At 39.8% G+C, this 60,948-nt stretch overlaps 3 protein-coding genes across 7 annotated transcripts; 2 read left to right on the top strand and 1 right to left on the bottom strand.

Annotated features, from left to right (window-relative positions):
* The first annotated feature begins 5,701 nt into the window (after positions 1-5,701).
* On the top strand, positions 5,702-15,267 carry gja5a (gap junction protein, alpha 5a). 2 transcript variants are annotated; one of them, XM_042001018.1, is made up of 2 exons: positions 5,702-5,926; positions 12,853-15,267. In XM_042001018.1, exon 2 carries the CDS (start codon positions 12,947-12,949, stop codon positions 14,072-14,074), a length of 1,128 nt encoding a protein of 375 aa, XP_041856952.1. In that variant the 5' UTR covers positions 5,702-5,926; positions 12,853-12,946; the 3' UTR covers positions 14,075-15,267. The 2 variants fall into 2 exon arrangements, with proteins under 2 accessions (XP_041856952.1, XP_041856953.1); XM_042001019.1 differs by lacking the exon at positions 5,702-5,926 and adding an exon at positions 11,775-11,893.
* Positions 15,268-16,837: 1,570 nt separating this feature from the next.
* acp6 (acid phosphatase 6, lysophosphatidic) lies at positions 16,838-24,304 on the top strand. Of its 3 annotated transcripts, none has more exons than XM_042001014.1 (11): positions 16,838-16,938; positions 18,196-18,421; positions 18,524-18,652; positions 20,050-20,180; positions 20,299-20,378; positions 20,456-20,543; positions 20,733-20,865; positions 22,330-22,430; positions 22,547-22,639; positions 22,731-22,896; positions 22,991-24,304. In XM_042001014.1, the coding sequence occupies exons 2-11, from the start codon at positions 18,203-18,205 to the stop codon at positions 23,123-23,125; spliced, it is 1,275 nt and encodes a 424-aa protein (XP_041856948.1). In that variant the 5' UTR covers positions 16,838-16,938; positions 18,196-18,202; the 3' UTR covers positions 23,126-24,304. The 3 variants fall into 3 exon arrangements, with proteins under 3 accessions (XP_041856948.1, XP_041856950.1, XP_041856951.1); XM_042001016.1 differs by having other exon boundaries at positions 16,912-16,985; XM_042001017.1 differs by lacking the exon at positions 16,838-16,938 and adding an exon at positions 17,034-17,214.
* Positions 24,305-24,656: 352 nt separating this feature from the next.
* Positions 24,657-53,130, bottom strand: bcl9 (BCL9 transcription coactivator). 2 transcript variants are annotated; one of them, XM_042001012.1, is made up of 10 exons: positions 52,890-53,130; positions 50,895-51,060; positions 34,602-35,062; positions 31,767-32,080; positions 31,341-31,448; positions 31,009-31,195; positions 30,275-30,371; positions 28,013-30,176; positions 27,197-27,469; positions 24,657-27,083 (listed from the first exon to the last, which is right to left on the bottom strand). In XM_042001012.1, the coding sequence occupies exons 3-10, from the start codon at positions 34,886-34,888 to the stop codon at positions 26,044-26,046; spliced, it is 4,470 nt and encodes a 1,489-aa protein (XP_041856946.1). In that variant the 5' UTR covers positions 34,889-35,062; positions 50,895-51,060; positions 52,890-53,130; the 3' UTR covers positions 24,657-26,043. The 2 variants fall into 2 exon arrangements, with proteins under 2 accessions (XP_041856946.1, XP_041856947.1); XM_042001013.1 differs by lacking the exon at positions 52,890-53,130 and adding an exon at positions 52,509-52,833.
* Positions 53,131-60,948: the final 7,818 nt, after the last annotated feature.

Genomic DNA, 60,948 nt, shown 5'->3' on the forward strand with positions numbered 1-60,948 from the left:
CAAATCAGTGACCAATATAACCACCTTTCTTTGCGAGGACACTCAAAAGCCTGCCATCCATAGATTCTGTCAGTGTCTTGATCTGTTCACGATCAACATTGCGTGCAGCAGCAACCACAGCCTGCCAGACCCTGTTCAGAGAGGTGTGCTGTTTTCCCTCCCTGTAGATCTCACATTTGATGAGGGACCACAGGTTCTCTATGGGGTTAAGATCAGGTGAACAAGGAGGGCATGTCATTATTTTTTCTTCTTTTAGACCTTTTCTGGCCAGCCACGCAGTGGAGTATTTGGATGCGTGTGATGGAGCATTGTCCTGCATGAAAATCATGTTTTTCTTGAACGATGCTGACTTCTTCCTGTACCACTGCTTGAAGAAGGTGTCTTCCAGAAACTGGCAGTAGGACTGGGAGTTGAGCTTGACTCCATCCTCAACCCGAAAAGGTCCCACAAGCTCATCTTTGATGATACCAGCCCATTCCAGTATCCCACCTCCACCTTGCTGGCGTCTGAGTTGGAGTGGAGCTCTCTGCCCTGTACTGATCCAGCCACGGGCCCATCCATCTGGCCCATCAAGACTCACTCTCATTTCATCAGTCCATAAAACCTTAGAAAAATCAGTCTTATGATATTTCTTGGCCCAGTCTTGACGTTTTATCTTGTGTGTCTTGTTCAGTGGTGGTCGTTTTTCAGCCTTCCTTACCTTGGCCATGTCCCTGAGTATTGCACACCTTGTGCTTCTTGGCACTCCAGTGATGTTGCAGCTCTGAAATATGGCAAAACTGGTGGCCAATGGCATCTTGGCAGCTTCACGCTTGATTTTCCTCAGTTCATGGGCAGTTATTTTGTGCCTTGTTTTTTCAAAACGCTTCTTGCGACCCTGTTGACAATTTTGAATGAAACGCTTGATTGTTCGATGATCACGCCTCAAAAGCTTGGTAATTTTAGGAGTGCTGCATCCCTCTGCAAGACATCTCACTATTTTTGACTGAGTCTGTCAAATCGCTCTTCTGACCCATTTTGCCAAAGGAATGGAAGTTGCCTAATAATTATAAACACCTGATATAGGGTGTTAATGTCATTAGACCACACCCCTTCTCATTACAGAGATGCACATCACCTGATATGCTTAATTGGTAGTAGGCTTTCAAGCCTGTACCGGTTGGAGTAGGACAACATGCATAAAGGGGATGATGTGGTCAAAATACTCATTTGCCTAATAATTCTGCACATATAATGTGTATACCACAACATTAAATGTCAATGTCTCAATAAATTGTCATGTGTTTGGCGTCGTCTTGGTCTGATCTGAACATCATGATGAAGAGGATTGTTTAAATACAAGCTGTCACTGAACCAGAGCATTTAGTGGTCGATTCATGGTTCAGACACTTCTTTCAGAGTTTTTGAAGTTAATCACCTTGTGGGAGAACAGCATGCGATGCAATTAGTACTTAAATATTCGACAATTATACATTATATATAACAGTGTCAAGCTGAGTTCATCTGTAAAGGTTATTGGGCATTTTAGGTGATGTGTATAATAATACATGCAATGAAATTATCTAAGCTTGCACTTATTGGCAAGTTTTTACTCATTCTAATGTTTCTAAGACATTGGTCTGCGATTGCGCTATAAAATTCCCGATCTATGTTAAACTGATACTGATGAAGTACTTGTGTAACTTGTTAAGTTCTTGTGGTTTAAAATGTGTAAGTTATCAAAATATGCAGCTGAGTATATTTGAAATTACATCAGAGTTTAAAATTAAAAGCAATGTTAGAATTGCACCTGGGTCTTTTTTACTACAAGAAGTTGCTAAATGATTAGAAAAGTAGCAAGAGGACAATACATGACATTGTTTATGCAACACAGCTATATTCCGAGTGTCATGTCTATGAATTTTAAAACCCCACAACTGGACTGGCATATTTTGTCAGGGCGCCCCCTAACGATGACTACTTTGGCATCCATCTTGTATCCTACCTGTACTCTGAGTTACCTCCTGCCAATAAAATTCAGTCCGATGATGACTCGTCTTATTGTTTGCTCTGTCCTTTTCTCTCTGTCTTTTCCCCATTTCCTCTAATAATGTCCTCTTGTGTTTCTTTGATGGATAAGCCATGTTCAAAATGGTCACGGAGATGAAGAGGATCACACACCATCATCCAGAGGCTGGTGCGTGATGTGGTGCCGTAAAGTGACAAAACATCCCGTGCACTTTATCAACCTCAGAATGTTGCTGGGCAACGACTCCAGGAATGTACAAAAATAAATGTCACTGTGCCTTCAAAATAAGTCAGAAACACATATTTTTGGGGTCAGAAAGTTACATAATGCTACTTTAAAGTTTTTGAAATGTCATTTTGTTGCATTAAATAGAAAAGATTATTTGATTTGTCTTAAAGTCTTTGCTTGAGATTACATGAAATGAAAAAACAAAATGCAAAACAACCACAAAAAGAATAAATCAGCCAGAAGCCGATATATGGACCAGTTGTAAAGAGAATCAAAATGAACAAAAGAGTTCACATTTCTAGTTTGTCACTGTAGTGCAGCAGTACAACAAAGGTAAAAGAGACAAACATGGAAGCTTCAATATGTGTGGTCCATAATAATGAATGTCACACCTATATAGCCTGATAGTCCTTTCATCATCAATGCTCCCAGACTGGAACAGCATTTCAGTAAGGGGCAGATATGAGCCGGAAAACTAACAGCTGTCAAACTAAGGAAACTTATACGGCATGAGTCTAAAATGCATGACGTCTGACTGTGGGTCTGCCACGTCAGCTCCTCATAATCCCTCACCTGTTGATACAAAGTTCTGCTACCCTCTGATGAGCAAACAACACAGCTAAACCCGTAGTTTACTTTATTGAAGTTGATGGGAAGAGAGTGCGGACTGATGACATACTTTCTTTCACCCTGGTCAGCTCAGTTATGCGACGTGCGTCACTTGCCTCAACAAACAATGTTGTACGATTCTGTCTCTTAGGTATATATATATTTTTTACTTTACAAAGAGTTATGAAAATGACACAATCCCTTGTTAAAGTAAGTGCTAAATGTATAGACCAACAATAAATTTAATGGTCTGACATGGTTTATCCTGTTAGTTTTGTTGTAAACTATACAGACACATAAATGAGGGACATTGCTGCGCTGAGTAAAATATTCCATCCATATTTCATTACCTACTTCCTTTGAATGTGGATCTTTAAACAGGGTCAGTTGAACAAGGGAGTTCATATGTACATTATAGTAAAGCTGCTAAATCACTTTCCATTGGCCCCATTTCTACAGGAGCAGCATGTAATTTTAACACCATCAACCTCTAACCTGATGGTTGGCCACAGCCACATTGATCCAACACTTTATTTATTTATTTATTTATTTACCATGGCCCAGGCAACCATCAGTGGATTACAGATTTGAGTGTATTTGAGGTTGTGGTGACTACATAGGGACACATGTCCATCAAGCTTGGCTTCCCTCAAACTTGGGTGAGCAGGGGGAGTTTGGTTCATGACCAGAATGGCAGGCAGGGGGGTCAGCCTGGCAGCCTGCTGGGGATAGTTAAATTAATGCATCCTGACAGTGTGGGCTTTTTCCATCATACAGTCAAATAAACATACCCTGAGTTCACAGAAATAATCATAAACACATGCACTAGTTGTCTTCCTGGGCTGATCTCAATACAGCTGTCACACACAGAAACACACACATTCAGACTTGACCTGCCACTGCTTAGAAACTAAGTGATGAGCTTACTGAAATCATGGAACATCACTTCTTTTGTAACAAACTACTGAATGTTGTTCCATTTCTAAATCCATCCTGATGAGCAACACAATGTAAACTGAGCAAAACTTCATAATTAGGAATTAGAAATGGCATTTCTATTTCTCAAAAAAAACAAAAAAAAAACTATTTGAGATTTGAGGCCTGTAGGATTTTTTTATGCTCCATCAGCTTTTTGTTTAGGAACTATGGAAAATTAAATTTCACTCTTTGTAAGATGCAGCTGTTATCTTAGAGGAAATGCTACCAGAGAGCACCATGACACATCCTTCTAAGAACAAGGATAGAATTAACCCAGGTCCAACACATAAAGAATGATATATACCTAGATGCTGTAATGTAAAGTATAAGGCATCAGCTGGAAAGATATAGCTCCTGGTCAGTAGAACAAGAGAGTTTGTCATGAGATCCCTATCGCTTTGTTTCCTTGGCTATTTTTACCTCCAAAAACATTTTCTCTGCTCCATGGTCAAAGGCACAGTTGTCTGTCTGTGTGTGTGTGTGTGTGCGTGTGTGTGCCTGTGTGTGTGTGTGTGAGAGAGAGAGAGAGAGAGAGACAGAGAGAGAGAGAGAGAGAGAGAGAGACATTGGCAGGAAGACGAGTGTTTCATTCCACAAGGCCAGTCAAAATTATTCCTTTATGAAAAAGTTCGGCAATTTGGAGAATATGTTTATGTTCTTAGTAATAGTTAATTCAAACAACTGATTTCACTCTGATACCATAGCTAACAACACACTGGATTAGCTGGGGTCAGTTGTCGATCTTTATAACTCTATAGGTGACATATCAGCCTAAATTAGTACTTCATTAATGATTTGTTTAACCTGTACAAAATGTAACCTGTGAAAACATGTTTTGTTTGTAAAGTTTAGTTAATCTGACACAATAAAAGGGCACCAGGCTGTGATTTATGGCCCCCTCCCACCACAAGATGGAAATATGAACTAATAATCAATTATATAACATTAGCATTTACATTTTCTTAAATGGATGTTTATAACTATGCTCAACTCTTACAGCACCCTCCTCTTTCTCTAAGTTTCATATAATATAACTGATTATTAAATTTTAATAATTTTGCAGGGGGCATGAGTCGCTGTTTGATCAGAGTAGAGAAGCTAGAATTTATATCACTGACCGTCCAGTTAGTGATCAACCCACTAAAACTCCTGAGCCAAAGCCATGAACTTTGACCTGAGTTACATATGTGTGCCCTAGCCGCTTAATTACATCCATTTGAATGCACTCTAGCCTTTAGCAAGGAGGAATCAAACCTAAAAGATCCCTATTATATGATGTGACATCTCTCTGAAAGCAGACAGTGAAAGAGGAGGACAACGAGCTATTTCAGTTTTGTCTGTGAGTCTTTGTTGGAATCCCAATCTTCCGGCAGTGGTTTCAGATCGGGGTTTTTGGAGGAGGGAGTAAGACCCAAAGATGAGCAGATGAACAAAGCAGGTACAGTGTTGCAACCTAAAACTTGTGACTGTGTCTTCTGTGTTTTCTGACTTATCTTTTTTACAACAAAAATATGAGTTGATTTGGAAAGTTGATATCTAATGGAGAGCTAAAATCAAGGCTTGTCTGAACTTACATTTATTGTACTGTTAGATGGATAGGCACACAGACAACTGAGCTGTTAACCTAAAGCACACAGTAAATAGAAGAACTCTGGAAGTTTACTCTGAGCGGAATTGCCATTGATCTCAGAAAACAATTCCACTTCCCCTCCTGCTTCCTAGCAAAAAATAGAGCACCAGGGATGTGAGAAGAAAGGGGGAGTGGGGAAAGGAAGAGGAGGAGATGGAGGAGGAGGAAGAGAGAAGGGAGGTCTGTGGGGAAAGGCTCTCTCGTGATGCCCCTGCTATTCTTCATGTGCACCCTGTGTGGACAAATAAGTCAGTGTTGGGACAACACACCACTTAGATTCCATGCTTGACAACCAGCTCTTACTGATGTCTCCAGGAAGAAGGTAGCCCTACCATCACATTGTTCTTCACTCTGCATCTTCACCCTTCATTTGTCCACTGAATTTAAAGAAAACTCATCTTCCTCTCATCAAGGAAAAGATAAGAATCTTCTAGATGAGCAGAAGTTGATTCCTACCACAAGAAGAACTGCAGGTAAGCCAGGTAGATACATTTTTAAACTGAAAGGAAACTACAACAGAAGGAAAACATTTGTACGAATGTTGTGATCATCCTACTAAAGTAGGGTACTTTATAATACTAGTAACAAAGTCTGAAAGAGAAAGATTATATGTTGAAGAGCAGGTATGATGGAGTAGGAGGCCTGCAGGTTCAGCTGTCAGCTCACTTTCTAAAGTCTATTACTCTTTTGTTTTTTTGTTTTTTTCTGCCTCTCGATTCTTTCCTAAGAACTCTCAGAGGAGACAATTATAGTAAAATAAAATACAGTCAAACAAAGTGCAGCACTGAGGACATAAAAAGATACAGCCAGCTGCTTCTTCGTACTGAAGAACTATCAGTCTACAGCAATTACAAGAAAGTTTTCACGCAAAATGTTCATTTAGTGACAGTACAGAACTTCTGGAAGCTCATTAGTTTTTAATATATTCACAATGTTGACTAACCTTCAGGTCTCTCGAAACTTTACCAGGAATCTAATGTTGTAGTTGGATGTTGTGGAAGCATCTCTAGTTTTCCGTGAACAGCTTTTTGAGTGCGTGGGGTTCATTTACAGAATAACTCAGCATTCTTTTGTTGTTTGAGTATCCTAAAAACATAAGGATTAGTTTGCCAAATAATTTTGTGGAATAAAATACAAAGTTTTCATCTTTGAAATAGTAGAAGTACAAAACAGTGGTGGAAAAAGCGTATACTAAACTAAACATATAAGTACTACACAATCAAAATATTCCTCTGAAAGAATGAATCTGCATTCAAAGAACCCACTTTAGTAGAAATGTTTAAGTATCGTCAGCAAAATGTGGTAGTAATAAGAAAAATACCCCACAAGAGTTTAGTACTACTATAGACATTTTACTCCTGCATTACAAACAAGCTGCTGAGTTTGTTACAGACAATTACCCCACTTCTAAAAGAGATCTGTAATCTCGATAAGATATTCCTGGTTGACATTAACATTTTCTGGTAATCATTAATCCCATATTTTATTTTATTTTTCTTTCTTCTTTTTTTTTTTTTTTTCTTATCACATTTGGAAACACACAGTTCATCAGACGAGACAACTTGTTATCTGCAAAATAGCGAATGACTAAAACTGTTGCATTGCCTAAAACCAAGTAAAAATGACAACATTTCTCTTTGTTTTGATTAACTACAGGTAGAAAGTTCCAAAAACAGAGTACCTTGACTTAAGGACAGTACTTTACTCAATATATTTAGAAGCATAAAACTATTAATTTAAACTGAAAACATGTCGGATTAAAACTAGTTGTGAAGATTATTTGCTGCATCATTATGTTTCAACATATCCTGCCATCCTCAGAAAAATATCTTCATATCTTTATGTGCTTGTAAGCAAGATTAAAGATTGTCAGTAAAATCTATAGATATTCTGATCTGATATCTGATATTTAATTATTCAGTATGAGTCTGTGTCAATCTGTAATTTACTTTGAAGTTTAAAAGCTTGACTCTGAACTCTAACCAGTGTTTTTACAGCAAAGTGTGTCCTCCTGTAACTGTAAAACTCCCTTCGTCATCGTAAAAAACATTCAATATATCAGTGTTACCAAAATAATTACAAACTAAACAGTGAGTAAGATTTGTGAGAGTGTGTCTCAGAGCTTGTCCCACTGCCAAGTATTTAATGTTTATCTGTTATTATAAAGACTCTTCAAAACTGAGAGTAAGAGACTAAAATAAAGGGGATGAAAATGTGTCAAACACCTAGTAAATCACTTGTATAGAAATAGCAGATTTCCAGGAATTTCACCAGAGAGAAATTTTGTCTTAATTTTTCTCATGAAACACCTTGCAGTTGTCTGGCCTTAGTGTTCCAGTGAATTGCTATACGCAGCTAAACAATAGATCATAACAGGGCTGTGGGTCTGTGTATAGTAGTGGGCAGATGAAGAGCTAGACAGCCATGTAAGGTAGCAGGCAGCATATTGGCTTGCTGGCTTCTGCTGGTGGGACTGATGTATGACAGCTTAGATCCATGCTGGTCTGCACAGGGTGGCAACAGGTGACTCACATGAGTGGAAGTATTCTTGCCTTTATCCCACATTAGATCCACTTTGTAGGTCATGCAATCCCTACTCTCCCCTGTGGAAAACCATTGCAACTAAACTTAAACATGCTCATTCTTCATTTTAATCCTCAATGGAGGGATGTGCACACTTTGCCTGCAGTCCAGCACCCAAACAGCTGCTGCATTTCTAAGTGTGACTCTGCATGGATTGACATTCAAATATATCCTGTGAACTTTGACATATGCGAAAGATGTTACTAAAATAAACTGAAATAAACCTAGCTGCTTTCGATTATTATCTCAATACCCCAATAAACTCATAAACACATCAATCAGAGTAAAAATAACCATCACTGAGCTAAAAAAAATGACAGCCTGAGTATGTTTGGCATCCTCTGCAGAGTTGTTGATGTCCGTTTTAACTAATGAAACTTGTTAATGTATGAGATCAGAGTGCTGTGTTTTTACAGGAAATCACCACTGAGCTGTCACAACAATGCAGCAAACTTATTCTAATTTGGTTTCAGTGTTCCTGACATTATTTAAAAGAAGACATGTGAGCAAAAACATTGTTATTTAAAAAAAAACTGCACAAGCAGCTTACAAAACAGAACGCGGGAACAAATAAATTTGTTAACTAAAAAAATACACTTGTGAAAATTATTCTCACAAAATGTTGTAAAAATAAAGTAAAACTGGATATTTGTACAATTAAATTTTTATCAAACAAAAGAACTGAAGCTGCTGTAAAAGCTGGAAACCAACTTCATCCAGTTACTTTTTAATTTAGGAAACTGTTTTTAAAAAGATCTTTAAAACAGGTGTATAGGAAAATAGAAAGATTCAGATTTGAGAATTATTAGCTAAATGCACAGATTTACAACTGGAATTATAAGCTAACAAGACAAAACAATTTGCTTTACAAGTTTTTGATGTGTCATTGGAATTAGTTAAATCTAATTCATGTTAAATGGAGCAGCTTTAACTAATGGAAGTAGGTTGAAAAGTGAGAATCCAAACAGGTTATAACCAACTGATGAATTCTAATGTGAATTAAATCATTTAAGGTAGATTCAAATTTAAGAACTTACTAGATTAGCTGAACAAATGTGGATCTTTAAATGCAAACTTTGGGGACCCTCCATCATGAGTATGTTCGGCCAAATTTGTTGCTGTTTGCTGTTATCGCAAGATCACAAATTGTTCCCTTATTTCAAAATCATGAAGCTCGTTTACACCTCAAGTTCATTCTTCTAATTGTCTTGCCTTCTCTAAAGATAACTACATACTGGTAATCGCAAGAAAACAAGCTTTGTTTTCATATGTTTATTGCAATGATGATAGAAAGCTTCAAAATTAGTGGTTAGCACCTAATTTAATTGGTAGTTGTCGCAGTTGGTAAGAAGCCTGTTATTTGGTTTGTTTCTGGAGACTAGTTTTCCTCAACTATAACAAAGTAAATCCTCTGTTTTGATCAAAGTTTTAAAAAATAATCAAACCATTATCTTGCGATGACATAAATTATTCCGTTATTTAAAAAAAAAAAACAATCCTCGTCATCTCAAGATAACTAACTCGCTATCTTGAGATAATGATCTAAAAAAATGTTTTCAACATGGCTCCTATCAGCTTCTATACGTCACAATATCTCATATAAAAATAAGAGTTTTCACGTTCAAATTCATTTTTATATTGTCAGATGATGTGTTTTTAACACTGTGTTGAGCTTGTGTTGCTGCTTTAATCTTCAACGAATCATCTCATACGCATAATAATACAATTGTCCTTAATGCAAGACACAGTGTAAGTACTATTTCCTCTGCTGATGATAGTCTAAACATTGCAAATAACGGGAAGTGAGCCAAGGAAATGCATATGCCACCATCTAATTGCGTGTGTGTTTATGAGAATAGGATGGAGCCAACACTGTGTCCTAATCAAAGAGGATCCAGTATGACTTAATACTGAAGCTCTGCCCCATGTTGCTTTCAGAAACAAATGCTTTGTGTGTCAGCAATATAAGCTTGACTTAATGGTTCTACAAAATCTTTTTCCAGGATTTCTTCTGCCTCGGGCACAGAGCTGAGGAGTGTCCAACAGACTGAAGTGTTTATTGATGTGTTGTAGGGCAGAGAAAATGTGCTGCATTTTTTCTGTCACCCGTCTCAGCTGTCTGGCTACAAACCAGACCAGCTCATCAGCGCGTGCACATCTGATGGAAAATTTTAATACAGCCACAAACAGTGAGCTCCGTTTGAGTTTACCTTGAAATAGGGAAATTGTGTCATTCTTGGCTTACACCAAGTGTACTTTCACTCTTAGTTTATCATATTTCAATCACAGATTTTGTGTTCATGGAGCTTTTTTAGCTGACAAACTCCCTATATGACACACACACAAAAACCGAGAGCAGAGCGTTCATCCCTGACATTTTGATCAACGTCAAATATGCAAATAATCCCCTGTTTAAACCCTTTGCCACTCTGAATACCTTACAACCAGATTGTCCGTTGCTTGTATATTGCTAGGCCACTAAGATTATAAACAAATCAGACAGCTGTGACAGGCCACAGGCAAACCAGACTGCTCAGCAAAGGGTACAACGTACCACAGTAAATCCCTGGTTATTGCCAACAGCGAAAGTATGACAGACAGCCAGTGGTGACAAAAACTGCTTTTAAACAATGAAGTGACTCACTAAGAGAAAGCTTGGTTGTGACCTCTGACCCTCCCACTCCTGGATTAGTTTAATGCTTTGCTCCTGTGGTCCTCCGGAAATCATATTGTTTAGGATTGCTTCCTTTGAGAGCAGGGACAGGTAGTCAAAGGAGGGAGACAAAGACTGTTAACTCTCAGCAGTGAATCTGAGTTCTGCTTTGCTGACTTACCCCAGAAAAGAAAAGCTCAATTTTTTAACACAGTGAGAAAAAATTAGTGTATCTTTTCCAGAATAAAGTAATTATTACATTAGTGCATAAACTGAAATGTGGTCTCAATGCAGTGCTGAGCTAAGTGCTGTCCTTTTCTCCACTATAACAGTCTTCTTTTTCTTAACTGGTCCAGTGAAACCATAAACTCTTTGGCTGATTAACCCTGGTGACTTTGGTGATCCCTGACTTCCTCTTATGCCACATGGAAATGTGTTTTTTTGATTTCTCAACACCTCATTTATTACTAAACCAAACCAAAGAGCAAATGACTAAAACATTTTTCTAAAAGGATTTGTGTTGTCTCACTTATAGGTCTTTTTACAAAAGCTTTTCTTCTTTTTACTTGTAAACCAGTAAGAGACCATCACCAAGCTGAGGTTGAATTAATCCACATAGTCTATACAGGTAAGGAAGGCCTGTTGTCAGTCCCAGCTGATAAGAGTAAGGCTGTTTTAATGTGCAACCTCCTGCCATTGTGCAGACTGGACTCTCACTCCCTTCCTCCAGCTCTCAGCCTGTTTGTGATTTACTTCCAGTAAAGATCATCAGTTGTATCCGTCCAAGGCTATGAGCCAGTTCCTGAGTGAGTCCTGGATCCAGGTCACCAGCTGGTTTCCAAACTATAACAGGTATTAGGTGTTTCAGGAAAAACAAATACCAAACGACAAACAACCTTTCCTGTGATTTGTATTAGCACATCAGCTCTGGGTGTGGATAGAAACTGACTATCTCCTCTCCCAAATGTTGCCACAAGGGTGTTCTGTTTCCTGCTGATTTTCCATCTTATTGCCTTATATATACTTAATACAGACACTGAAAGAGGAGAGACAGATAGAGGGACAGATGGTCATTCAGATCATGACTTTCCAACACATAACCAGAGTCAGCCAGTCAGTTCAAAGCCACACAGAGTAGACTGAGCTGTTAACTTACTCTGTAAGCAACTGCTCTTGGATTATATTCAGGATAACGTGAAAGCTGGTAAGTGGGGGCATCAATTCCCTGTTTTCCTTTTTGTGATTGTATTTGTTATACTTTAAATCATTTTTCCACTTTGCCCACCATTAAAGCTTTTCAGGGATGTATACACTTTCTATAGCCTCGCCAAGTTAGGGCAGTAACTTCAACCGTGTGACGTATTGGAAAAACTTGTTTCAGCTGTTCTTCCTTACATCTCATTTGTCTTTGCACTGTATGAAAGTTGCCACACAACCATGTAGCGTATAGAAGTTGGAAGTCGTCCCTTAATGGGCTTTTTTTAACGTCTCGGTGATGGGGGTCATTTATGGCACCCATAAAGCTGCCTGGTGAACCGCCTTATAGGGTCATTCTCGGCTGAGACTTGTTAGCTTGTCACTGCCATGTTTGGGTCTCAACAGGACTCGGACAAATGCTTGAGTCAAGAGATGAAGCACATACACACTGCATTAGATGGAGGAATCTGATTGACGCCACCCAAGAGAAGGGGATCTGTAGGCAGGTTTGTGTCGTCACAAAGAGAATAACAAAGCAACTGCTCTGTCGCTGTGAGTGAAGTCTGCTAATGATAATCTGCTCAGGCCAGGTCACAGCTTGAAAAGGACAAAGTCTTTTAGTGTTGACTCCGTTACCCTCTCTGCCTGTCTGTCATGCATAATTTAGAGAAAATTCAAACAAACATAATACTGAATCATTTCTCTTGAAACAATATTATTTACTTTTACATGATTCTTAAACTTCCTTTCCCATCCTGGTCTCCCTCTCTCATGGGAAAAATGGTTGTTCTCATACCACAGTACCCAGTCCTCAAGCAATTCACAGACTATTTTTACACACACAATGCCACACACAGTCATGTCATTCCATTTAGCAGGAATGTGCGAAACTTATAGTTGTCTAAGACTTATTGTTTGTATTTCTTTTTCCCCTTTTTCTCCTGCTCTGTTCATCCCCCACCTCAGTAATTTTTCATCTTTCTACCTCCTTCTTTTCACCTTTCCTTCCCTCCCTTTCCAGCCTCTGTATCTCAGGTGTGTGTTTGGGCTGTAAGCAGTGATGGGGGACTGGAGTCTTCTGGGGAATTTCCTCGAGGAAGTCCAAGAACACTCCACTTCGGTTGGAAAGGTCTGGCTCACCATTCTTTTTATCTTTCGTATCCTGGTGCTGGGCACGGCGGCGGAGTCTTCCTGGGGCGACGAGCAGAGTGATTTCCTTTGTGACACTCAGCAGCCTGGTTGCACCAACGTGTGTTATGACAGTGCTTTCCCCATCGCCCACATCCGCTACTGGGTGCTCCAGATTGTGTTTGTCTCCACGCCGTCCCTCATTTACATGGGCCATGCAATGCACACAGTGCGCAGGGAGGAGAAGCAGAGGAGGAAGGAGCAGGAGGAGAGAGAAACAAGGGGGGAGAAAGACTACCTCCAGCAGAAGCAGAGTGGTAAGGAGATTACATCTGATGGGCCTGGTCGTATTCGCTTGAAAGGAGCCTTGCTGCAGACTTATGTCTTAAGCATCCTGATCCGAACTGTAATGGAGGTGACGTTCATAGTCGTTCAGTATCTGATTTATGGGGTGTTCCTCAAGGCACTGTATCACTGCAAAACTTGGCCCTGCCCCAACCCTGTCAACTGCTACATGTCTCGGCCCACAGAGAAGAATATTTTCATAGTTTTCATGCTGGTGGTGGCTGGTGTGTCTCTTCTGCTGTCTGTTTTGGAGCTCTATCATCTTGGCTGGAAGAGCTTAAAGAACTGCATGCGCAGCAAGATGATGCAAAAGAACAGCCACAGGGCAGTAACAGTCGCTGTGTCAGCAGCCTTGGAGCCCAGCACGCCGTCAAGACCCTCCATCTCCTGCACTCCACCTCCTGACTTCAACCAGTGCCTAAAAGCTCAGAGTTCCATGAACCCAATGGCTTCCATGGCCTCTCATCCCTTCAACAACAGGATGGCACTGCAGCAGAACTCAGTCAACCTGGCCACCGAGCGGCACCACAGCTGTGACAACCTGGAGGATGAGGAAGACTTCCTGAGGATGAGATACGAGCAGGTGCCCGCAGAGCTGCCCAACAGCTGCTCACAACTGCCTCTGCTGCACCCTAGCTGCATGAAGGACAAACGGCGCAATAGCAAGACCAGTGGGACCAGCAGCCGAGCACGCCAAGACGACCTGGCAGTATAGATTCAGCAGAGAGCAGCTGAAGGCAAAGAGGAGAAAGGGTTGGACTTTCACTTCCAGAGAGTAAGGACAAAAAGACACAAATTTTAGATGAGCACAATTAGCACAGGCTAACTATGCAGACTCTAACACTGAGGCCTGATACTCGACTGCAGAAGATGGATTTGATATAAACAAATGAAACTAAGAAAGAGAAGGCCCTGAGATCTTTGAAAGGACTGCTTTGCATGTCTATGCAAGCTGATGGTGTGTCGTGAAGCTTGAAAAACAACTGAAAAACAAACTGCAAAAATGAGAATATTGAGGACAGGGTAACAGGTGTGATACCTGACTAATGCACATTTTATGTTTTCCTTGAGGCTGAAACAATGGGATGCGAATAACATGATACATGTTTTTTGTGAGAAAGCTTTTGGATTTATTTTAAGACAAAGCTTATAAATCACACTCATCTCAGTTATAATAAGTACAGATTAGCCTTTGACTTAAGCACTGTGTTCTCTCAACTGCAAAACCCTAAGGTTTAAATGAATAAAAATGAAGAGCTGCTTTGGCAGAAACTGTGATAATTTCCTTGCATTTGCAGTAAATTAAAATAAGTGCCTTATCAAGTTTGGAAAAATTTCTATTTCTTTGATATATGCAGTTTAAAATGACTTGTTTTCTCCTAGTTTTTTATCTAAATAATTGTTTGCACAATGTTTTGAGGTTAACAACATGGTCAACATGATGTTACTCAAAAATAATAACTTAAAGTGTAAGAGTAAAAGTTTATTCATCAGTCATATATTTTTTGTGTGTGCAGATGTTGCAGAAGAATGTAGTCTCTTTTTTTTTACGCCTATAAAGAATAAATAAAGAGTCCTGCTTCGATGCTGGTAACAAGCAGCTTTAGCCACTAGGTGGCGACATTGCACTTGCAATTTTTAGTTTATTTCCTGGAGTCGTTGTGTATGTATCGTTCCTATTTGCAGTCTATGTTTCTCATGATTTATTTGAATGCATTTTTTTTCTTACTATATTGAGAATATTTGTGCTAATGAATAAATATTATTATAAGTAAAGGTTTAAAAATTTATAGTGTTTATCTTTACTTCTGCTACGTCTTCTGTACATTCAGTGCAGTTTTTGGTTCCTTCAAATAAACATTCACGTAATAAATATTGTCACTAATTTACAGCAAACCAATAAATCATCTACCACAGAGTCTAATGTGTTTTCCTTAAGTGATGTCCTATTAAGTCAGTGCTTTGAATAATTTCACTCTCTCTGATTTCAGTGGTATATGAGCCTACAAACACCAACTTACATTACATATTTAAAATATGGTAAACTCACAAATACCACAAAGTATACAGGAATCCAATACAAAGAGATGCAAATCAGCGGTACACTTTCTGTTATAGACACAAAGGATTTGAAGGAGCCAGCTTGGGGAGATGAGCAATATTTACACAAACAAAGACTGTCTCGTTATCTCTGCCAAGAAGCTGAGCACTGGTATCCAACCAGATCTTTCACAAGCTGAAACCCTGAAATTAGAAGTTGCAGAAGTTTCTAAGTTTTCATTGTAGTGATTTTTTTTAATTGTCAAGTTTTGCTGCACAACATTTTATGTAGAAGTGAAGCAGTGGTCAGGATGATGACTCAGTATGGATGCTTTGTGTTGCATTAAAGAAACAAATGCTTTGAGACTTTTTAGTTAAGCTGTCTTGTTTTCAGTAATACAGCCTAAACAGACGTAACAGAGATTTCTGCTGATTGACAGTCACACTGATTAACAAAAGGAATATAAAAATCACGATAGTATACTAATAATGAAACAGTATTTCAAATTAAATTTCACACAGTTCCAGGAAATGTTATTAGATAAATGTGGTTTTGTAAAAGCAAACAGGATTGGGTAGTAATAAATACAAGAGTAGTAATTATACATAATTGATAAGACTGCAAAAGATGTGACATAATCAGTACATTGGAAACACTGAATTAAAATATAGCATGAAGCACAAGCAGAGCTGAAGTGTCCAGTGTGTGAAAATTTTATTTTGTTGTGGGGACAATTTGGAGGAGCTTTTGGTTACAGTAGGAATAGATTTTAATAAACTGAACGTTGGCTTGACATGAATAAGGAACCTATTCCAAGACTGAAAATTTTGATTTTGTGTATTAAATGTTTGCTTTTTCTTTCTTTTTTTTTCTAAATTAAAAAAGAAAAGAAAAAGTTTGTCATTAGGTAGCTAATGCCCTATGTCAAAAACAAAATCAAAAAGGAAAAAAAAATAAATAAATAAATTAAAAGCACTGCCTTATATTTTGGTTATGTCTAATAACAACTTATTTAATTATTCTTTTCAACTATGGCTTTTTATTTTATTTTAACACATTTTACGAGTTGCAAAACTTATTTTACAGAGTTTTGCCAACATTATTTTTGTAAGGGTCTTTTGATTTGACCTGTTCTGGTATTAGGGGCATATCAACATTTTTGTCTTTAAAAAATTCGAGGGGATTTAACGTAATCAAAAGATACAACAATTAAAAATTCTGTTATTCAATTATTTACTTAAAGAATTACAGGGAAAAAGTAGAAAAAGTCTTCAGTGGCGTCAATGCAGATACACCTCTTTCCTGTAGAGGGCAGTACTATACTTTGAAGCACCGCCTCCACTGTAAAACTTAAAAAGAAAAAGAAGAGCAGCCACAAACTAATGGAAATAAAGGGAAATGTAGTTTTCTCTATGTCTGTGTAACATTTACTGTTACTGTAAATGTTATTTTGTGGCCTACAGTTCCCGACAACATGTCCACCCGAGCCGGTGTCAGGAGTTGCCGAATGACAAGTGAAGCTGGGTTTTCCGTTGAAGGTATCTCCGTTTTTTTTTTCTTCTTTTTTTTAACGTATTGAAAAAAAGTGAGTAATAACGGCTGAGCAGACAACAAGCTACATACTTGTGTCGCAGTTAGCGGGTTTGACCGCAAAGAGAGATGTTAGACTTCATGTTGCGTTGGAGCGGGACAGTTTTGAAAGAGTTGACTTACCTGTGTGCTCAGGTTTCGTAACCTGCCGCAAATAGCTAAGAATTTGTCGAACTTGGATTCTGTGTAAATAATCATAATCGTTCTGTATTCTAAAGTTTATGGCAAAATGTGGTTATATAAATAAATTTAATGAAGAAATGTTACGCCACCTACAGATCTTGGTGCCTGCTGGATGTTTCATGCTATTGCCTTTCGGGTTTTACACTCTTACAAGGACAATAATAATTATAATAATAATTTTGTGGCACTGTTTAAATTTTCTTGTGCTTTTATAGTTAGCCTGCTTGCTTGCTTATTGCATCACCATTGCCATCACTGTACATAACAGGAAGTTAAAAAGCGAACGTAGTTACCAGAGCTAAAGCTCTTCAAATAATTTTTACTCTTCTACTTTAATTAATCACGTTAACTAAGGTGCCTCATGTTGTTGTGAAATCAATGTCTTGCTGTTTTCTTCAGATGGGCTGATTGGATAAGAGATTTTATTCAATTTTAAAATGGATTTTAATTTAAAAAATGGTTTTATGATAATCGTTTAAAGTGATCAGTCTAATTGAAACAACGATCAATGAATAGGTGAAAAACATAACGATGAAATAGTATTAGTTTTTAACAGTTTATATTGACTGTTACTATATTGATATTCACTACAAAGCAGACTTCTAATATCATCGTAAAACACTGGGATCTGTCTTTCTTTTCTGAACATGGTAGATGCAGCTTGTGAAACAGGCAAGAATCTCTGTGTTATGTGGACAAGATGCATGGATGCATCTGCACCTGCAGTAGTGCCACATGGTTCACTTGATCATGGTCGACATTGATGTGTTTGGTACAGTTTCCCTCAAACAGACCAATAACTTTTTTTAAATTGCTCAAAGGGTTTACAGCTTATATGGGACACCTTAGCTTGGGCCAAAATCGTTATTAGTTTCTGTTGCAAGTCAGTGAAATAGTTGGAAAGAATGAAAACATTGCCAGTGAAAGGAATTGAAGGCAATATTACTTAGATTTAAAAGATAAGTTAATTTTTTATTTTATTTTTAATTCTGACTGTGCATAATTTGTGCTTTTGTTTACAGGTCAGCAATGAGAAATCTTTTGGGCAAAGCAGGTCTGTTAGGATCGGTGTCGGCAGCTTTTGGTTCAATACTGTGGTCGCAACAGAAGACCGAATCAGATGTGGTCGCTTCAGATTCTTCTGCTGCTGACTCGAACCCCAGTTCACCCTATGAACTCAAACTGGTCCAAGTTTTGTTCCGACACGGTGCTCGTACACCACTAAAGACAATACCTGATGTGATAGAGGTAAAACTTTCAGTTTTATCCTTAAATAAATTCCCACATTATTGTTTATTATATCTTAACATTTATGCAATTCTTGGTCTGATTGTGATCGTTTCATCAAAGGCCCAGTGGGTTCCAACGCTGCTGGAGCCTCCACCCTACACCCAGATCAACTATGTGGTGACAGATCTTCAGGGTGGACCCAGGCCTCCGGCTCCTGTAGAGGATAGCTATCGGAAGAATATACTGACCGTGAGTAGGTGCGCTTGTGTTACTGAAAAGGATTGCATGGTTCCTGCACATGGCAGTTAAATAGCAGGACATGAAGTAAACTGCCAGTAATGTATTTTTTAACAAAGAGCATTTACTGATAGAGGGAATGCATGAGAGCAGCAGCAGCTGAAACATGACTGGAGAGAAAACAAAAAACAACAAAATATTGTTTCAGACTCACCAATGAGCTTGACTCCAATAAAGTCCAGGTTTAAAATCCTGGCAGGACAAACTGGAGTTCTATGTTATGTATAAATAAATATTGTCAAAATTGTTTTATATTAATTGCATTAAACTGATTTGATTAGACAGTCAGGTACTGATTACATACATATGTTGATGCAATTACTAGACTACCTAATTTAATATCACACTAAATAGACATTATGATCTTCTGGACCTTTGCTTCAAGAAATATTCTCTAAATGTATCTTAAATTTAAATTGAATTCCCCTGGCACAGAGGGTCATCCTCTGTACCACCTGATACATAAGAACAATTAATAATTTTCATTTTTCAAAGCAGATGCTCTCTGCCAAAGAAAATAAAAAGATCATTCTAGAGGGATTAATTATTTTCATGATATCGTCATAAATATATTACAGATTGTTTTTCCAGTTTGGGGAGTCGTCAGTGCTGAAAGCAGGAAATGAGCTGCAGGAACAAGTTCAACTTGTACCTAGTTGTTCGTTGCTTCCAGGTAAAGAGATTTAGTGAGAAGCTAATAGATAACTTTATGCAAACAAAACACATATTTGTCATGGTTTTTACGCAGTAAATAAGCTTAAATATAGTCATTTTAAACTGATCCATACAAGGCCAAGTATAGATGGCATGTATGTGAGATAACCATAAATAATAATATATCTTTGCTAGCTGTATCTGTGCTAACGTCTGACAAAATTGATTTGACTGCAATTTAACATAATAAAACGATCATCACAGTTGTTGTGTTGCTTAAGTTGATTCTGCAATAATGAAGGGGCATCTGTTTTACACTGATAGTACAATTAAGAAGTGTAAGGGTATTCTCTGTAAATGTAAAGCGTCCTGATGAAAGTATTTCTCCCTCTAGTGGCTAAATTAAGTCTCTACAGATATATCTGAGCTGGGGTCATTCATTTACCTCCTATCTGTAATTTGGCTGAACTTTGTGTGGACCTTCATGGTGATTGCCAGGCACTGTGTCTGTGGAAATGTTACTTCGCTGTGCTGTGTTAGCTGCTTGGCTAAAGAGGTTTAAATCCACTGGATTTGGCTTAGAAAACTAAATCCTACAGCATGGATATGAGCCACGTACAACATTCTACTAGGATTTCTGCATTCAATCCCAATTTTTTTCTTCTTCTTCTTCTTTGTCATGTTGTACTTGACAGGGTGGCACATACCCTGGTCAGCTGACCACAGTGGGCATGCAGCAGCTGTACGAGCTGGGCATGAGGTTAAGGAGGAGGTACATTGAGGAGAGTCCCTTCCTTAGCATCACCTATACTCCTGCTGAAGTCTAGTAAGTGTTGAACATCATGGTGGTTACAAATTTTGTAGATTGCTTTTATGTGAGTAAACATGTTACCGTTTTAAAACTGGCTGTCTTCCATGACTTGTTTTTATTTTTCTCATATTAGTGTGCGCTCCACAAACATTGTGAGGACCATTGAATCTGCAAAATGCCTGGTAGCAGGCCTTTTCCTGCAAAAGCAAAAAGGTAAGGCAGATATCTATGTTTGCATCGTGTTATTTATCGTATTCTCCATCTCAGCTCATCTCTCTCTCTTCTTTTAGAAATTGTGCCTATCTTTACTACGGAGGCAGAGTCTGAAATTCTGTATCCTAACTACCATGGATGCAAGCAGCTCAGAATCCTTGGCAGGTGTGTCAAATCTATTTTTCTACCAGCCACAGCATCACATCACTCCTAGACCATCCTGTGCACTTGCAACCATAAGCTGGAAACTAGATAATGTGCTGTGTGAATTTATAAGCAGAGCTAGAAATGTCTTTGACAGGTTGTCATGGTGTATCTGCGTTTTGTGGCTGACACTCTGTGTGTTTTTTGCAGCCACCGCTGGGCAGAGTCGTCCACTCTGCCAGACATTGCTGCAGACCTGCAGCGCATCCAGAGTGAACTGGGGATCACCACAAACCAGAACGTTGACTTCATCCTCATTAGGGATGACATGGTTGCCAGAGAGGTGACACTTTCTCCATGATCCATGTGACTTTTTTGCTATGTTTCAGCACAAGCTATTATAATGCATACAATCACCATGGCAACTTAGACCAGCCTACAGACTCGTATGGTACTGGTTATGATCAATGAAACTAGCAGAATTTAAAATGTTTTTAGAGATTTTACCAAGATTTATGGGATCCAGGATGATGATTTTATAGTTTATTTATGTTAGACTTCATACCAACATTTCTAGAATTATGTTTGCTAACATTATGGAATTTCAAAAGCTTGTGCTGCTTCTCAAAGACAAGTTTAAGTTGAACTTCCTAATTAGTCTATTCCTGCTGCTTCTGTGAATTGATTTCCATTTTCTAAAGATCTTATTGATGCTACTTTGCCATTTTCTCTTCCTGTCTAAACCAGACCTACAAACAGACACAGAGCAGTGATGGTCAATGTGCTGTCATCGTTGCTATGATACACCTGAAAGCAGCAGCAGTATTATTAGACTTCTCTCAAGGCTTTTGATTCACTATGCGTCAGATACTAAACCTTAAGTCAGTGGTTCACAACCATTTCCCTTGAAAATGCTGCTCCTACCTTCATGCTGGCAAGTCTACAGGCATGTTTATACTGAGAGTAGTCGCCAAACCTTTATTCACATTTTCCAGAACAGTCAGTCATATCATTCCTTTCATACACAAAACAAACAAAAACATCTAATGATCACCTTGAGCTTGCATAAAGCCAGAGATATCAGGAAAAGTGTTTGTAATAGCCTATTGCTATTTTTGTCAGTCAGTGTCGTTTGACAGCGATTTTAGTAGATGTTCTCACATACTAAATGTTGAATTAGCTCGGAAAGTGAGGAAATGCATCATCACAGATGAGGTGTTTCACATCCATGAGACTGGAAAAGTCCAATACATGTGATTTATCATGTTCATGTGGCAAAGATTGAAGCATATACCACTGCAGGGTAATTTTGTTAAGATGCAGACAGACTGCCACCTGTTTCATCTGCCAACTGTCTGCCAACCTGTAACTCCATGTTTGACATTTTTTCACCTTTGTACTGCATGACATTTGGTTCCTGATCCTGCATCTGTTTGTTCTCATTGTAGAGTGAATATGTCTGTTAATACCCCTTCAATCAGCAGGTCACACAGTTCTAATTTTAGTTTCATAAAAATGCACAAGCTTGTTCATGCTATGAACCTCTGTGTGTTGTTTGATGCGCTTCATATTCAGACTGGATTTTGATCATCCCATAAATGTGTTTATAATTTTTTTTACTAATTTATATCTTATATTGACAACAAATGACTTGGTTTCATATGGACAATATCTAAATTATACACAGCAGACCCAGTTTGAAAAAGAAACTAACTGTGTGGTGATGATCTTAAAAACTCTGAGCAGAACCATTGTTGTCAGTTTCCCTATGCACAACACCTGCTCTGACGTGTTTTTACATCAACAGACACACGGCCTTCCCTGCCCACCAACGCTGGACTCCTGGAGGAATAAAGTGGAACAGAGAGCTGTGGAGATGATGTGCCATGTCTATGAACCCAGCAAGAGGTTCGATTAAACAAACCCACCTGAGGAGGCAGCTTTTAGAAGACTAGATTTTGTGTTCTGTCAATTTTGCATTGCATCGACGGGTCATCTTTGATTCCTTTACTTGTCTGTGGCAGGGAAACCTTGCAGCTGTGCGTAGGACCCCTCCTGCACACACTGATAAACAACATGGAAGAGAAACTGCTGGGCAGCTTGTCAGAGCCAAACAGGTTAAAACCCCCACGACTACCACTTCTTACACAAACTTGAATTTTATCAAGCATTAAGAGGTTTACTGGTGAAATGCTCTTTCTCAAACAGGAAGATGTTTTTGTATTCTGCCCATGACACCACTCTGATTCCCTGTCTCATGGCTCTGGGGATTTATGATATGAAATGGCCACCATATGCCGCTGATATCACTCTGGAGTTGCATCAGAACCGACAGACCAGTGAAGCCTTTGTTAAAGTGTCATACATAGGTCAGGTAAGAGGTGACAAAAAATATCAATGTTAATGAGGAAAAAAAAAATATGACTTTGTCCATTATTTTCCTCTTTAATTTCTATTTCTTTCTGTAGGATCAACTCATCCCAGGTTGTAGTGGAGTCTACTGCCCCCTGCAGGAGTTCAAAAAGGTCCTCTCATCATACTCTCTGAGCTCTGAACTGTACAATTCAATTTGTAACAGCACAGAGGGCTCAGCTAAACTCTGAACGCTCAACCAGCAGCACTACCCATGACATTACACGCTAAAATCAAGTTAAATCCTTCTATTACGGCTCACAGTATTCAGTCACTATAAAGTCATAACATGTCACTGTCACATCACAGTTTACAAACTTAATTTTAAAGCTTACATCACTTAATTTTAACTTTCTTTAGCCCCAATTTAACGTCAGATTTAATTTGACGTTTAAGCAGCAGTGAGATGTGTACATGCAGAAAGGTTTTGCAATGCAGTGTTTTCTTGACACCAGGTGCTGGATGCACAGGTGTATATTTGCATTTTGTTTGACTAAATTATTTAGACTGATTTATTTTATGCCTTTTATTTTGCAACAAATCCCATAAACATGTTTACTTTACAAGGGGTGAGTGAAACAGCTGCCTCTAGATTTAACAAAGTTTTCAAATAAGAGTAAACTGCATCAGCTTGGAGCTACTTTTACCTGCTTAATTAAAGTTATTTCAATAAGTATCCACAGCAACAGGAAAATGTAGTGGACACGTGAATGTGTTCAAATAAACCTGCATACATTATAATGAAGGGAAATGTCACCCAGTGTAATGGTGTGACTCGTGTATGTTTTAATAATTCTTAGAGATTGAGCTTTACCGCAGAGGAATATAGACTTTGTATGTTTACATGGAAAATAAAATGATGGGTTTGCTTTTATTAGACTTTGTTGACAGTCTATCATCAGTATCTCACTAATTAAACCCTTGATACGGGTAAACATTACATTTATATAGCAACGTATTAAAAATGTGTCTTCAATGTCTGTCTTATAGCTGATGCAATCATTCTGCCAAACTGGTTGCGCTAACAACCAGATCTTACTCATTTCATTCCTCAGGGGAATACTTATATTTTCATGTGGTGCATCTAATGTTTATGAGCAAAGGTGTTCAGAAAGTGGTCTGTGTATTAATAAGTGAATGTCTTCATAACAATGTAGAGCCTGTAAAGCTGTAGGAGTAATTCTGCAACAGTATGTTCTGAGAACAACACTGCATTTCCTTCTTGTATGAATACACACATTTTACAGTTGTAAGAATGAGTGTTGCAATAACACACCTTGTACCTCATTAGCAGGAGTTCCCTCTGACATGCAGCTTAAAATATAAAGATGTGGTTTGAATTTGGTGAGACATAAATACAGATTTGAATCAATGTCTTTTTTTCTGTTGGTTCACATCACATGAGGCGGTGTTTTAACACAAGTTAGAAAAACACATCAAGCTCAGAAGCGTTGAAATTAATCAACGTGCTTGGATCTATTTTGGAAGTGTGGTGTCCTCTGAAAATAGTTCTCACCAAGTATGTCCAGATAAAGTGTCAGCTTATCAATGCTGCTGCTGCTTAGTATGACTTGCTCTCCTTGTTCTAGCTGAATGTTGGTGAGCTGGTTTGACATACAGAGACAAAGACTATGCATAGACCACAAGACCGACTGGATGTGAAAAATCGAAACCCACGTGAACAAAAGCAAGCGCACACACACTCCATAGACAACATGTATATACCAAAACAATATCTTTTATTTGTAGTCCATCACCACAGCCCTGGTAGGCTATTCTGCACCAAAGCCAATGGAGAAACACATGACAAGCTTATACAATAGAGAAAAGAGGAAGTCAACTGGATGGTAAGCAGTACGTGTTTACATTTCTGTGTCTCTCACTCTGGACACCACACCTGCCTTACTAAATGTTACCAGATCTACCTAGTTCTAGTTCTATAACACCTGGCAAACCTGCTCTTGAATTCAGCCATCCTGTCCCATTCTGCCGACCATCGAGGGGGATTATTGCTGTGGGAATGATTACCCAGAGTCAACAAGAGTCAAAACAAAACAAACACAACAGGAACAAGAAGAACACACATAGCACACCTGGGTATTAGCAATATTGTTCACGCTGGCGAAAAGTCGAGTCCTGAAAGTTTTGGAGCACAAAGTTGAACGTCATCCACAAGTTGAAACGGACTGGAGATGATTGTGGTGCTGCAAAGCTGCCAGGATCCTCACACAGAATGTGTTGCGTTAAATGGAAAAAGAAATAAAATAAAAACAGAAAGAAGACGCTTTCTGCAGATGGTCCATGTTTGTGCTTTTTTAATAATACTATTATCTTAATGAGGTCATAGTTTGGTTTGTTATACACTGGAGTTACAAAGGAAATTAAAATAGACTAAAATTTGAATAGCCCACCAATGGTAAACAGTACAGTATTTTTAGGGGGCATTCCTCCCCCAATGAAAGCAGGGTAAGAGGAGTTGAGAGGTCACTGATAGAATGCCTATACATACAGACACATACATACATACCACACAAACATACAATCTGTCAAGCACACACACTCTCACGTATATACTGTACAGAAACAGTCAAAACAATGGAGCGAGAGACAAGATGGATTTCCACTAATGTCTTCACAAAGCACAAATTATTCTTCCTTCTTTCTCATGTTCCATACCACTTTCATGACAAATTTGATTTTTAAATTTGAAAAAAGTAGACATATACTGTAGCATCTCCGTGCTGACTTTTAGTTCAGTTGATTCCTCTTTGATGTCAAAGTCATCTTTATAGTCAGATAATCAAAAAACACATGAAAGTTCTGCGAAATTGATACACAACAATCCCATACATTCTGCAGTTCATGAGTCAAAATTAAATGTTCATGTGGCAGAAGTACTCCAGTCTGGGCTTGTCTGAGTCTCCATTGGAACAGCTTCCACAAGACATTGCTAGGTAAGCCCCAGTCTGTTCATTTTCTGGGCACACCCTCATATTATACCTCATTTACTAGAGTCCATCAGTTTTCTGAATACTTGCTGCACTCCATGATCTTTATTCCATCCTTGTGAATTGTCAGAGAACATTCTAGTTACAAGGTTTCTGTTGGATTAGAACATTCCAGGGCCCGGACTGAACCCCATGTCCATGTCACGTGGCCTCATTTGGCCCCCCATCATCATTGTCTGCTGTGGGGGGCCGCCCATGCCCTGCAGTGACATCATCATGTTAGGTGAGCCGCCAGGGCCTGGATGAGCCATTTGTCTCCCCTGCATCATCCCTCCTGGGCCCCCAGGAGACATCATCCGATGCTGGGGACCCATCATACCCTGGCCCATGAATCCTGGTGGCCGCATCACATTGTGGCCTGGGTTACCCATCGGTATATCTTGGGGGCCCATTCCCCCACCAGGCCCCCCCGACATTCCCCCCATCCCTTGCATGGGCATTCCCATCCTTGGAGGACCATCACCCATCATCCCTTGCATGGGAAAGCCAGAGGGGTGTGGTGGTTTTCCCCCCGGGTTGTCTCCTCCACCTCGGGGAAAATATGACAGAGTCTGGCTGGGCTTCTCTGATGGGATTATCCTGGACAGGTCAAACTCAGGAATGCCAGAAGCTCCCGGTCGCATTACCTCATGAAGGTCCGCATCACTGAATCCACCTTGCATGTTGTTGAACTCTGGCCCGCCAGGAGTATTGGGCTTGCACATGCCACCATCACCCCCTCCCCCATGAGGCATGTTACCCATCCGTCCTCCCATGGGTCCTCCCTCTCCCTGAAAGCCCATAGGATGGCCAGGAAAACCTTGGGGACCAGGACCGTTGTGTGGGGAGAAAGGGCCTTGCTGGGAAGGGGACTGGGTGAGGGGGTATCCCTGGCCTCGATGAGAGTAACCCATACGTCCCTGGGGCATCATTTGAGGGTTTGCCATACCAGGGTCTTGGGGATTTGGTGGCATCATCATACCATGAGTCATCAAGCCTGGACCCATATTAGGAGCATTGGGAGAGGGCATCTGTTGAGGCATGCCATGGGAAAGAGGCTGTGATCCCACTGGATTCATACCCAGAGGGCTGAGAGCAGGCATGGGTCCAGTGTTTCCAGGTCCCATCATGCGTGGATTTCCTTGGTGATTCATAGTCATACCTGGAAGCAAAAAAATAAAAAATAAGTGAAGAAGATGAAAAGGCCATGGCTAGGGTCAATAGATTTTAAGCTACAAATTAAACAGAAAGCAAAACGCATTTTAGAAATTTTACCGTTATTGTTCACTGAAGGAAGGTTGGGTGAGCGAGCTGGGGGTGAGTCATCGTCCGAGCTTGCAACAGTTTTTATGGCATCGTGGTAAAGCGGGGTGGAGCTGGGCATTGCAAACTTGGACATGCGTGACATCATGATGGAGAGAGGGTTCTGGGATAGTGTTGGTTCTGGGGGTATGGTGTATGGACTGCCAGAGGGAACATTTCCAGGGAGGGACATTGAGCCTGATGGAGCCCCTGATGATGGAGGTGCTGAGGGAGGACCATTCCCACCTACAGAAGGGCACAATGAGGAAAAAGTTAATAAAACAAATACTTGTCCTGTAGAAGAATGTTTAACCTTCTATGGATTTTACTTAAAAATGCATTGATTTTAACAACATTCATTCAGATAAACAACACCAGTCAAACATTTTGACATACCTACCCAATTATTTTGAAAAAGTGTGCATGTCCAAACTTTGGACTTGAACCGTATGTGGAGCTTAACTTTAGTGAGGTTATTTGGCCACAAGAGGGAGCCACTGGACCATAACCGACCCAACCCCACCCCACATACAGATGTGTGGAGAGAGTGATGCACCCTATTACAGCTTTTGAATTTAACATATTTCCATTTTTAAGTCAGTCCAAGTGAAATGGTTAATAAGTGATAATCACAGACATAACTACAAACACACACACACAAAAAAAACATTAAAAAATAAATCTAAATATCAGCTCAAACCAAACTGAAAAAAGGGAGGCAAAAAAGTATTAAAAGCAAAGGCAGAATCAGAAGTGCTTTTGATCACAAAAGAGAAAAGGGATACACACCCGGCTCCATGCTCCCCATCATGTTTGGTGAAGTGATGCTGAGTGGAGGTTTGCCACCCTGAGGAGGCACTCCAGGACTCTGCATGGGTGGTTTTGGTGAGGAAACCCATCCTGGAGAGGGATTTGGAAGAGAGGGGGACCTCAAATGTACAGGAGAGGCACCTGCTGATCCCATCATGGAGTGAGGAGACTTCATTGGTGCAGAAGCTGGAGGAGCATTGGAGCCTGTAGGACCAGTGAGCATGCCAGCCAGCTGGGACGGTGTTTGAGGAGATTTAAGGTTTCCAGAGGGAGAGCCCATCATGGGGGACTGCACTTGCCTCAAAGGAGGGGATTTTAATGGGTTAACACTGGGAGAGTTCCCCCCTCCTGCTTGGACATTCAGTTCTGCTGGCTTACGGCCTCTCTGACCTTGTGCAGGACCACCAGCCGAAGGGAGGTGATTAATACGGCCATTACCTCCTGTTGGTGTAGATCTGTGTTCTGGACCAAATGCTTGGTCTGCATGTGGACCCCTCATTCCTCCAGGACCGCCTGGGAAGGCCCGCCCAGGCCCCATTGGAAAGTCTCCTGATGGTGTCTGATCAGGGAAGGGGGGGACCTGCATAGGCCTGCCTTGTGGACCCATGTTCTCCATTGGAGGTCCTCCACCACCTCTCATTCTCATTATTTCATCAGGACTCAAATTCATGGGAGGATCTCGTAATTTGGAAGGGTGCATATGAGGTCCTGGCCCAGGGCCTGGCCCCATGCCAAACTCGGGCCCCATGTCCCTGCCCCCCATTCCTTGGAGTCTTGAGGATGGACTCATAGGGCCATCACCAGGCATTCTGGGAAACATACCCATGCCATTACCAGGTTCCATTCCTCCTCTTTGGTGCCCCATCATCCTTTGGACATCCATCATCATACCAGGAGGGAGACCCTTCTCTCCCCCCATTCCTTGGTGGAACATTGCTTCTTGAACTGACTGAGGGTTTGGAAAACGCTCACCACGAGCCCCCGGACCAGTAAACATTCCTCCAGGTCCTCCAGGGAAACCTCGTGCTTCTCCCATCCGGGGAGGCATTTCATCAGGCCAGCCCATTCCAGGCCTTGGTGGACCCTCCATCTCAGGATTCATCATACCTGAGAAGCCAGGCACCCTCTGCATATGTGGAGGTATGCCCCTCGGGCCAGGGCCCATGCCCATCCGCTCTGGATAATGCTCTGGTGGACCACCTGGTCCTCCCCACATCTCTCCTGGGCCCATTTGATAGGGAGGTGGGGGCCCTCGCATCATGCCACGTGGACCATGGGGGTGCATCATCATGTCTGGAGGAAGCGGCCGGTGCTGCATTTCTTGTTTCTTCCTCTTCTCCTCATAAAACTCCTGCTGTAACTTTAACCATGCCACCTGTTCTGGGGTCATCTGATCTCCTTCTCCACAGCTGCCTGGACCCCCCATGTGTGGCCCCATTTCATCCTGGGGAAATGGGGGCATGTCCCTGGGACCATGGGGAGGCCCAAAAGGTGGGCCTTGTGGACGAGGTCCTCCAGGTCCACCTGGCGGACCAAGGTTCTGTGACTGTGCTATCATAGCTTGTAAGGGGCCCTGCTCTGGTCTCCGGGGGGCACCATCTGGGCCGCCATCATGGGGTCCACCATGAGACTGTGGAGGCCCAGGGGGTGGGGCATCACGATCATCTGGGAAGAGCATGCGCTGAATATCTCGTAAGGTCTGCAGGGAGCGCTGGCGATGTTCAAGCTGTTCTTGGGAAAGACCCTCTGTGTTAGCCTCCATGTTTAACAGCTCCTGCGCCAGCTGCTGCTGTTGCTGCTGCTGTTGAGGTGTCAGACCCGTACCACCAGAGCCTCCACCCTGCCCTCCTTCAACTGATGTTGGAGGGTTGAGGCCTGCCTCAGGCTGGGTGATGGAAGCCTGGTCAACTGGGGCTGTAGTGTTACTGGGGCTACTGCCCGGAATATTTTTGGATTCCATGCCTGTTGAGGATGATCCTTCCTGCGGAAGAACACCCGACTGATTTGAAGGCTGAGGTGGTGTTGGCTCTGCCATTCCAGGTAAGGACGGCTTGGATCCAGGCTGGTGGCTTTGATCTTGGGCATGGGACGGAGGCTGCTGTGGAGGCTTGGAGTCATTTCGCAGGACGCCTGATGCATTGTTCTTTGACAGAAGAAAGAGGATAAAATTATGTTTATTATCAATACCCTAATGTCCCAAAAAAACAAAAAAAAAAAAAAAAAGTTTGAGTGTATCTGTACCAAGAGGAGATGAGCTTTATCCTTGCTGTTGGAGATGTTTTTCATGTGGAAAGCAATGATGTTTTCTGTATGGCCAGTTAGAACTGCATCAGCTGCCCTGAGGATAAGAAGATAGTCGGATATCAGTCATCAGACACAATAGTGTGTATGCATGTTTGGGAGACAGTAGGCTGGATGAATACTAGATGGGACCATGAAGGTAATGCCAAGGTCAACAGACTAAGCAAACTATTGCACACACACATCCTCAGCTAAGCAACCACATCTTTGATCTTCCCAATTCCCAACAGAGAGCGCTAATCTGAGCGCACACTGCTGAGAAACGCACATGCTTGTGAAGATGTACACGGCAGATTTCAGCTTTAACTGAGAGTTTGGGAAGTAAACAAGTATCTGGGTGCCAAACACAAACAACTGCTAGAAACATCAAAGGCACCAAAAACTATCCATGACAGGGGCAGTTAGATACACTTAAGGCCATTTGCATTGTTAGTATAATTACATTTCATTCTCAACCACAATTCCACAAAGACTTCTAAGATAGCGTGGAAAACAAGGGGTGGGGGGGTGGTCTAAAAGAGGAAAGTGTTGATAAGATGATTTAATTACTCTGCATGAACAATCATTTAAACCCATTGAGAAAAACCTTTATAGTAAATACTATTAATTAATCATAGCTCAGAATCAATGTCTGATTCTGGTCTACAATAGTAGGATGCTGGCTGCTTCCTTACTTGTTTGCCATCTCCGTTGTGAAGACATAAACGAGTTTTGAGCCTGGTTTCTGGCCACTAGCAGGTTCTGTTGTGGAGCCTTGGCCTCCCAGTGTATTATGGGAGGGTGTGGAGGAGCGACTGAGTCCAGCATTGGAGGTAGAATGTGTGACTGAGTCTTGGGGCTTCACATCAGTGGAGTTACAGTCTAACAAGAGACAATAGGAAAGACTTTGGCTTTAGGAGCAGTAAAGGCTTATGGGAAATGTAATTCTACTTTGAAGCTGTAGAGTTTAGTTGGTCAGCAAAAGGGAAAGCCACACATGCTTGGATGCACATGTTAGCACACTTACTGAAGAATCCTTTGTCATCTTCATCACTTTCTCCCCCAGAGCACCAGTCAGCTCCACTGTATGGCTGCCTCCTCTCTGCCACACACATCCTCTTCACCCTGCTACTATCTGTACAGACACACGCACATACATACATACATCAGTGGGACTGGGTTTATCAGTAGGAGAGATGAGAAGGGACTGTAAGTACATTTTTCCAAGACGTCTATCTTACTCCTTCAGTGGATTGTATTCCACAGCTTAGTTTCCCCCCAAAATTAGGATGTTGTGGAGAATGCAAATAAACAGACAGCATTGTTTTGCAAACGATTTAAATACAATATTTAACTGAAGAAAGAATAAATACATATCAAATATTGATGTGCAAGCTTCCCTGGGTTTGAGCTCATTTAAAGTGGAAAATGTTCTGTCAGCAGTAGTTCTCACCTTTTTCCTCACTGGTTGGTGTGCCACTCTCTGGCTGCTCGAATGATTCCACAGAGGTACTTCTCTCCCTTTTGACTTTCACCTTAGAGCTTTGGCCAGACGTCAGGCCCTGGCCGTTCTTAAGCCCCATGCCTCCTGCAACATTTTGAGACCCTTTGGCACCCAGGGTTTTGGGGTCACAGGGGGAGGACTGTGATTGGCTGCCTGTGCTCCCTGGTTTACCCTGATTGGGCATTTTAGAGTCCATCTGGGCGGCAGTGGAGGGGGACATGACAGGAGGTGATCGTACCATGGCCTCCGTCTTAGGTTTAGGGCTGAAAAACAAAGAACATATTTGAGCCATATGAAGCAAGACATAATATTGTCAACTTATTTCCACTCATCATGCTTATCTAGTTGTTATTTCTCTGGAATTGGGTACAACCAGCCAATGTGAAGTGGCACATAACTAGACATCTGGTTATCCATGAGGCTGGATATTACCTCGTACCCAGTTATTAAGCTATACCTTGAGTTATAACTTAATATAACTCTTGTTCCCCAGTGCGGTGGTAGAAAAAGGTTCAGAAGGAAAATACTTTTTTTTCCCTTCCCAACTACAACAGCTAAACACACTTATGAATCCAACAGGTGGCATAAATGTTTATGAACCCAAGATTTGTCTACTGGTGTTGGGAACTCAGTGCACATGGTTAGAGCTGGAAGAGACACAGGGCATCTACGTGCAATTGCTGTTCACTAGTTATGGGATCAGTTCAGTTCAGACAAGCAGGATACATCCAACTGGCAAAGAACTCCCTCACCGCACCCTAATCTCCATCGCTTTTTTCCACACACAAACACTTGTACAAGTAGCATGAAACACGCCATGTCCAAAAAGTTTAGGCACAGCAGAGCATACTGTATGTACATACACAAAGGCACAGAGCTAGTAGAAGAAAAAAAAAAGAAAAAAAGAAAGAAAAAAGAAGCGGCAAAACCAGAATTTTGGCAGTCCATACTACCGTTTCCAGACTCCAGAAGCATGAGTCAGCAGGGACAACTTCCAAGCTCCGTGTACTCTCTGACCCAAGAAGAGCTTGCATTCACAAATTAAGACTTTCAGGTAAATTAAGTTAAAACCCTGAATTCATATCTCACTTCACTGGTTTTATACCTAATTTTTAAATCGTACTGGTGAAGGAAAGTGTTTAGATTTGACAAGTTTGACAGTGGGGATGCAAACGATATTCCATTTTTTGATGATATACCAAAAACTTCCCTGTAATTTTAACTTGATTGCAGACAATCATACAAATATAAGATTTACTGCCATTTTAATCACTGTGATTAGCCAAATTTATGAACTGGAAAAAAATTACTTTGATTTACATTAAATCTCTGCATAGACTGTGCTCAACCAAAGTAAAAGTAGTTCATCCCACATTAACTCATAACGAGCTAAAGCAACATATAGATGTACCTCCACACATGTCCAGAGGGTGTTTCAGGTACTGACTTTTCCCAGTGAACAATCCACAAGGGTTAGTAGTGATCATTTTATTTACTTATACTCATATACAATTATCTGTTACAATAAACCTTAAACTATTTTTTAACAAACACTTAAAAAACTTAAAACCATTTTTAAAATGGCTAAGCTGACGTGTCTACAAACAAGAACCTTTCATCAATTACACAGCTAGCTGCCTACATAGTAACAAGACCAGAAAACCACTGAATGACACTGTATGTTGACCCATATCTGTATCTGAAGAAATGCCTCAAATAATTTAGAAAGGAGGGAAAATAGCCCATTCATTCTTTAGGTGGTTGTTGAACTGATCATTTTATTTCATTATGTTGTGAACAGACAGTAAAGTGTTTTGGTTTGTCATTTGTTACCAAAAATACCACTAACAGCTACAGGTTGTCTTTTTTTTTAAGTACATAAAAGAGTTTTGTTTCTCATATCATTCCTTACATGTGCACAAGCAATTCAAATAAAAGACAAAATTATAGTAAACAATCAGTACTGAGCTGAGGAGACTGTAAAAACTATTTAAATCTTAACTGCAAACACTCAAAAGGTACATTTCTAACAACAGCACTAAGAATGTAAATGGCTTGGGGCTTTTGTCAAGGAGCAACAAAATTCCTTCCACCATGGGCCTTTGGATCGTCACTGAGGTCTAAGATTCAGGGTAGATCAGGCAAGTTAAGTCTGATGAAGTGTTTTGTATCTCCTTGACTGTCACCAGAGCCCTGCGACTGCCGAGCTGTTCTGCTGCCTCTTCAGCAGTCAAAAGTGAGAAAGTGTACTTCCATTGTAAAAATGTACAAGTTACATTTTTACAGGTTGAGAGCATTGTTTGTGCTTTTGTAGGCAATTATACAGAAACAATCACAAATGAATGTTTATTGCTGAAATTCACTGCTTTCGTGACACAGTTGAAGCAATCTCTCTCAGCGGATTAAAGCGTGCATGAATTTGAATGTTTACAAATAGTAACACCTTCTCCCACTGCACCCATATTGGAGATTAAACCTGTGAAAGTGGAAATAATATATTGTAATAATATAAAATAATATAATAATATGTTCAGTACTGCAAACCATACCAAAACTATATCATCCCTACCCGGGACATTATCAATGTAAAATATCTGCCCGGAACTCTGTTTAGCCCGCGGTCCTTACAAGGAATATGGTCAAGAAAAAAAAAAACCCTAAAACACCATACTTCCTATAAAGGACTGCTGTGGTTGAAACTAACACTCGCAAACCAATGCATGATTATCATGTCCTCAACAGCACCATATAGCTGACCCACAGGTTGGGACTGAGTTCACTTACCTCTGTGTGTTGGTGGACGGGGAGTTCTTTAACCTATTGGAGTGCATTGATGGGGCTCCCAGGACTACAGAACAGGGTGGAGTGATAAGCTGGTGAGGGCTGCCTGTGTGTGTGAGTGGCGCTTTTGCACGCACGTTCCTGGAGCCAGGAACAGGATTCCCGATGTTGGACAAGTTCCCCCGTCCGTCCTTGGCCTCCTCTCTCTCCTTCTTCCCTCGCTCCTTCTTGCTGAAATGTGTCGCTGCTGTACCTGCCGCCGCTGGTCTCTCCTCTTGGACCTCCAACATTCTCTCTATGTCCTTGTCAGTGAGGGTGGGGGTGTGTGCGTGTGTGTGGTGTGTGTGTGTGTGTGAGTGTGTGTGTGAGTGTGTAAAAGCAAAAACAGTCGTCCAGAAGGTTTTCTTGTTATTTATGTTTTTGTGAAATTCCCCCAAGGGGGCTTTCTATGGCCCTTGGGCACACTAAAAAAAGAAGAGGAGAAAAGAAAAAGACAATCAAAAAGCGGAAAATTAACATAGCATCTGAACAAACTTTAAGTGACTTTTAACATAAAATACACACACAAAAACATGTGTTAATAATAAAAAATGTAATTAGATTTTAATTTAGAGCTGATTCTGGACCAGTTCTAAGAGTTTTAGCTCCATAAACAGATAAACTGGTTGCACACTGGTACCAACTTATTGCTGGTCCAGAGCAAGGAACTGGCTGGAGGTGGGATTATGGGCACCACCAGGCAAGCTAAACATTAATATTGCCATGTTTAAAAATCAAGCGCCAAAGCAGCATTTAATCTACATGATTCAAGAGAGAACAATAAAAGAAAACTGAGCCAGAACATGATTGTGAAGTCAAAGCAGCACAAGAAGAACATGAAAGAAAATGAGAGGAACCTGAACATGTTCTCCACATTTTCCAGCTATTTCATTTTTCCTATCACCAGTAGCACCTGTGAACACTGCCTAAAGCTCGCCATTCACAATAATCATTAACAGCTGAATTTTTAAATTATTTGCAGCTACATTTACCAACATTTGTGGGTGATTTTACAGACTCAACAGTAATTTATCCCACACAAACAACTTTTTTAAATTAGTGTTTTAAAACTAGAATGATATTAAAATGTTATTTGCTTGGAAAATTAGTCAAATGCTGTAAACTGTTATTTCTGTGAGGACAAATTGTCTACCGGCACTGTGACCCAGAAGTTCAGACTACACTGGAGGGAGGCTCAAACATGTATTGGAAGACATGTTTAAATTGGCATTATGACATGGGTCTGCAGTGGCTCTCTGGCTGTGGAAAACCAAACCAGTTCTTAGCTAGAAACCAAGATCTATTTCCAGCACTGGAACCACTTTGGTTGAAAAGGGGTCTTACTGGGTCACTTGAATAGACTTGACCTGAGGTTACTACCTCTGTTTTTCCTGCTATGATAAGTTCAATTGTCTGTTTTGCAAAAACCTTTAGCAATAATAATTTTACATCAAACCTCTCCGCCAACATCATCTCCATCCACACTGATTATGTACGTTTAGTTTGGCATGTGACCAGTGGCTACATTTGCAAACACAGCAGTGTTTAACCTCAGTCTAAATAGAGCACTGCCATGAAAACCCAAAAAGGTCATATTTGGAGTGACCGTTAATCAGTTTAAACTATATCAAGTATGCAGATATTATTCCCAAAATGCAGATATGTATCATATTTATTGCACTGTTACATCCTATCCGAGTTGTCACATCATCTTGTGAAACACACTTCTGCTTGATAGCACATGCTCCAGAGTTCAAAACCTACTTATTACAACTGATTTTGTACCTTTTAAAATCACCATTGTTTGTTTTTGAGCTTGTTTTTGAAGTGATTTCTTGTTTCTTTCACAAAATCTGAAAACCCCAGCAATGTCAACTAGTTCAATTCAGCTCAGAATGGTTTCAGAACAAGAAAAAAAAAACATTTGCAACTCAAGTTTGCACCATAATCAGAACACTAGTGTGCATGTAAATGTAGCCACTGCCTACAACTGAAACCAGACACAAAAGTAACTGCATCCCATTTTTGCAAACACATTCATCACATATAAACCCTACACAGTCTTTGATGGGTGCTGATAAATTAGTAGTCATCTTGCACAGCTCAGCAACACATCACAACAAATCCAATTCCTATTTGCTACATAGAGTCTAAACTTTCACACAGCAGAAGTATGTTTCACTGTAGGGCATTGCTGCTGCTTGAACTTGTATAAAAACCTATAAATAGAGGAGGCCTTCAGATGACATACACACAACAGGAGGTGTGTGTAGAGATGGTATATCTCATGAAGAGCCAACTTGTTGTTTTAATCTTCAAGGGAAACTAACTTAGCAGAGATATGTTCAAATTAAAAACAGCCACAAGTAGAATTAGTGAGACTACATATAAATCACAGGAATGACCCAGTTTTACAATCCTACAGACTGACAAATGATGTTGTTAGTAGGGACTCTATCATTGTAAAATTGTAAAAGAAATGGCTGAATATTCACATGGAAAATATCTAAGAGATGCAAGAAGAAATTTCACACAAAGTTAATTAACAAGCAGATGACGTCATTAAAAAAAGAGAAAGTATATTAATTAGTTTAACCATTCTAGGTCAAAGTAGTTTGGTTTAGCAATTACCTTGAGTTCTGTGTTCTTATCCAGAATACCAGATGTATTAAAAAGATGCACTCTGTTGGGCCTGGGCAGTATTACTGAGGTACTTTTTCCAAATTAAAAATAATGCAGTTCACATATACTCACAATTTTCCCTGTAAAGGTATGTCAGTGAACTTCTCATACCTTTCCCTCTGTATCTACTGTCAACAGTATGAGTCCCAGACTGCTTACACCATTTCTGTTTCAAACTTAGCAACCAGCATTAAACGTAGCAACAGGTTGTACAAATGTGGCCAAATTCCAAAGAGTGTAACCACAAAAGCCCTCCAAGCACTCATTTTCCTCCTTTCTACCCAGCAGAGGGTGAAGCAGCATCTGTCTGAGAGCCAGTGTTTTATACGTACCAACCAAAACCAGAACCAAAACATCAACTTAATCAAAGGTGATTTTAATCAGACAACATTGCATTGATAAAATCAGTAACGGCTGGTTTGTGTGTAGTATTAACAGGTGTTATTACAGTCACTACTTCATAACTGATAGCGCTGTGTGATAACAGAAAAAAAGAAAGACAAAATATAAATACAGATAGCTTTATTAAGAATTTAGCTGTATTAAAATACATTATATGGGACAAAGATGACAGGGAATATATACTGTAAAATGTAAATACAAATGCAAATACTTACTGTTCTATATTACCATTAGCCATAAGCATAATAAAATACTGATACATACAGTATTCCTGCATTCTGACTTAAAACAGTGCCCAACACTACTTTCCATGACTAACGTTGGGATGATCACAGCTTTGGGAGTAGCCAAGAGAATTGCTTTTTATTATTGTTGCAGAATTTCTCACTTTCATAGGAGCAGTGTTTTATGTGTTCATTTATTTTGTATTACTAAGGATGTCTGTGTTGGGACTCTGGGGAAAAGAGGTTCATATGCAAGCTGCAACATTTGCAATTCATTTTCTGTATAGTTTTTACATTTTTTTGGAAAAGACAACTACATTTCCATCATTATCACATCAAAGCCACATAATCTGTTAAATATGAATACTGCTAATGGCCTACTAAAAGAAAAATCAAACATCAGTTAGTTGACACCACAGGGATGTTGACGGGAGTTTGGTCGAGTGTAACAGCTGGTGCTGTGATCCAAACCAACCACTGTATGTAGAGCGAGGACCGCATAAATAAGAATCCTGTTCAAGGGAGCGAGCCAGTCAGATTACATTGTCATCCTGAAAATATTTAGGAGCTCTTCCAAAACACTCCACATTGTAACTGGCTCCAGAGTTCCCCTGGTGAGAGGGAGGTGGAGTGGAGTGTTTGAGAGGGGGCAGAAAAACACACCAACTCCAGCTTCTGCAGCAACACTCGCCTCTCACTGGCCTACAGGAGAAATGATTTACAACCATCAGGGCCACAGATCACTACTGCACTCAAGCAGAAGCAGGAGCTTCTCCACAGAAACAGAAGAGGCCTGTGTATCCAAATTATACTGATTAGACTAATCTTTAAAACTCTGTGTGACAGAGAAGAGGAGGCTCTTCGTCAAAGTGTCTGGCTCATTTTTAGACATTTACAAAAGGTGAGCTTGAATTTACGTTTTTGAATCAAATGACGTTTCTACTTTGTGACAGAACAAAGTTTGACACAATTATACAGTACAGGAGTAATTCTGTTGGGATCTAAAACACGCAACTGACCTAAAATATCACAAAAGCGCTTTTGCTCAAATAATTGTCCTGTTACGAAGGTCCAGTTTCATTTCAAGTCAAAATAATTACATACTATAGGCCACGTAGTCATTCAGAGTACAAAAGGATCTACTAATGCCTCCTCTGATGCCATACTTTGTTGCTGCTGTTCAGAGTTGTTGATGCAGAGCTTCAATTGAAGGAAGGATGACTTTGTGTGAAGGACATTAAGATAATGTGGCATCAACAGATGAAATTTGGTTTTGCATGAACTTATTTTCTCACTAAAATGAAACACTGGCCTACTTAAGTCAGAATGGAAAAGTCCAGTTGGACAGCCAATCTGACCCAAACCACTTTCAGACAGAAATAAAGAAAAACTAGAAAAGACAAGAAAAGGCATCAGAGGCATAACTGCTCCCTACGTACACATCTGGGGGGAAATAAAAGTAAAAAAAAAGTTGACCATTTGATAATATAATCTTGTATTGTACAGATTACACATCAGATTATATATCATAATCTGATGTGTATTCTGCTGTTCAGATCAACTATCTGGGTTGCTGTGGTATCTAAACTTTCCAAATCATAAAACAAAGTACCAGAAAAAAATGTTACGATAATAACAAATTTCTTAAAAGACGGCAAAGCTGAATTTTTTTTCCAAGCGTGCAGACCTGTTTTAAGTATCCACGTCACATATGTGAGCAGAAGACAAGATGAACGTATACTGTTAAGTTAGCCAACTGCTACATGCATCATAAACATATATTGCCTTTGCATCACAGACACTGATGTTTTAGCTCAACAAACACAAAGAAAATAATTTATTGTCCATGAACGCAATGCAAAGATATCATTAAACACCAACTACACCTCCATCATAACCTATGACACATTTAGAGATACAGTACAAATACTTAGTTATATTTTCTAAATGTTAACAATTATGAAAATGGGATATTTCAGCCTATTAAGCAAAAGCCATAAACATCCATTTCTATGCATCCCCCCCCTGCTGATTATAATGAATGCTCTGATTATTAATGAGAAATCCTGGCAGTTTTGTTGAGGTTCTAACAGTTAGCGCTTAGCTGATGCATTATGTGACTTCTCCTCCTCCCTTGACAGCAACCTTATTGTGTTTTTATTTCCTGTTTTCAAAATCAAGGATCATATTCCATCCAGTTTAAACATTTCAGCAGCACTGGTGTTATGTCTGCTTCCTTGTTTCAAAATAACTGGTATAGGACTGTACGTAGAGATGCATGCATGGACCAAGTTTATGAGACAAGAAGATGTGGCAAAATTCTAATTTCTCTCCATAAACTTTACTGTTTTATCCTATATACAGTATAAAAATCATCACTATACCTTAAAAAGCCAATATACTGCTCAGCTCGTAATGAACAAATATATGTTGTTCCACAATGTTGGAGGTGTTTATAGCTACAGCTGAAGATGGGATGAAAAACAAGATGAAAGAGGAGCTAACTCAGACAGGGAGAGAGGGACACTGTCTTAGAAAATCTTTCCTCTGATGCAGGGCTACTCAATTCGGTCCTACGAGGGCGGCAATCCAGCAGGTTTATCATGTATCCCTGCACCAAGGTGCTCTAACAGCCAATCAGGTTCTACACAATGACTCATTAATTTGACTCAGGTGTGTTGGTGCAGGGATACATGGAAAACCTGCTAGACTGCGGCCCTCGTAGGACCGAATTGAGTAGCCCTGCTCTGATGGATCCCCTACACAGCATCAACATTACCATGTGGCATATATATGTTGTACATGTAATGTCCAGAGTCACGTGTCATGCTACAACTACTGATATAAATGCTGAAGTTCAAAAAGCCGAATCTTATCGTAAAAAACAGCAGACCAGAAAGAAGAGGCAATTTATCCAACAAATATAAGAAAGGACAGAGTTTCCAGCCAGATCCAACTTGCTCTCGGGGGCAAGAGAAATGAAGCTCTAGTCTCTGGCCATTTCTAACAAGGACAGGTGGATCCTCCATCTTTCTTTTTAAATTGTATTAATTTTTAAATCCAATAAAACAGTGTCAAGATGATAGAGCTCATCTCGAAAAACACACACTGCATTCTTCCCAATGCAATATACATGACACTTTTGTGTAGCCCTAACTCAAACTCAAAAGAAAATCTTTACATAAACATGTCAGTCCCTCCAATGTAAAAATGTGGGGAAGTGCTTTAACGCCCAACTTACTAAGTATAGCTAACTTCTGAACAGCAGCCTAGACCTCATGTACAGGTGAACAATCTGCAAAGAGCCAGTGAGTGCTGATTTGATGCTTTGTACTTGCTTTTCACTCTTTTATTAATATTGTGGATACATCTAATATGTAGTCTAGAAGTCAATGTTACAGATACCAAAAAATATACTTTATTTGAGAAGGCATCATTTACAACATTAAAGAGTAGGACTCCAATATATTCAGCTCTAATTAACGTGTGCCATCAAGAGGTTTCATCAAAATCTAAATCCCAATATTGCACAAGTATGCATGATCCAAGGATGTGCACGTGCAAAGACACAAATGGCGAGAACTGCCAATCACCTGCTCCATCCAATTACACAGTAACAAGACACTAATTGGAGAGCTTGCTGACATTATTGTCACAACACATACACACACCAGGTGTGCATGCCACAATTGCACACACACAGCAAAGCATCATAAGACTAATCACAAAGATTTCTCTTCTTCTATCTCTAGTCTGAACTGTCGATCATGATGAACACGAGGAGCAGCCGTGCATTCTAGTTAATGAGAAAACAGGATAATGAGGCTCTAAAATTTAGCTTTTTGCCTCTGATATAAAAATGAAGTTCCACATAAAAAGAGGGCAGAAAATAGTTCAATTAGATTTGGGTTTTCCAATGCGGGTGGCACAAAAAGAGAGCAATTTATTTCATGCTTATGTAACAATCATCGTATGTTGTCTGCTTAGTGAGTAGACCCTTCCCAACTACGTCACTTAAACTCCTCTGAGGGGGAAACGAGGGATTTATACTGATGTACTCCAGTGGTAAAGTGACAGATCACCAAGAAGAAAGGAACCTTGACCTTGCTGCCAAGCTAGTCCACTGGCTGAAACACAACAATGCAACAAAGACCTTTTTAAAATGGGGGAAAACACACACACACACAAGTGCAAATACAAACTCCATCTCTCTTCCCTCATCTCAACCCTGCTGTTGGCTGTAAAAGGGGCCTGCTGATGTTTCAGCCTTATTTATGCAAATCCCATTTTGCAGTTCAGTCACAATAGAGTATTGCTCTCTCTTTCTGGCTCTCTAGCTCCCCTACCCACTCTCCGTCTGCTTGGGCTCCATCTCAAGAAACTGCTTTAGCCCATTATTTGTTTAGGGCAATATCAGAAACATTATTTCCACCTCTCCTCACAGTTTTCTGCAAGAATACACAAAACGCACAGCCATCAGCAATGAACCATGCATTGTGAAGAAGCAGAAGCTAGCTCTCAGAAAAAGAAAAAAAAAACATCTTCTCTCTTCACACATGAGCAAAACCTAAAATCAAATGATTGTCTTTTAAGTCAAAGCCTGGCAGCAAAACCCATTGAAAAGAATTTAAAAACTAAAACCTGTTTGTCTATCAACTAAGTCAAACTGCAAAGCGGAAAACTCTTTAATTGATTAGACAAACTTCTATTTAAAAAAAAGTCACAGGTATTGTTGTGTTATGGCATAGTAGGGCAAGTTTGTCATTGGCATCATGAGAGCAAGTCTAACAAAACCAAAACCATAAAACATTTAAGTTTCCCCCTGAGCCAGCACTACAATGTTTTGTTTCTTTTTAATAGCTTAACATCTTTAATAAATAGCCATTAGTCCTCAACTAAAACTAAATCATTCTCATACCTGCTTAGCCGGTGGTGACGAAGTAACCACGTAAAGACAGAGGAGACATTAATTCTGCTTTAAGAAAATTAACTGCAAAGGCATTTGTTACATGAAATCCTGTAAATTCACCTGTTGAAGTGACGTCCTGAGAACACTATCCCAACATGCCACGCCCTGCCTAACATTCATGATTTGCACTTGGCACACACAGAATGCGAGGAATGCTGAGTGTCACTAAAGATAGAGCTGTAATGCCACAGATTTGCATAATACAGCTAACATGACAGGAACAAGGACACATTCAACATGAATAGTACTAACAGACCTATAACTAGGCTTCTCTTTCTATTAAAACTAAGCCTTTCAAATCTTTACCATAGGCTCGTATGACTTTCTTTTCCTCTTTCTCTCTGAAGTTTGAGCCTGCCTCTGACTCACTACATTACCAGTAGTCTCAGCTTCTCTTCTCTAGTTTGTCTGTCCCCCATCCTTCACTTCATCCTCTCTGGTCTGCAGACGATGCCCCTCCATCCCCAGGGAGACGACATGTGTGTAATGTCACATTCAGTCATATCATAACATAGTGACAGAAGCCTGACCGTGTCCATCATAATGATGGAGGTGGCAATGAAAACAGGATGGGAAAGGGGTGTGACACAGATTTACCAGTGGAAAGGTTGGGTGGTTCAGAGGGTTGAGGAGGGGGAGCGTCATTACACAAGTCGCTCTCATCAGAGTGTGCGGGTGGGTGTCTGTGTCCCAGACGTGTGCACGTGCACACGCAGCTGAGTCACTGGCGACACATCTGCTAGCGTAGCCTGGGCACGGTGCCATGCGTGGCGGCCAGCTCTAGCAGCAGGACTGGCACTCAGCACTCTGGCTTGCTCTGATCTCCGTCTCACACACACTTCACCCTGCACTTCCATCTCTGTCCATCTGCCCTCTGTCTCTGCGTCTCTTACTAAGAGGGAGTGTCTTGCATACAAGCACTCACTTCTTCTTTAATGAATATAAGGCAAAGAGACAGGGTAGATGGCAACAGCTCTAACACAACCTGCACAGGGTTGCAAAATAAGGACTGGCCTGTATAAAATAAAAACTGAGATTATAGTATTACATATCTTGGAAAGACGTATTTCATAATAGTCAAACTGTGTTGCTTATACACAGCAATAAAGCATGTGTGACTTTTGGACTCTACAAAAAAGAGGTTAAACTAATAGAAGCAAGCTGGAATTAACAAATAACATTATTTACTTGAAGCAGTTTATTATTTTTAGTCAGTGTTCATGCTTCTTTGATGTTGCATGTCTATTGAATATATCTTCCATTTTGTCCAAACAATGGCACTTGTTTGTACTTCCTACCTCTGTGCAAACTGGCATTGCAGGCATGCAAATAGTTACTACACTCTGCTCTGCCAGTCAGGTAACTTAAGAAATGAAAGACAAAACGACAAGTCAAATGCACAGCTGAGGCTAACTTTTGAAGATAATTTCTACATAATGCAGGTTATCATCTACTTTTACACTTAACATCACAATCGAGTACCAATAAATTGGTTTTATGCTTTAGTAGGCTGATTAACAAATATTAGCTTTCTAAGCTAAGGCAGCTTTACCGTCCTGTGGTAATGTAGTACATTTTTGTTTATATGATTCATAAACAAAATCCGGACTTGTCTTTGATAATCACAGTGAATCTGATCTGGAGTTGGTCTTTAAATAAAAATTATGAAAAAAATATGGAATTTTAAAGTCTACAGGATGTCCAGGCCAATTTGAATCTAGCTGAGCATATACATGGACTTATTTAAGGTCCATGTGGATTATGCAGGTGTGTTAGTTTGGTTTTGGGAGGTTTGATATTAAATTAATTCTGCTAGACCATCATGTTTAAGGTCCAGCTTTGGTCTGTAACACAATAACACAACTGAACTGCTAGCATTATCCACTTAAACCAACAGTGGTTGCAGCGCTGACAGAAATGGCAAAAATGCTCACATATGGATATATTTTCACAAACAGAGGTTTCTCTCATTTAAAGTTCAAGTGAGAAGTCAGACAGAAAGACCGCTTGCTTAAGAGAAACTCTGCTGCCCTCTGTGCAGACTCTTTCTTTCCTCTCTTCTCTTGACCGTGCTCTTTGGTCCATGACTCCCTCCCTCCGTCCGGACGGTTGCTCCCACACTAAGGCCACATTCCTCCCTTGCTCATGCTGGGAGGACGTCTCCCTCTGACTGAAAGCATTGTGGGAAATCCCAACGGCCAGAGGCTGTGCAGACCATTGAGGTAAAGTATTTGCTGGTCATGTACAGAACCTCATAACAAAATACCAGGATGGAAATATCAATTTGCTTCTGTTCATTAAACACTACAATGCAAATGTAGCAACTGGTTTCTCACCCTGACAAAACATGTGATACAGCTCACACATCTTTGACCTGGCATATCAACAAACAAAAGCAAAACTAGATTTTACACAAGGAAATGCACACAAACACGATTAGTATACAATAGATGGGGCTTGTACTTCCTCGTCTTTATTATACCACAAAATTAGCAGGGAATATAAGCCAGATTGTTTCCATGAATTACCCCAGTTTACACTGGTGTGTCATACCCATGGAATTTTAAACACACTGGCTAAGACCTGCCCAATTAAATATACAACCACTGAGCTATATACACGCACATACTTATACTAGTGCACAGAGAAATACCCACATGCAGCAGTACTTAGCTGTCCTGATAATGTCTGAGATGCACTGAAGTTTATAGCAAGCCCTGTTCCCATGAGTCAGAGCTCAATAGTACGCATTTCTGTCTGAGCCTCTTTTAGGTTCTTCCACACTGTGAAAGCACTGTAACAGGACCAGTTTAGGCAGCTATTACACTCACGGTAATATGTAGAAAATGCACAGAATCATGCCTATGTAACCCAGGTAAACATGCTAATGACCTGATCTGCAAATTAACGTTGATGCCCAATAATCCACGCACAGAATATCAACTCTTGACTTGCATCCCTTTTTCTTTATTGTCTCCACTTACAGTGGTTGTATAGCTTTAGCTGTTATGAAAACCTTAAATGATGGTTTGAAAAGACCAAGCGTTTTGATCACCACAGTCAAAGTACGCAAGGGAGCAGGAAGCTCAGCGTAAACAAACACTGAACTGAACTGGAAGCTATAAAAGCTGTTAAATCCAATGAGCTTTTTTGGAATAAAGCATTAAAATAAAAGGATAACAGGACACTACGGTACACTCCTTTTCTGATGGCACAGCTCAATGATTAGGCCTGTAATCATTTTTACATGATCATATAATCATTATTACTTTAAAATTATCATTATAAATGTGATCATAATCACCTCCTTTCATAAGAGTGTCATATGATTTTCGGGCACAAGTTAAGTAACAAAAACAACTTGGTCAATTTGTTGAAGTGAAATCAGTCACGTGTCACATTAATGTAGTTAACAATGTAGCTAACAATATGCATTACGGAGCTGAAGCTTCGGGTGCAGCTCGGATGCATTTAGGCACATTTTTCTCCGTTTTATTTGGCTCAAACACCCGTAAGAAAACAAAACAACCTGGTGCTGCAGCTTGTTATTTCAGGTAAAAGCACAGAGCAAAACAATTGCTAGTTTGGACTACACTTATTTACGTATTTTCCTTTTAGGATGCCACGGGACAGCTGATCACATATCTCATGAAACAAATGATGCTGAACATGTCCCGATAATGCGACTACAACTGTTCAGACTTTTCCTGTTTTAAAACGGATATGTTAACATGTCAAATTAAGACTGCCATGACCAAACATTATAGAAACACACAGAGAAATAGTTCATTTGGGTTATGACTTAAAGATTTACCCTATACTATTATAGTGGCATAAAAATTAATGGAAATGGTAGATAAATTAGCAACTTTAGTTGTTTGTTAGACAATCAGCTATTAAAATTTTTATAATCATGACAGGCTAATCAACTATCTGCCTCAACAGTTTTATAATGAACCTCTGTGAATCATGCAAATCATTATGTTAAGTATTTCCCAAACAATCAAGGTAAAACTATCTTTAGTCTTATTGAACTGGCAGGAATACTAAGGCAACAATTAAAGCTTCAGATCAATTTTATTTTTCTTATAATCAGCTGATATTTATTCCTCTATAAGTTGATTGATCTTCTGGAAAACATTGTGCTTGAACACACAGACTACACCTCCTTTAAATGTCTTGTGCTAGCCAAGGAAACAAGAACCGAGGATATTCGCATCTCCCACAAGACAGAGAGGAGCTTTAACTAAAACGGGCAAATTTGCTTCAAAATGACATTTTTCTGAATTAAATTATTTTCTAATGCGAACCTATCAACTCAGTTGACAAACCATTTACCGGTGATGAGTGAATCAATAAGGAAACTAACAGCTTCAGCCATACAAATAATATTTAGTTCTGCAAAGCTTTGCTTATTACTCAAAAACCAATTTAAAAGATGGCCTTTTTCTACAAAGCGCTAAAACAAACCCACCCCTGACTTATCAGAATCTCAACCACAGAACATGAAGGATTTAATTGCAAAGGGCCTCCTCTTGTTTACACTGTTTAATCAAATAACACTGGATGATGAAGTTTTGGCACAGTAAGATGGATGCTAACAAAAGTGATTTAAAATGAAAACCAAGCTCTTCGAATTGTGTCACTTTCATCAAGTCCAGTGATAAAATTATGATAAAATGTATCAGGAATCTAATTTTCTTGCCAGTTAAACCGTGAGGACAAAAAGTAATAACATTCAATTTAAAACACTGCAGGTAATGCATAGTGAAAAAGCTTGACTCAAATGTGACTCCAAGCCACAGCGGCACCTAGGTTTCTCTAAAGAAAGACGGTTTGAGAGGAGCCCATAACTGGGTGCAGGCTGTCTGCATCATGACTGTCAATCACAGCAGAAAAACATTAAAGTAGATGGATTGGTACACTGACTCAGCTGGACACATCCCCTGAGGATCATGTATGGGTAACAACCCCTGAATACATGCACAAACATGAGACCCCCTAAACTCAAAAGATATGAATTGCAACAGATATGAAAAAAAAATTATACAAAACACTTGCAGCATTAGGCTATGAAGACTTAATAGAGGCTGGTCCTTCGAGTCCCAAAAGACCCCCCCCCCCCTCCCCCTAAATGACGTCCTTCAGCTTTATTATTATCACAATCATGCATCTTACCTGGAGACAGACCTACAACATTCAATGTAGAAACTTTGCAAAAATGAATTATTCTTGCACTTACTGAAAACTGTCTCTGGCATCTGCGGCTTTAAGTACATATCTCTGTCACATCATCAACTTAAAGTGCTTAACCCTGGTTTTCACTATGAAGACCATCACGCCACTACCCACTCCTCCAATTTGTCTTGTTTTATTTAACACTGTTTTAACTGGTTCTAACTCGCTTCTGGCATGTAACACAATTTGTAGCTTGGTCTTTGACAGACGATATACAGAAGAAAGGTTTCTTATATCTAAACTTTGTAATGCATATGGCACATCAAACAGTTCACTCCCTTGTTTTCCACAAATGCTACTATAACCCCTGGAGTTGAGTGGTTAAAATGATTCTGTCTATCATATTGTGTCTGCGTATTAACAGTTTTCTACTGACATAACCATTAGTGTGAACTGGTAACATGTGGCTAATACCCACCTGAATTAACTAATAAAAGCAATAATGATTTAAAAGTATTTTTCTGGTAATTTTATGATAATATTAGTTCCACATTAGTGGTATCAATATCTTAGAACGCCACCTTTATGCTGCAGAGCTGAGAAAATGCCTCCTTCAAGGTACTAAGCTCTTTTTTTTTTTCATTTTTTCCAAAAAGCAAAATGTACCGTAACCAATGCAGTGGTGTTTAGCTTGCAACTCCACGGCTCTAATCACTAAATGAGAGCTGAAATGCGGTAAATCGGATATCAGAAGTTGAACGCCTCAAGATAAACTGTTGATGCCATTAAACCACAGTAGGAGACAGGAGGAAAAAAGGATGAAAAGAAGTGGGCATACGTTGATCTCATGCAACTGCTCTTATACATGTTAAAAGAAATTATTGTGAGTCATTTTATATTAATTCTAATAATATACTTAGAAAATGCCTTAAAGATCATATTAGTAGTGATTTATTGAGACTGAAGGCATTTCAAATGCCCATCATGATTGTCGAAGGGCAAAATTTATAATATTTGTAGCAATCAACGTATTACTTGCAGTAATTAAACTACAACTTTCATAGTTTAAGTATATATAAAACAAATAAGGCATTGCAACCTGATTCAACCTATGCATGCGTTAAACATTAAAAGGCTGATGTGTCACCTCGACATTTTCAAGACAGATGTTCAAAAGCTGAGGGATAAAAGATTTTAGTGGACAGTTTAGTGGACATTTACTCCTGGGTGTAAGGCTTTTAAACACAAAGTTTCAGGTCATAATGATCTTAAAGGACCAAAAGATTTTTTTTTCTTTGGGTGGTGGTGAAAGTGTTTTAATTCCCACACTTTCTTGTATATCAAACACTCGGATTAGTTTTATTGCACACAATACCACTTCCAAACAAGGTGCAAGTAAACCCGCAGACGTTCAATAATACTTTCAGACCAAAAAATGCATTAATACAAGTTAAATGCCAAATTGTATTTTTACTTCTCCTGGGGGAATCCTAATTACAGTTCTATGGAGGCTCGACTACTGTAGGAGTCATTCAGTACTTGAGCTAAATTCCTTAATGAATTGTGAATAGACGTCTTAGTCAGAGACCCAGGTGAAAGGAAAACCGATATGTTGCTTTAAATATGTCTAAGTTTATGAGAGAACCATAACAAATAAGGTCCTACATTGTGAAAATAAACATTTCAAGCAACAGAAAAACAGACACACTGCAGAAGGGGACCACCTGCCTCACAACACACAAGCAAAAAGACAAACCATCTCCCCATCATTTGGCTCCATGTCATTCGCAACATAGGCCTTGCAAGTTTTAATTAGAAAACCCATGAAGCAAACAAATGCACAGGAACATGAGAAGCCAGTACAGTGAAAAAATAAATCCTTAGCCACTTTACACCAATATTCATTTCCCTGCGTCCTTCACCTTACTTTGGTTTTTGGTTAACACGCTTTGGATTAGATAGCAGATAAATAAACAGTGTGCACAGCATTCTCAGGAAGAGCGGCCTGACCGTGTTTTGTCCTCGGCATGTGAATATCAGACAACGAGACCAAACACTGCGTAGATAGTCCAAAGGAGTATAGCTTTAAAGTCCTTCTCTTCAAACCACTTCCCTGCCCATCCACAGTGCCTGACCAGAGCAGACACTCCACAATTCAAGGCTTTCCTCATCAGAATGTAGACATCTCCACAGATAAATGTCAAAGAGATAGCGACCAATGTTAGGAAGAACCTGTGCCTGCCTTGTTCCTGTTGCATCACAGCAATGTTAAGCTATCATTTTATGGCACCAGTTAGTCTTTCAAAGCAATTTTGTTTCAGGACTGATGTAATGTAACTAATGGGGAAAATGCATGAAAGCCAAAAAACATGTGTGTACCATTTTTTTTTATCTCTCTATTATTTATGTCTTACTTTATTGCTACATGGCGGCTGTGCCTAAAATTCACAACATGGGGTTTCATTCGCTGCTTTCTCAGTAATTTAACACCCAATCAAATATTTTTGTATTTATAAAATACACATTGCGGGAATTTTAAAGATGCTTTACAGACCATAAAATTTGCACACAGGCTTAAGAAATATGACAAGTATTTCAGTATAAATGGTCACTGCATAACATGCAGATTGATTTCCTTCATAACTCATATGATCCTGCAGCATCATGTCATTAGCAATGAAAGTAATGAACATGAGAGAACCTGTTTACATTCACTATATTGCACACTTTTGAGAAGACATGGGACACGTGTAATAATGTGGAACACAAAAATATGATGGAGCCAGGCTTGAGTTGAGTTACCTCAGAAGCCCCCCTGCCCTTTCAGCAGGGCCTCATATGGAGAACCAAGCCTGAGGTCCCCTGGGCACTGATGTCTGCTCTCCACTTGACTCCTCCCAGTCAGCCACAGAGGCTGTGCAGGAACCTGGCCTACTCGCGACAACCTACAGCCACAAGTCATTCACACCTGGAACAGAGGGAAAGAACTTTGTTCATCGGGTGAAACACAAACAAGCAAATGGCAAGGAAAAGCACTCCGTCTCTCATGTTGACAAGATCAACATGTAGTAAACACATATCCAGAGCACAGCTGATGTCATTAGGGACTACAGTAACCCAGACACTCATTTATACTTCAGTTATCGACCAGTGTACACATAAGGGATTACAGGACAGCCTGTGATTCTTTATTAAGAGCTTTTTAGGACTTGGAAAAAAAAATCTCAAACATGCAAGTTAAAAGTATTGATCACAGAAAAGATATGAAACAGCTTAAAGACAAAGCAAGAGACACAGAAATGGCAGACAGCAGTGTTGCCTAGCAATTGAACAGACCTGGGTCTTGTAACAGGAAGCTCTGCAGTTCAGTCTCAGCAACTGGTATGTATGCTCCAAAACTGTCTTTGGACAAGACACTGACCCTTGATTGTAAACTCTCAGGAACTTATTCTAGAGATAACACCAGGAAAAAAGACCAGAAGTCCAACAGCAGCAAAAGCTGCTGAGATGTCTCTTGTAAACCATCACATCATGTTACATACACTTTTTATAAAAAAAAAAAAATCAACTAAACCTTTCTAAATGATTTGCACCTACTTGCTTTTTAAAGGCATAGGGGGGAATACTATGCTTAATCCATCCAGTGACTGAACTCAAAAATCCCCAGGTAATGGGTGGTTTTTTACCTCACGTTTATACCATAAAGAACATTGGGATTTTTTTCCCCTATTTAAAGACTCAAATTGAACATTAGTTAAATGTATTGCCTGAACACATTCTTTGCTATGTTTAGCTCTCTTGTCTTGCCAAGGTAAGACAGCACAAAGCCACAAGTTACTCCCAAACAGGCCTACTCGAGGAAGTCGTCCTAAAAAATGCAGACAAACCTAAAACTCTGCAAATAAACCTGAAGCACACAACAACTGCGGGGACTATGCTCCCCCCCTGAAATCTCAGCGCCTCACTGGACAACTCTTGGCGGACAAAGTAATTCCATGGCGCTTGAAACTCCAGGAACTTTTTTTCTTTTTCCTAAAAGAAGTTGTTCCTGTTTCGCCAGAGAACTGGGGGGAAGGGAGGACTTCAGCACTCGCATTCATGGAGCCTCGGCCAGCGCAAACAAAGTCTTTCCCGAAGAGGGAGGCAGTGGACGGCGAGAACAACGACGTCGGTCGTAAACACACAAAACACATCCTAAATTAGATTCATCTCGGGGCTTTGTCTGATGATAAGACAGCTCAGGTCCGCCTTGGGCAAACGTTCATTTTCAAGTTCTGCTAGCTCCGTTAACAATGTAACAATTAAATCGCTCGGCAGATGATAGGGCTGGCCGACACAATCAGAAGCTGAGGCCTATAATCACGTTACGCGTTTATAAGTGATACCAAACACATTTAAATAAATGAAATACAATACCGATGGCGTGGTGCTCCCGAAGAATGCAGAACATGCATGCTGCATTGTATCCTTTTTGCATTTTTACGAAGCACGGGCGGTCCTCCAGTATAATGGGGTAAAAACCAATATTTCTCCGCGGGTTTTACACCATGCCGAAAACATCGTGAATAATCCGCTTTTGTTGCGCTGGAAAAACGCCGTTTACGGCTAAAAGGCAGCTCACTGTCTGCCAGGCCAGACGCGACGTGGGTTTGCTAGCCAGCCTTCGGGGACAGAAGCAGAGAAGAACGGATACCGGAGTGAGATGTCCCCGGGAGGAGGACCCGCGTGTGCCCGTTGCCAGGAGGCGAGCCGTGGTAGCGACACTTTCCAGCTAGATGTGAAAAAGAGAAGACTCACCTGGAATGCTAGCTTCATTTCAGTTTTTCTCGAAGGACGAATTTTCACCGCACACATATCAAATCACAACATTATCACGGTAACATTATAAAATAGGAATATGTCTCCCCCATTTCGCCGAAGCTTTCCAGTGGTCCTACTCCATTACATCCCAGTCAAGATTTCCTGTCGTCTCCCACCCCCTCCGTTCCTGCGCGATGGTTTCGCCCAAATTCTAAGTAGCAATTCTAGGTCAGGTCTGTGTGCCAGTGAGAATGTTACTGACGGACAGCCGCGAGACGCAAACGTCCACCTCCATGTGACACGGTAAACACTGTAAATACATACAAACGCGAAGAAAAAGACAAACAACCTGAGCTAATATTTTAATTCGCGGCTTTGTTTCATAGCAGCCACAAAAAACATTAGCTACCTCAAACATCCCCAAAAGAAAGGAGGTAGACAAAACTTGTGCAAGTTTTCACAGGAAGATGTAAGTAGCCTACATTTCCATATAGTCAGCATTAAAAAACAACAATATACATCTAATTTGTTTACTTATTTATTATCCTCTTGAGATAGCATCTGATTTAGGAACAAATTCCAAAAACAAACAGAAAATGAAATGCAATAAAACAATGGATCGTATTACAAAACAAATGCAATCAACTATAAATAAGATGCTCGAATAGTCAATATATCTACAAGAGATGAAAAGAAAATATAACTAATAAAGTTTAAAAAAAAATCACAAAATTGGTAAGATATGAAAACAGGATTAAAAGTGTGGGCCTGTGTCAATTAAAAAATAAAGCAAATAGTTTAAAGATGAAACACAATGACTAAAATACATAATAGACCAAATGAATAAATTAATAAAAAAGTAGGAATTTATTTATATCAACTGGAGCTTTAACACCCAACATCCAGCTTCTTTTAGGCTTGTAGGGACAAGGAAAAGGAATATTGCACAAAAAAGAAAGAAAAGAAAAATAGAAACAGCTACATGCACCCAAAACAGTTTCAAATAATGTGGAACGTTAAACACATTCAAATAAACTGCAGCCAGTGACTTGGGCAGTAACCACCTAAACCAATACTGAGGTAAACAAATCTACACAGACGATTAGACTGTTAACATGCACAGATCTGAGAAAAGCTGCAGAGGAGTCAGGGTAAACAAAACCAGCAAACAACTAGTTGAATAATAAAGTTGACTGAAACAACTATAAACACTTGAAATTAATTTAAATCTAATCACTGTGGGTCATAGAAAAGTTCAGGATTCACAGGCCAACGCATTTAGCTAGTCCACTCTCCTACAAGGTATCTTTCTTAAAAAGGCACCATCAAAATTAGAAATTAGTAGTAATACAAACAAAAGGAAAACAAACCATACTGCATGTTTTTTACTTATTTAGCAAACATTTGTTTTATATATAGCCAGTTTTTGACCAAGTTTGATAAAGTGGAAATGATCTTTTCTCCCCAAAACACCCAACATGTCCTGAGGTAAATTGCAAGTGTCGTTATTTACAGCTTTTCTTTGTGGTTAAGAAGTGGATGCCTTAAGGTTCTGGAATACATATGCAGAAATTTGAAGACATCACATTTGGTTTTGGTCATGCATGATATCCTAGTTAGCAAGGAAATTATTAGCAGCATATAGTAAAAGTATTTTTTACAAGCTGGTATATTGACAGCACCTGGGCCCAACTGGACTGACAGCAGTCTGACTACCACTTAATTATGATGTCCCATCTTGTTTGAATCCTTGCTTGTGTTGTTCTTATTACTCTCAGATGTAAGTCCCTTTGGAAAAAAAGCGTCTGCCAAATGACTGTAGAATAGTAGAATAGAATTAACTTCACTACTTTGCCATACTAGATTTGTACTTTTTCCAAAAGCAGATGTTTTCTCCCTTAATAAAGCTGTCAGTTTTACAACAGCTGGGTGAAAGTGTCCCAGTGTCCTCTGCACAAAGCAGCTGCCTTATTATTTAGACGGTAAAGGCTGTGAGCTCTACTTTGTTAAAAAAACATCGTAGCAACAAAGATTATGTTATATTTTATGTTTGTTTTGGTTCATTTATTTATTTATTTTTTGGGTAACTTTACAGTCATCTGCTACAACCCAAGATAACAAGTGGTATTAATATTGCTGAGGTTTCGCAAAGTGTCTGGTAACTAGTGGTCATGCCATCACAGAGGAGAAGGCATGACATACAAGGATGCAATGTCTTATAGGAGATATATGGGTAATTGAAAAGGGCACTTTTCAGTGCCTCTGAATTGCGTTGTGTAAGACAACGAAGTACGAAGTATGTCCATACTTTGCCTACCAAATTCATATGTCGGTTTGCTGTTAATAATGTTGCAAAGAGTTCAGCAATTGAAAATTACCAAGAAGAAAGACTAAAATTAGCCAGTTTTTCACTGCATTGCTCTTAATCCGTTGTCATAACCTAAGGGTTATTCAGTGCAGTGCGGATTTAACAGTGTTCATGATGAGCCAAGTAGCTAATGACATGACACTTGATAAATAAAATCATGTTCAGCTACAGGGCAAACACACACACATGCGTGCACACACACACACTCATCACAGTGTGACTATCAGAAGCCTCAGAGGAAGAGTGAAACATTAAGGACATGCAATGTGAGAGTGGTCCTTCTCAATATTTAATCAAGCTACATTTAAAATCTAACCCAAATGTATAATCAAGACAACTGGGGATTGAATGAATTGGTGTTTAAGTGCACACGATATTAGCTGGCGTGATTGTGAGTGTGTGTTTGTGCCCCGTTCTTCTCTTCCTACTAGAACTGATTTATAGTCTCAAAGTGAAAATGTTTTTGCAAAGTGAAAGCTTGTATTCTTCAAGAGGCAGTTTTAAGGGTCAGGGCTCAGTTTAGTGTGCATTACAGTTTAAATGTACTGCTTAAATATAAGAACTAAACTGGGAGTGTATTGAGCTTTATTATTGTTTCAAAGGCAGTAATTTGGTCTTTTTCTTTTTTTGGGGCGGCAGTGGCTCAGGCGGTAGAGCAGGTCGTCCAATGATCGGAAGGTCGGCGGTTCGATTCCCGCTCCCGCAGTCATCTGTCGTTGTGTCCTTGGGCAAGACACTTAACCCTCCTTGCCTCCAGTGTTGGCATCGCTGGTGTATGAATGTGTGGATGAATGTTCGGTGATGGTCGGAGAGGCCGTAGGCGCAGACTGGCAGCCACGTTTCCGTCAGCTTGCCCCAGGGCAGCTGTGGCTACACATGTAGCTTACCATCACCAGGTATGAGTGAGGAGTGGATGAATAATGGATTCACACAATGTAAAGCGCTTTGGGTGCCTTGAAAAGCGCTATATAAATCTAATCCATTATTATTATTATTATTATTATTATTTTCTCATAAATGTTTGGTTCATAAAATTTCCAAAAGTGATTTAAAAATGTCCATTAGAAAATCCTGAATCGTAGCATTAGCTTACATGTCTGCTTACTTAGCGTGCTGAATGTTGTTTGCACCTTGCTTTGTCTTTGGTTCCTTCTTAAGGTATGTGGTCTTAGAGACCAGTTAGACTGAAGTGACTCTAAACATCGCAATGGCATTCTGTGTTGTTCTAAGATACAAAAATCTTAGAATGAGAGCTGCATATTTGTGACTTTTGACAAGCAGGCCATGGCTACGCTGGACGTGTTTGTGCATGCTTGCAGAGATCAGTGACACACCAGCCTTTTTCTCTGTTTCTATCTCATACATACATACATTGCACAAACCAGTACACCCTCTCTCTCTCTCTCTCTCTCTCTCTCTCTCTCTGTCTCTGTGTGTGCGTATAGGCATGTGGGTGTGTGCTTGTGTGGATGATAAACCCCAATGGTGGAGTAACAGTAGACTGGCAGTATTCCCAGACTGGGTTGCATTAGACATGCACACTAGCAAAGCTCCTCAGGTCGATGTTCTGGCTCTCCAGCGCTGCAGCTCTTTGGCGTGACTAAGAATACTTTGGAAGCAGGAGAACAAAATCCAGATTCTTTCCTGTGCTGCGTTAAAGCAACAGGGGAAAAACAGAACTGTGTGTTTAAGCAGGACACCAACTCTGACGGTTCACTTATCATATTACCATCTGCATTATTTAAAGCTTTGATAAACAATCTTATGCTGGGGAGAAACACTGAAGACATGGAACGGAGGGATAAAGTGGGCACTTAGAGGCTCATTACATTTAATGGATATAAACAATTATTTTAATAAGTTAAAATGTAGAATATTAACCGGACAGACACACAGGTAGTCACAGATGAGCTTCTGTAGGAAGAATTTGTGGAATGGAAATGGATTTGTGTATCTTTAGGACTCCCCGTGTTGAAGCTGGTTGTGTTCAGATCTATTCATCAACATGTTTGGTGGTGATGCTGGGAAGAAGGCAGGACTGGCTGGGTTATCAAAATACTGACAGTGAACTCACTCACACAGCAGTGAGGTCACTTACCAGAGTGTGGCAGCCTGACCAATCATCAGTCAGCCTTATTATCGTGGTATGCAGTGTTGCTATGAGTAACAGAGACAAGCACTGCCACACAGACCCCTAATGATGGCTGAGATGCTTCTACTCAGTCTTTTCTTTCCATCTCTTTTGCATTTCTCAACATATTTTTTTTTAGTTGATGCTTAACTTTTTGACATTGTTACAGTGTTCAGTTATAAGTTTGAGTCATTTCCCCCTCCTGCCCGGCTTTGGTGTTCCCTCCTGGCTGTGTTTACTGTCCCTGCAGCAGTGTTTTCTGACTCTTCCCCATGGCAGGTGAATGTAAACAAGCTGGAGGACTGAAACAATGTTAATTAACTGATCATTAACGAGTCGAGGCAGACCCTGGAGATGTGAACAGTTGCCCACCCACCTGCGTCTCACCATTTCACTAACTGGACTGTTAATGACTAATCAGAGGCGAGAGTGATTATATCGCCTCCTAACGAGAAGGATTTATGATTGCACGCTATTCTGTTTTATATGGCTGAGGCCTTTGGAGTTTACAGTGATGACAAGAGCTGAGTTACGGTACACCGGTGGAAGAAAATCCCACTTTAATATAAAAATAGTACTACATACAAGTCCGACATTTGAGATCTTTGAGTTGCAGGTTGTTTGAATGGCTTTAGATTTAGTTTTGTAGATTAATTCACTGGTTTACAACCCAGAGGACAGACCCAAAAGGCAGGGTAAATCTGAGGGGTTGCAGGAGTAATTAATGGGATAGCAAAAAGAAAACAATTATATTACTTAAAATGTTTTGTTCTATTCTGTTTTATTCTAGGCTTATCTGCCTACCCACCAATGGTTTGGATACACCCATTTATTACAAATGAATGGGTTAGTTGCTCATGCAGCGTCATTAAGCTCTTTCAGCTGATGCTCATATCAAATTTAATCATGATTACATTTGTCTCTGTTGTAACATGTAAAAGTTTACAGTAAAGAATATAAAATTGTGAAATGTCTTTACTTCAACATGGCAGTCATCAGGCTTGCAACCTCAAAAAATAGACTGTGGAACAGTTGTCATGCATTTAGAAAACAAATTATATTCCAGCTTGCTTTGAAGGCTTTTTTATGTGTACAGACTCTAAATGCTGATTTGAAAATAGTGTTTTTATGCTTTAACTGTAGGATCAGCCTCTTATGTCATATCTTTGTCCATATCAAATATTCAAAATAAATTATTTAACATTTCTCCACGTGAAAAAAAAAAACATTTAATCAGTTCCAATATTAAAACACATTTTTGTAATTTTTAATTAAACAAAAGGAAAAATAGCCAAGCAGCAGTGATCTTAAAGAGAAGTAATGAGGAAGCACTCCATACAAGTTGGTCCTTCTTTACCACCATATAACATGATGGCATGTCTTGACATTCTGTATGGAAAATTGAGCTTTTTAACATTATCAAAGAGTCCATTAAAATATAAATACTTTTCTTTTTCTAAATCTAATCTATTAGCTTTGGTACCTAAAAGTGCCAAAAAAGCAATTGAAATTAAACTTTTAACTAAAATAAAATAAATTAAATTGATAGAAACTAACAACTAAACAAGAGAAAGTCTAAACGTGCATTCACATTATTTAGCCCACTTTAAACAAACCCTGGTTCACTTCCACGGATAGTACGGTTTGTTTGGAGCAACGTGAATGTGCATTTGCACTCTGGTGCACACTTACCTTAATATAAATGCCCCATATGCAGACTGTAACCAGAAGCTTTACAGACTTTCCATTAGCCCACAGGTGTCAAACTCCAATCCTCGAGGGTCCAACGTACCTGACTGAAATTAATGGATTATTGTGAATAAGTTGACAAGAGGCCATTGGATCCGTTTGATTGGAATCAGATGTGTTGGAGCAGGGAAACAACAACAACCTGCAGGATAGCAACCCTTGAGAACCAGAGTTTGACACCCCTGCTGGCCTCTAACTACTAACTACCTGTTAGTTGTTGTGAAAATGTAAGACACACAAACAAACATAGACAAACAACATTACTGTTATGAAATAAGAAACGCTACCCACACACACATACACATGCTGAACAGCACACATGCTCACATGTTTGTCACTGCTAATAAACACGAAAGGCTTGATGTAAATCTGAGCAGCAGAGCTCATACTAAATGAAGCAGTTGCTGAATAATCAAACAGAAACTAGACTTGTATTAGTCACTTGTTTTGACATAACCACTAGGAAGTGATTGATATGTAGTGAGAGGCTGGCTTTTTATAACTGTGTCCTCATTTCACCGCAGCCTTTCCCACAGGTTCAGAATGTAAAATTTATTGATACAACATTTCTAATAACGGGAGCAGAAAATGTTTGAGATAAAAACTGAGAATCACTGATTCAAAAGATTTTACACTCTTTAAAAGTTGTTGAGAAAAGGACAGAGCACACATAAACATACAGAGATTCCAGCATTTATTAGTGAGACAACAACAATTTTATCACCACCTCCCTAAGCTGAGTGTGGCTTTTTTTGTACACAGAGATACAGAGAAACTTGACAATCATGTGATGCTGTTGCACAACATTTGGGGGGGGGGGTGTAGTTTTACAGCCCTTTTTATTGTCAAACTACCAAGTTTGAACCCAATGTATCTTTTTGCATGTTTTGATGTGACACATACTTGTTTATGATTATGTGCTTATAGAATTTTGTTAAGGTTAGGAAAAGGTGCCGATCTGTTGGTTTAGTACATGAGTCTACAGTAGTTGGAGTCATGAGACTCATGTGGTTGTTAAATGATTTTTCCAACCTTTGTCGCCTGAACCCGATCACATACGTAACTGTAGAGGATAAATGGAGGGCTTCATTCACTCAAAGAATGTTGCCTGTGAGCATAATCCAGGCAGCAATTAGGTTTGTCAGCACAAGTGCAATTATGTAATTAGAGAGACAATTTAGCAATATAAACCTAATGGTTTGGAATTGTGACATAGTTTTTTGTAAGCGGTAACAAAGCAGAAAGGTGGGAAACCTTATTTTTCTAATGTAAACTTTCAATCTCAAGGGTTTACAGTTGTTAAAGCTGTTTTCTAAATTTAGTGGAGTAAAAAGTGGCATGTTTCCATGGTTAGAACTAGTCAGTAAAGTAGCAGAAAATACTCAAATGCTCACGTAAATCACCGCTCAGGTCACACAAGGCATGGCAGACATGGAGGGCAACAGTTGTGAGTGTGTGTGTGTGTACCCACTTTGAAATGCCACCCAAACAGAGGAACACCCCGAGTTGTTGAGCATATATTCTCTCCTTTCTCTGTTATCTTTGTGTATGAACGCTTACTGAGAGGAAACGATAGATGCAGACATTCCACAGCCCATATTCCCCCTCACTCTATCTTGTTGCCATGGGAACCAAAGCAGACGGGAGACAGGTTCATATCGGCCTCCCTCAGGTCTCCAGTCACAGCCTCCTTCTGTGTGTGTGAGAGTATTTGTGTGTGTGTGTGTGTGCTGTCAGAGCCGACTGCTTCTGTGTGGGCCACTGATACTCGCTGATTAAAGGAAGTTATAATTTGATTTTCTCAGCAG

This window comes from Melanotaenia boesemani, chromosome 12 (genome assembly GCF_017639745.1).
Source record: "Melanotaenia boesemani isolate fMelBoe1 chromosome 12, fMelBoe1.pri, whole genome shotgun sequence".
NCBI classification, from domain to species: domain Eukaryota; kingdom Metazoa; phylum Chordata; class Actinopteri; order Atheriniformes; family Melanotaeniidae; genus Melanotaenia; species Melanotaenia boesemani.

What these genes read in the sequence shown, in the direction of transcription:
- gja5a (XM_042001018.1), top strand. Translation starts at nt 12,947, where the DNA reads ATGGGGGACTGGAGTCTTCTGGGGAATTTCCTCGAGGAAGTCCAAGAA.
- acp6 (XM_042001014.1), top strand. Translation starts at nt 18,203, where the DNA reads ATGAGAAATCTTTTGGGCAAAGCAGGTCTGTTAGGATCGGTGTCGGCA. An exon ending in ATCGGAAGAATATACTGACC is followed by an intron (nt 18,653 to 20,049) that starts GTGAGTAGGTGC and finishes TGTACTTGACAG; the next exon opens with GGTGGCACATACCCTGGTCA. An exon ending in AAGTGTCATACATAGGTCAG is followed by an intron (nt 22,897 to 22,990) that starts GTAAGAGGTGAC and finishes TTCTTTCTGTAG; the next exon opens with GATCAACTCATCCCAGGTTG.
- bcl9 (XM_042001012.1), bottom strand. Translation starts at nt 34,888, where the DNA reads ATGTTGGAGGTCCAAGAGGAGAGACCAGCGGCGGCAGGTACAGCAGCG. An exon ending in ACAACGGAGATGGCAAACAA is followed by an intron (nt 30,372 to 31,008) that starts GTAAGGAAGCAG and finishes TCTTATCCTCAG; the next exon opens with GGCAGCTGATGCAGTTCTAA. An exon ending in TCCTTCAGTGAACAATAACG is followed by an intron (nt 27,084 to 27,196) that starts GTAAAATTTCTA and finishes TTTTGCTTCCAG; the next exon opens with GTATGACTATGAATCACCAA.